The following is a 72,089-nucleotide window of genomic DNA, read 5'->3' as shown; positions in this document are numbered from 1 at the left end:
ACAGTGGAAAGTTGTATTGACTTCTTCATATTAGATAATTCAGAAAAGAAAAATGAAATATAAAACATTAAGAAAGATATTAAGTTTTAATTTGTACAAACCTTCTAAATAAAATATTTTTTTATTTTTATTGGCTGAGGAATTTAAACCTGATTTCATAAATATAACATGTTTTTCTCTTAAGTTTTATGCTTCACATGGCTATAAGTAATCCTTGAAAATGACTTTTTAATGAAGAAGTCTCTGAAAGTTTAATAGCCACTTTTGTAGGAAGCAAATGGGTTGTAACACTGACAGAAGAAAATATTACTTTTTCAATAACCACAGCAACTCAATTCTCAGCATTAGACAGAATTGGGGTAGTAAAATTTCATTAAATGGTATTTGAGGCACCAACTCCAACTCAGCTTTAAATCTAGCTGAGATGGAGTCAGATCTAATTCACCTTTCTGGCTTAAACAAATAAAAAACTGGACAAAATATATGAAACAACAACTCTCAAGACACTGTACATTAGGCAACAAAGGACTGTGATCCCTGGTAATGGGAAATGAAAAGTGAGCCCTATGTTTTACACCAGCTTAATGCCTAGAAAAATTTCGCACAATGTAGCACAGAGGAATCAACTCTGGCGGAGACCCATAGTCTCTCTGTGTTGAGGGAAGATATTTGGGAGTCCAAGGAGGCCATGGTACCAGAGAGCCACAAGATCACAGATAGAGAACTTGAAAGATCTAATGAATGTTTCCCTGAGGTATTCAGCTAAGTACCCATCAGCACAAACATATAAGGAAATTGCCTGAGACTGAGAACCACCAGAAAGCATTAGAGGGAACCGTGTCTGAGGCACATATAAGAACAGACATAGTTCCTGTTCCCACAACTAGAATAGAAAAGTCATAATTCATGACACAAGGTTTTTATATTAACAATAAGGTTCTTGTTTTCCAAACAGGGGAAATTAACTCTAGAAAAATCCCTGCTCTATTCCCACATTAAAAAGCTTAAGAGCAAGACCCAAAGGGAGCAAACTATTTATAAGGAGCTTAACCATGTCCCAGAACAATTCTCAAGGACATTTTTAGAAAACAGCAATATCCAGCACACAAGAAAATAAAATTCATGATGTGAAAGTCAAATAAAAATTACCAGGAATGCAAATAAGCAGGAAAATATGAATCATAATAAGGAGAAAAATCAATCAACTGAAAGAGCACCAGATGTAACATGAGTGATAAACTTAGACAATGAAATTAAAGCAGTTATCATACTTATATGCCTTATGTTCAAGGAGTGAAAGGAAAGACTAGAGATGTTAGATAGAAACATGGACATCATAAAAAACTCAAACTACTTATAAATTGTTTAGGGATGAAAACTACACTGTCTACAATGGAAAATACCCTGTATTTTGTTAGGTCACAATACAGGTCAACAGATTTAAGATGGCTGAAAATATATCAAGTATCTTTTCTAACCAGAATAAGATAGCACTAGAAATCATAACAGAAGGAAAATACACAAATACGCGGGCTTTAAACAACACCTTCCTGAATAACAAAGAGGTCAAAGAAGAAATGAAAAGAGAAATCAGAAAATATCTTGAGACAAATGAAAATGAAAACAACATATCAACCTAAATGGGATGCAACAAAAACAGTTCTAAGAAGGAAGTTTATAGCCATAAATGCCAACATTAGAAAAGAAGAAAGGTCTCAAATAAACAACCTAATTTTATACCTCAAGGAAATAGGAAAAGCAGAAAAATCAAGCACAAAGTTAGCTGAGGGAAGGAAATAATAAATATTAGAGCAGAAATAATCAAAATAGACAACAGAAAACTTCAGGTATCTCTGATGAACATAGATGCAAAACCCCTCAAAAAAATGCTAGCAAGAGGGAGGAGTCAAGATGGCGGAGACGTAGCAGGCTGAGACTACTTCAGCTAGCCGGAGATCAGCTAGATAGCTTATCTAAAGATTGCAAACACCTGAAATCCATCGGCAGATCGAAGAGAAGAACACAATTCTGAAAACAGAAAAACAACCACTTTCTGAAAGGTAGGACCAGCGGAGAAGTGAATCCAAAGCGACGGGAAGATAGACCCCGGGGGGAGGGGCCAGCTCCCTGCAAGCGGTGGAGCAACCGCGCACAAAATCAGGACTTTTAAAAGTCTGTTCCGCTGAGGGACATCACTCCAGAGGCTACCCAGGGGTCAGCGTGGCCTCAGGTCCCGCAGGGTCACAGAAGGATCGGGGGTGTCTGAGTGTCGCAGAGCTTGCGGGTATTGGAACGGGAAAGCCAGCTACAGAGACAGAGCCAACAGTAAGCTCGCAGCTCGGGGTGACCTTGAACCGGTCGCAGGCTCGGTGAGCTCGGAGCGCGGCCGGAGGTCGGACAGACGGGAGTGACTGAGCCCTGTTCTCTGAGGGCGCACTGGGGAGTGGGGCCCTGGGCTCTCGGCTCCTCCGGGCCGGAGACCAGCAGGCCGCCATTTGTATTCCCGTCCTCCGGAACTCTACGGAAAGCGCTCAGGGAACAAAAGCTCCTGAAAGCAAACCCGAGCTGATTACTCACCCCGGCCCCTGCTAAGGGCGGTGCAATTCTGCCTGGGGCAAAGACACTTGAGAATCACTACACCAGGCCCCTCCCCCAGAAGATCAACAAGAAATCCAGCGGAGACCAAGTTCACCTACCAAGGAGTGCAGTTTCAATACCAAGGAGAGCAGCAGAATTCCAGAGGAGGAGAAAGCAAAGCACGGAACTCATGGCTTTTTCCCTGTGATTTTTTTTAGTCTTGCAGTTAATTTAATCTTTTTCTTTTTCATTTTTTGTTTTTTTTCTCGCCTTCTGGTAAAATTTTTTTTTAACTTTTACCTTTTTCTTTTTTAACGATTTTTAACTAGTTTATCGAATATATATATATTTTTTCTTTTTTATATTTTTCTTATTTGTTTTCTTTTTTTAATTCTTTTCTTTTCTTTTTTTTTCTTTTTTCTTATTTTTTTTCTTTCTTCCTTATTGAACCTCTATTTATCCCCTTTCTCCCCCCTAACGATTTGGGATCTCTACTAATTTGGTTAAAGCATATTTTCCTGGGGTTGTTGCCACCCTTTTAGTATTTTACTTGCTCCTTCATATACTCTTATCTGGACAAAATGACAAGACGGAAAAATTCAACGCAAAAAATAGAACAAGAGGCAGTACCGAAGGCTAGGGACCTAATCAATACAGACATTGGTAATATGTCAGATCTAGAGTTCAGAATGACAATTCTCAAGGTTCTAGCCAGGCTCGAAAAAGGCATGGAAGATATTAGAGAAACCCTCTCAAAAGCCCTTTCTGGAGAAATAAAAGAACTAAAATCTAACCAAGTTGAAATCAAAAAAGCTATTAATGAGGTACAATCAAAAATGGAGGCTCTCACTGCTAGGATAAATGGGGCAGAAGAAAGAATTAGTGATATAGAAGACCAAATGACAGAGAATAAAGAAGCTGAGCAAAAGAGGGACAAACAGCTACTGGACCACGAGGGGAGAATTCGAGATAAGTGACACCATAAGACGAAACAGCATTAGAATAATTGGGATTCCAGAATAAGAAGAAAGAGAGAGGGGAGCAGAAGGTATACTGGAGAGAATTATTGGGGAGAATTTCCCCAATATGGCAAAGGGAACGAGCATCAAAATTCAGGAGGTTCAGAGAACGCCCCTCAAAATCAATAAGAATAGGCCCACACCCCATCACCTAATAGTAAAATTTACAAGTCTCAGTGACAAAGAGAAAATCCTGAAAGCAGCCCGGGAAAAGAAGTCAGTAACATAAAATGGTAAAAATATTAGATTGGCAGCTGACTTATCCACAGAGACCTGGCAGGCCAGAAAGAGCTGGCATGATATTTTCAGAGCACTAAACTAGAAAAACATGCAGCCAAGAATACTATATCCAGCTATGCTCTCATTGAAAATAGAAGGAGAGATTAAAAGCTTCCAGGACAAACAAAAACTGAAAGAATTTGCAAACACCAAACCAGCTCTACAGGAACTCTTGAAAGGGGTCCTCTAAGCAAAGAGAGAGCCTACAAGTGGTAGATCAGAAAGGAACAGAGACCATATACAGTAACAGTCACCTTACAGGCAATACAATGGCACTAAATTCATATCTCTCAATAGTTACCCTGAATGTTAATGGGCTAAATGCCCCTGTCAAAAGACACAGGCTATCAGAATGGATAAAAAAACAAAACCCATCTATATGTTGCCTCCAAGAAACTCATTTTAAGCCCGAAGACACCTCCAGATTTAAAGTGAGGGGGTGGAAAAGAATTTACCATGCTAATGGACATCAGAAGAAAGCAGGAGTGGCAATCCTTATATCAGATCAATTAGATTTTAAGCCAAAAACTATAATAAGAGATGAGGAAGGACACTATATCATACTCAAAGGGTCTGTCCAATAAGAAGATTTAACAATTTTAAATATCTATGCCCCCAACGTGGGAGCAGCCAACTATATAAACCAATTAATAACAAAATCAAAGAAACACATCAACAATAATACAATAATAGTAGGGGACTTTAACACTCCCCTCACTGAAATGGACAGATCATCCAAGCAAAAGATCAGCAAGGAAATAAAGGCCTTAAACGACACACTGGACCAGATGGACATCACAGATATATTCAGAACATTTCATCCCAAAGCAACAGAATACACATTCTTCTCTAGTGCACATGGAACATTCTCCAGAATAGATCACATCCTCGGTCCTAAATCAGGACTCAACCGGTGTCAAAAGATTGCATATTTTCAGACCACAATGCTCTAAAGCTAGAACTCAACCACAAAAGGAAGTTTGGAAAGAACCCAAATACATGGAGACTAAACAGCGTCCTTCTAAAGAATGAATGGGTCAACCGGGAAATTAAAGAAGAATTGAAAAAAATCATGGAAACAAATGATAATGAAAATACAACGGTTCAAAATCTGTGGGACACAACAAAGGCAGTCCTGAGAGGAAAATACATAGCGGTACAAGCCTTTCTCAAGAAACAAGAAAGGTCTCAGGTACACAACCTAACCCTACACCTAAAGCAGCTGGAGAAAGAACAAGAAAGAAACCCTAAGCCAAGCAGGAGAAGAGAAATCATAAAGATCAGAGCAGAAATCAATGAAATAGAAAACAAAAAGACAATAGAGCAAATCAACGAAACTAGGAGCTGGTTCTTTGAAAGAATTAATAAAATTGATAAACCCCTGGCCAGACTTATCAAAAAGAAAAGAGAAAGGACCCAAATAAATAAAACCATGAATGAAAGAGGAGATATCACAACTAACACCAAAGAAATACAAACTATTATAAGAACATACTATGAGCAACTCTACACCAACAAATTTGACAATCTGGAAGAAATGGATGCATTCCTAGAAACATATAAACTACCACAACTGAACCAGGAAGAAATAGAAAGCCCGAACAGACCCATAACCAGTAAGGAGATTGAAACAGTCATTAAAAATCTCCAAACAAACAAAAGCCCAGGGCCAGATGGCTTCCCGGGGGAATTCTACCAAACATTTAAAGAAGAACTAATTCCTATTCTACTGAAACTGTTCCAAAAAATAGCAATGGAAGGAAAACTTCCAAACTCATTTTATGAGGTCAGCATCACCTTGATTCCAAAACCAGACAAGGATCCTATCAAAAAAGAGAGCTATAGACCAATATCCTTGATGAACACAGATGCAAAAATACTCAACAAAATACTAGCCAATAGGATTCAACAGTACATTAAAAGGATTATTCACCACGACCAAGTGGGATTTATTCCAGGGCTGCAAGGTTGGTTCAACATCCGCAAATCAGTCAATGTGATACAACACATCAATAAAAGAACAAGAACCATATGATACTCTCAATAGATGCTGAAAAAGCATTTGACAAAGTACAGCATCCCTTCCTGATCAAAACTCTTCAAAGTGTAGGGATAGAGGGCACATACCTCAATATCATCAAAGCCATCTATGAAAAACCCACCGCAAATATCATTCTCAATGGAGAAAAACTGAAAGCTTTTCCGCTAAGGTCAGGAACACGGCAGGGATGTCCATTATCACCACTGCTATTCAACATCGTACTAGAGGTCCTAGCCTCAGCAATCAGACAACAAAAGGAAATTAAAGGCATCCAAATCGGCAAAGAAGAAGTCAAATTATCACTCTTCGCAGATGATATGATACTATATGTGGAAAACCCAAAAGACTCCACTCCAAAACTGCTAGAACTTGTACAGGAATTCAGTAAAGTGTCAGGATATAAAATCAATGCACAGAAATCAATTGCATTTCTCTACACCAACAGCAAGACAGAAGAAAGAGAAATTAAGGAGTCAATCCCATTTACAATTGCACGCAAAACCATAAGATACCTAGGAATAAACCTAACCAAAGAGGCACAGAATCTATACTCAGAAAACTATAAAGTACTCATGAAAGAAATTGAGGAAGACACAAAGAAATGGAAAAATGTTCCATGCTCCTGGATTGGAAGAATAAATATTGTGAAAATGTCTATGCTACCTAAAGCAATCTACATATTTAATGCAATTCCTATCAAAGTACCATCCATCTTTTTCAAAGAAATGGAACAAATAATTCTAAAATTTATATGGAACCAGAAAAGACCTCGAATAGCCAAAGGGATATTGAAAAAGAAAGCCAACGTTAGTGGCATCACAATTCCGGACTTCAAGCTCTATTACAAAGCTCTCATTATCAAGACAGCATGGTACTGGCACAAAAACAGGCACATAGATCAATGGAACAGAATAGAGAGCCCAGAAATAGACCCTCAACTCTATGGTCAACTCATCTTCGACAAAGCAGGAAAGAATGTCCAATATAAAAAAGACAGCCTCTTCAATAAATGGTGCTGGGAAAATTGGACAGCCACATGCAGAAAAATGAAATTGGACCATTTCCTTACACCACACACAAAAATAGACTCAAAATGGTTGAAGGACCTCAATGTGCGAAAGGAATCCATCAAAATCCTTGAGGAGAACACAGGCAGCAACCTCTTCGACCTTAGCCGCAGCAACATCTTCCTAGGAACAATGCCAAAGGCAAGGGAAGCAAGGGCAAAAATGAACTATTGGGATTTCATCAAGATCAAAAGCTTTTGCACAGCAAGGGAAACAGTTTACAAAATCAAAAGACTACTGACAGAATGGGAGAAGATATTTGCAAACGACATATCAGATAAAGGACTTGTGTCCAGAATCTATAAAGAACTTAGCAAACTCAACACCCAAAGAACAAATAATCCAATCAAGAAATGGGCAGAGGACATGAACAGATATTTCTGCAAAGAAGACATCCAGATGGCCAACAGACACATGAAAAAGTGCTCCATATCACTCGGCATCAGGGAAATACAAATCAAAACCACAATGAGATATCACCTCACACCAGTCAGAATGGCTAAAATAAACAAGTCAGGAAATGACAGATGCTGGTGAGGATGCGGAGAAAGGGGAACCCTCCTACACTGTTGGTGGGAATGCAAGCTGGTGCAGCCACTCTGGAAAACAGCATGGAGGTTCCTCAAAATGTTGAAAATAGAACTGCCCTATGACCCAGCAATTGCACTATTGGGTATTTACCCTAAAGATACAAACGTAGTGATCCAAAGGGGCACGTGCACCCGAATGTTTATAGCAGCAATGTCCACAATAACCAAACTATGGAAAGAACCTAGATGTCCATCAATAGATGAATGGATCCAGAAGATGTGGTATATATACACAATGGAATACTATGCAGCCATCAAAAGAAATGAAATCTTGCCATTTGCGACAACATGGATGGAACTAGAGCGTATCATGCTTAGCGAAATAAGTCAAGCAGAGAAAGACAACTATTATATGATCTCCCTGATATGAGGAAGTGGTGATGCAACATGGGGGCTTAAGTGGGTAGGAGAAGAATCAATGAAACAAGAGGGGATGGGAGGGAGACAAACCATAAGTGACTCTTAATCTCACAAAACAAACTGAGGGTTGCTGGGGGGAGGGGGTTTGGGACAGGGGGTGGGATTATGATGGACACTGGGGAGGGTATGTGCTTTGGTGAGTGCTGTGAAGTGTGTAAACCTGGTGATTCACAGACATGTACCCCTGGGGATAAAAATATATGTTTATTAAAAAAAAATGCCAGCAAAACAAATTTAACAACATATTAGAAGGATCATACCCCATGACCAATTGGGATTTATTCCTAGATTCAAGGACGGTATAACATAAATCAATCAATGTAATAGATCACATTAATAAAATAGAGGGTGAAAATTGTGATCATCTCAATAGATACAGAAAAAAAAAATTGATGACATTCTACACCCTTTCACAATAAAAACTCTCAACAAACTAGATATAGAAAGAATTTACTTGAACACAATAAAGGTCATATATGATAAGCCCAAAGCTAACATCATATTCAATTGTAAAAAAACTGGAAGCTTTTTTTTCTAAGATCAGAAAAAAAAAAAAAAGATGCCCACTCTCACCACTTCTAAACAGAATACTGAAAGTCCTTGCAAGAGCAATTAGGCAAGAAAAAGAAATAAAAGGTATCCAAATTTTAAAGGAGAAAGGAAGTTATCTGTTTGCCGATGACTGCATTTTATATGCAGAAAACCCTAAAAACGGGGCGCCTGGGTGGCTCAGTGGGTTAAAGCCTCTGCCTTCGGCTTAGGTCATGATCCTGGGGTCCTGGAATTGAGTCCCGCATCGGGCTTTCTGCTCAGTGGGGAGCCTGCTTCCTCCTCCTCTCTCTCTCTCTCTCTGCCTGTCTCTCTGCCTATTTGTGACCCCTCTCTGTCAAATAAATAAATAAAATCTTTAAAAAAAAAAAAAAGAAAAAGAAAATTCTAAAAACTCCATAAACTGTTAGATTTAATAAATGAATTCAGTAAAGTTGCAGGATATAATACCAATCAATATATAATAATAGTTGCATTTCTTTATATTAACAAAGAACTATCCAAAAAGGGAAATTAAGAAATTAAGAAAACAATCCCATTCACAATGTTATAAAAAGTTAACCATGCAGGTGAAAGACATACATTTGAACTAGAAAACACTGAGGAAAGAAATTAAAGACAAAAATAAATGGAAAGACATCTCATGTTAACGGATTGGATTGGAAGACTTAATATTGTTAAGTCTTGCATTCATCTGCAGATAATTTCCTTTTTCCTTTAACAATAAGCCAGTGACAGAAGGGCAAAAATTGCATGATTCTACTCTATATGTGGTATCTAAACATAGCCAAACTATTGTAGTGGGCAATACTTTGTTGCTTGCCAAAGGATGGGGATAGGAGAAAATAGCAATTTGTTGTTTAATGTATATAAGGTTTCAGTCATGCAAGATAAACAGGTTCTGGAAATTTACTGGGTAATGTATTGTCTATTATGTTAACAAAACCGTACTATACACATAAATATTTTGTTAAAAGGGTAGATCTCATGTTAACTGTTCTAACCACACAAAAAAGAAGGAGGCAGGGAAGAAACTTTTGGAGGTGATGGGAAAGTTTATTTCCTGGATTGTGATTTTCTTGGGTGTATGCATAGGTGCAAACTTATAAAATTGTATACATTAAATATGTGCAGTTTTTGTATATCAATGATACTTCAATCTATTTTTTTAAGAAATAAACTCAAAACAAAGACATGGATAGGTTAAAAGTAAAAGAGTAAAAATATATGCCATTTGAACACTAATCAAAAGAAAGATTGGTGATAATAATACCAAAGAGATAACAGAGCAAAGAACATTACTGTGGACAAAGAAAATCCTTTCATAATGATAAAGTGGTCAATTCACACATTCCAGGTAATTTTGTTTGAAAGCATTTTCACCACATAATTGGCACAAGGCAATTTTGCTATACAAGATAAAATCAGAAAAGATAAAAAGGCATTCATTAAAAAAGACAAACACAAAAAAGGAATAACAAAATTAAAAAGACTCTTGTGAAGTATGAAATATTTGAATATACTTAAAATGTGTGTAGATTCATGTCAATGCTGTGCAAACAATTGGTTTTATTTTTGTGAACTGTAACTAAGCACTTGTCTCCAAAGTCTTTCATTCATAGTATGAAACATTATTTTTGGCTTGCTAATTTATCTCCTCATTAAGCATCACACCCTTTCTTTTTTTTTTTTTTTTTTTTTTTTTATTTTTTTTCCTCTTTTTTTTTTTTTTTTTTTTTTTTTTTGCTCAAATTTCTTCCTTCATTAAGAGAGGTATCAGTTTCCAAATGCTAGAATGAATATTTGTAACTGCGTTTTACATTACACTATGAAAGCCTTCAATGCCACTGTTTGGTTTTGGGCTATTATCACATGTCCATTGATTGATGTTCCAAAGGTCTATGGAAAATGGGAGTTCAACACTGTCACTACACAAACAATTATGAGGGCTAAGATTTCTGTAATATAAAAATGGGAGTACTGTGCTAAAAGACAAATGAAACCAAACTTCAACCAGTTGATAAAACCACACTGCCAACCAGTTTTGTCATTGTTATTGTTTGTCTTTTATTGAAAAATTGCCTTATGGCCAATTAAATATTTAGTGAAAATGCTTTTGGCAGGTCTGTGGAAAAGATGCTTACTGTGAAAATACTGGACATGCCTTGGAAGAAGCAGCCAAAAGGCTTGTCTTTTACTTTATCAAACTCAGAACTTTCATCTTGTGCTAGAGCCAGTCCCAGGGGAAAGAAACATTTGTCAAAAACATCACAGTCAAGTGTTCAGTTGCTTCTGTTTGAAAGACCATGACCAAGAAAAACCGTGTCCAAGTCAGGTTTGTCTCAGCAATGCAAGTTGTATTTAACATTCAAAAATCAATTACTGTGATTCACTAAACCATACTATAAATGACGCAGGGAATATTTGATAAAACCTATGTCCATTCTTAATTAAAGGGAGTAGGGGGAAACTGGAAGGGGAGGTAAACCATGAGAGACTATGGATTCTGGAAAACAACCTGAGGGGTTTGAAGTGGCGGGGGTGGGAGGTTGGGGTAACCAGGTAGTGGGTATTAGAGAGGGCATGGATTGCATGCAGCACTGGGTGTGGTGCAAAAATAATGAATACTGTTATGCTGAAAATAAATAAAAAATAAATTAAAAAAATAATAAACACTATCAGCCATCAGTGAAATGTCTAATAATAGGGCTGGGCTTAGAGTCTTTCTGAATCTGGAAATTTGCTTCTACAATACAATCCCCACCCATTCTACCTCCTTCCTAAAATATAATCTGCTAGTCTCTTACTCATTCATGAAGTTTAAGAGGCTCCCCATTGTTTACAATAAAAATCTAAGTTCAATGCATAGTCTACAAGGTACTTCATTTCACCTCTCTCTCCAGATTCAACTTCTGCTAGTTTTTCAAATATAATCTACTCCTAGCTCCATGAGAGTTGTTCAGAATTCTATACATATGCTTTTTCCTTTCTTGGCTACATACTTTGTGCAAGCTATTTCCTGGGCTTAGAGGGTCTTTCTATCATCCTCAATGGGAAAAAGCTTGCAGCCTTCCCGTTGAGATCAGGAACAAGACAAGGATGCTCACTTTCACCACTCTTGTTCAACATAGTATTAGAAATCCTAGCAACAGCACTCAGACAACAAAGAGAAATAAAAGGTATCCAAATTGGCAATGAAGAACAAACTCTCTCCCTTCGCAGATGACATGATTCTTTATATGGAAAACCCAAAAGACTCCACCCCCAAACTACTAGAACTCATACAGCAATTCAGCAATGTGGCAGGATACAAAGTCAATGTACAGAAATCAGTGGCTTTCTTATACACTAACAATGAAAATACATAAAGGGAAATTAGAGAATCGACTCCATTTACTATAGCACCAAGAACCATAAGATACCTGGAATAAACCAAACCAAAGAGGTAAAGGATCTATACTCGAGGAACTACAGAACACTCATGAAAGAAATTGAAGAAGATACAAAAAGATGGAAGACCATTCCATGCTCTTGGATTGGAAGAATGAACATTGTTAAAATGTCTATACTGCCTAGAGCAATCTATACTTTTAATGCCATTCCGATAAAAATTCCACCGGTATTCTTCAAAGAGCTGGAGCAAATAATCCAAAAATTTGTATGGAATCAGAAGGGACCCCGAATCGCTAAGGAAATGTTGAAAAACAGAAATAAAACTGGGGGCATCACATTACCTGATTCAAGCTTTATTACAAAGCTGTGATCACTAAGACAGCATGGTACTGGCATAAAAACAGACACGTAGACCAGTGGAACAGAGTAGAGAGCCCAGATATGGACCCTCAACTCTGGTCAATTAATCTTCAACAAAACAGGAAAAAATATACAGTGGAAAAAAGACAGTCTCTTCAATAAATGGTGCTGGGAAAACTGGACAGCTATATGTAGAAGAATGAAACTCAACCATTCTCTTACACCGTAGACAAAGATAAACTCAAAATGGATAAAAGACCTCAACGTGAGACAGGAATCGATCAGAATCCTAGAGGAGAACATAGGCAGTAACCTCTTCGATATCAGCCACAGCAACTTCTTTCAAGATATGTCTCCAAAGGCAAAGGAAACAAAAGCGAAAATAAACTTTTGGGACTTCTTCAAAATCAAAAGCTTCTGTATTCTCTTTCTGAAAAAAAAATCCAGCTGACCCTGATCTACTCCTGACCTAGCTTCAATCTGTTCTTCTTCTTCTTCTTTTTTTTTTTCCCCTTACATACAAATTGGATCATGGTTTACCCTATTAAAACATTTTGGAGCATAAAGAAATCTCAGAGGTCACAAATTCCAATATGTCATTCTTATTTTTCTTTAATAGCTCTATATAGTCTACATCCTTAATATAGCTTTTACTTAAATCTTTCCCTCAGGCCCCCTTCTCATGAGAGTGGGAAGCTTAAGTCAATTATTTTCAGGTTCATCAAACTGTTTTAGTGTTTTCTTAGTCATCTCAAACATGAATTCTGTCCTGGGTGGCTCAGTTAAGCTTCTACTTTAGGCTCAGGTCAGGATCCTGGTGTCCTGGGTTGGAGTGCCACATAGGGCTCCCTGCTCAATGCAGAGTCTGCTTCTCCCTCTCCCTCTGCCCCTCCCCCCTGCTCACGCTCACTTGCTCTCTCTCAGATAAACAAAATCTTTAAAAATATATATACACATATGTGTGTGTGTGTGTATACATTCCTTATTTTCTGAGTATCCCCCCTTCCCTACATTTGACTCAGAATGCAATCTAAGGTAGAGACACTACTACTGGTATTTATATCAGTGGAGGCATCTCTACTGGTGTCATTTTCTCTTCTCCGCTATCCACTAAAATGATAGTTATCTTTTCCTGTGTATTTTTAGTCTTTGACTTCTATCCCTGTTGGTATCTGCTGAAACATTTTTTGCCGTTGGCCTCCATTTGCATGATCTATGTTGACTAAAACACTGCTTCACGTTCTCTGTCAGCCAACTTAAGCTGTATGTCAGCTACTCAGGATTACAGGGTATGACTGCTGTCTGATGCTTCTCTCCGTGCCCTGGAGTCAACCAGGGTTGTCACCAGACATATTTTCCTGTCGCCTACATAGCCACCTCCACTGAAGCGCTCCTTTGGCACTGTAAATCTGTCATATTCTGAGTGACAGCCTATTAAAATTTTTCTTTCAAACTCTCCATCCAAAACTTTGGTTCTAGGGACCTTTCTGTTAATCCCGCCATTCCTTGGGGATTCATTTGGAGAACAAGAGACAGGTCCTTTCTTGCTCAAGCCATGTCTAAATATAAATATAAAGTTAAAACCTTAATTGAAGTCTCTTGATCGAGAACACTTAGCCTTTTTTTGGATTTGCTGGGTGACTTCTATATCCCCACAAGACTTACTTTACTCCAGGCAAAGACTGTGTGTTTTACTCATGTTTAGCACATAATATGAGCTTGGCAAGTGTTTTTTGAATGGACAAATGAATAACTCAAATGTCTCTACTTTTGTCAAAAACAATTTTTCTGATTAGCAGTGGGTATTTTTATTTTTTTAAAGATTTTATTTATTTATTTGAGAGTAGAGAGAAAGGGACACCACAAGCAGGAGGAGAGGGAGAGGAAGAAGCAGGCTCCTTGCTGAGCAGGGTGCCCAGCATAGAGCTCGATCCCACAACTCTGGGATCATGACCTGAGCCAAAGGCAGACACTTAACCAACTGAGCTACCCAGGTGCCTCAGGTATTTTTCTTTTAATGGTGGTAACCCCTTACTTTAATCTTGATACAAAGAGAATGGCATATAGGTTGCAAGAGGTGAGAAACATCAACTTGAGAGAAAAGGAAGACAGGATATTACATAGGGCAATCAAGGCAGATTAACCATAGTCAGTACCTACAGTAGGGGCAGAACTTACATTTCTAGTGTCAGAAACACAGAAAGAAGTAAAACCATGGGGAAAGAATGCATAACACAAATATCCTTCTATGCTCCAGTAATATTCCCTGCAAAGCTCTTTTTTTATTAAGTTGCAGGTCTTTTCAACTACAGTAGATGTATAATAGATTTTTGTTAGATCGTAAGTAATAGTACTGGAAAGGTGTTAAAAATTGCTGTAGTAAAATGAACTCATGTCTATAGTGCTAACAAATGTTGTCCTCTAATCAGTTCAGGAGAAACTTTGCTGTGTGAAGTCTTATCATTGAGAAGGAACCTCCTACTCTTGCCTGAAGAACTGTAGAATTTGACCCTGAGAAAGGATTTACAACCCATGTACAGAAGTTCGGACAAAGACTTTAAGGACCTAGCATTTTTCATTTATCTTAACCTCGTCACGTTCAATGAAATAGTACGTTGAGTCCGCTTGTCACCTCATGGTGTTAGTCAGATTATATTGTTCCTAATAGAACCCAAAACAGTGTTTCTAATGGGAACATCAGTGAGGCCATAGACCCTTCTTCTGAGTGACTGCTGTTTTAACAATAATTTCTCTATCCCTGCTTCCTTCCTTCTCCATCCTGAACAAAGATCTGTGATACCAGTTTGCAGCTGATTCTGCTTCCTCTACTTCTTCTTAGAATGGTTCAGCACAAGTCCATATCCTATTAAAATCCTGAGCTCAGCGCAAGCGGCTCTGAAATGTACCATAATGGCGTATTGATTATTTTGAATTAAACCCGAGGAAAAACCTGTGCAAGGAAACCGAGACCCTCCTGTCACCTCAAAAGCAGAAAACCAACCTGCATGAAAAATACCCTACCTGTACTAAGAAAAAAAGATTCCAGGGGCACTTGGGTAGCTCAGTGAATGAAGCCTCCTACTCTTAATTTCCATCCAGGTGATGATTTCCAGGTCCTGAAATGTAGTCCCACCAAGGGCTCTGAGCTCAGCACCAGTCAGCATGGGATTCTCTCCCTCTAGCTCTGCCCTGCTTCCTACCTCTGGTGCAGGTGTCCATGCTCTTTAAAAAAAAAGGGTGGGGCATTCTTATCACCAGAAAGTGACTTTAAAGTTGAGAAAGCTGTAGAAATAAACCTTGTTACATTTTTACTAATCTACAGCCTCAGCCTAAATTCCCCTTAGTAAACTCCCAAAGGCCTGTTTTCCTTAAATTCCTCACAAATTTACTGTTTAAATGTGTGAAAGCTACCTGACTTGGTCATTTTTTGTGTGTCTGAATATGTTATTGGTTTTCTATGCATGGATAAAAACAAAACAAAACAAAACTATGTTTTTTTTTTTTTCCTCCTGTTAATCTAGGTCATGAAAATTGAATTCTCAGGCCAGCTGGAAGACGGTGAGGGCTAGAGGAAGAATTCTGCCCTACAGTGTCCTTCTAGGTTTATTCCTAGTGAGCCACTCCAAGGCTTCCCAGGGTTTACACTTCGCTTTTCTGCAGCACGTAACAAACTTAACTTTGATGAGCTTATTGATAAAAGGCTCTTAGGAAACAGTGAATAGCTGTGCGCGCCGAGTAAACGTTCAATAGCTTAGAGATACAGATGAATTCGTACTGCTATTTTAAGGAACAATTTAAGTAATGCTTATGTATGAGCATGGCAGTCCTACCTACTACATTCCATAAGCCCAGAGAATCTACCTCAATTCAACCTTTGAGAGTTGATAAAAAGAGTAGCGGCAAGGTGATGGCCCAGGAACTGGAACCTCCGGTGTAGGCAAGAGATGTGTTCTAAGAATCTCCGCACAGCCCATCCCTAGAGCGCTAGGGGTGTGCGCACGCGCAGTACCCGCGGGCTGCGCCGCCGTCCCTGCAGCGCCTTGGGTTTACATCCGGGTCTTTGGGCTTCACGCGCCGCGCGCCGGCTGGGGTCGCTCGGGGTTGCTGGGTTCTTGTTATTTCCGCTGTTCCAACATCGGAAGTGTCGTTGGGTCGGCAGGTGAGTCCGGGGAGGGGACCAAGCAGGGGAGTCGGGCGGGGAACGGATAGGGCATTGCCCCCTAGGGTGGCCTTTGTGCCGAAATGGGGACGTGCGGCTGGGGCCGACTGGGGTCCTGGGAGCTTCGAGGCGGGGCGAAGGGTGACGCGCGGCTGCTGGTGCTGCCCTTCGAAACGGGGCCTCAGGGAGCGGGTGCCTGTTCCTTCCTCTGCTTTGGAGGCGTTCTCCTGACGTTTGTTAAAAATCAGGAACGGTCGTCCGCATTTGTTGTAGTTCGTTGTGGTTTGCGGAGGGACTGGGGCCAGCAGCTCACGGAGCTGAGGGGGGTTTGCAGCCCTGGCCTCCTGGGCAGGGACCACAGGCTTTCTCCGCGGCTTCTCGCGGCTCGCAGAGATGCGGCTCCCCTGCCCTGCCCTTCAGAGACATTTTCGGGTCTGGTGTAGAAAAAAGGCTCAGAGCAGGGATTCTGAAGTTCAGAAGCCAGTGTCGATTATAGAATAGCTGCAAGCTAAGTCGTGTGCAGGTTCCCATCCTGCTCCAGAGTTCTGAGATTGGTGTTCAGCAGCCGGTTCACCAAGTTCGTGCACATTCAGAGTGAATCAGCAGCAGAGGAAGGAGAGGGAATTGAGGGAATTGGGACGGGGGGTTAGGGGCGGCGGCGGGGGGGGGGGTGAGCAATGTCATTTTTTGTGAGTGCTCTTTGGTTGTGATGCCAGAGAACTGCCCAGAGCCACCCCCACTTTGAATCCATGAGGATTAGCAGAAACACGTTTTTTTAATCTGCATAAGTGTGACCAAAACATTCTGCTTAACTTTGCCTGGGATGATTCATCTGAGACTTTTCGTAACCAAGTCTGAGTTCTCTGCGTTTAGAATAAACAAAACTTGCCTGTACCTGATCTGAGAGACTTAACTTCTTTGCAGCGAGATCTCTTCCTGTGGTGGTGTTTTCGGAATTTAACCGGATTGTAATAATCATCTAAGCTATTTATGAAAGGGCAGATTCCTTGGATCCCATTTCACGTCTGTTGAAAGACTTGATGTCCAATGAGAGGGGCCTGGGAATCTCTGTCTTTAGCAGGCGTCCTAGGTGCTTCTTTTAAGGCACCTGTGGAGCATAGGTCTTTCAGTCTGGTAGACCCTCTACCATTAATAGCTTTATAAGTTTAGCAGTAAAGTCCTGAGTTGCAGTTTTCTATATTTGACAAATGAAGAGTTAGTTTTTTTGTTTGTTTTTGTTTTTGTTTTTGTTTTAGATTTTATTTATTTATTTGACAGATCACAAGTAGGCAGAGAGGCAGGCAGAGAGAGAGAGGAGGAAGCAGGCTCCCCGTGGAGCAGAGAGCCCGATGTGGGGCTGGGTCCTAGGACCTGGGGATCATGACCTGAGCAGAAGGCAGAGGCTTTAACCTGCTGAGCCACCCAAGTGCCCCTGAAGATGTTAATTTCTGCCCCAGAGAGTATTCTAAGCCCTTACTAAAAAGGCCCCAATCCCCCAATCTTAATCATTTTTGTGACTACAGAACTTAGTGCTTGGCATTTAATAGGCCCTCAAAAGTGTGTTGAATTGAGAAAAAGAGCGTGCCCAGAAGACAGAAGGCACTTGGAAAATTCTAGTCCTCTTCCTCCTTAACTTACAGTTTTGTGTGTGTGTGTGTGTGTGTGTGTGTGTGTGTGTTTTAATGAATAATCAGTTTGGTGAATATTCTTGTTATAAGTAAGTATATCTCTTGTTGGCCATACTTATTAGAATTAAGTCTGTTTCTTTATGACCAGGAAATGTTCCTGATTCTTAGTGTAATTTTGAAATTGTTTCTGGCATTAGTTCATTAATGAATTTAAATAGAGGTCAAGTCCATTTATGTTGGAGTGAATTTATGACTTACTATGTAACTTATTGTCTGTAAAAGCTATTTGTTTCTTGTTACTGTGCCAGAATTTTAAATTATGGTGATCATAATTTCTTGTTATGCCAGAATTCTAAATCATTGTGTTTTAAGGATATCATTTGGGTTTCATATATTCATTGTAATAAGACTTATAAGGATAGCATTCAGGTTTCATATATTCATTGTAATAAGACTTATTCCCATTAATTCCCATTAATTTCAAGAATTTGACTTAATTTTGTATGTAAAGTGTCTGGGAATTCGGGACTGCTGAAGCCATTTTACAAGGATAGGTATGGGTGATAGATGCATCTAAGTATGAAACTAAGAATTAAAATATGGAAATTATGGTTCTAGAATACAGTGTAAATGTTATAAATCTTGTCAGTATAAAAATAATACATTCTACAGAAATCAGGGGTTGTGAGTCGTGGTAGTAGGTCAATCCACATTGTGTAAAATGGAATTATAGTTTTTAAATGACTCTGATTTCTTAATATTTGTGAAATATTTTGTCTTAACCTTAAAGTACTCTTTTAGGAACCAAAATTGCTTTTTATGAAGAATTTTTCTTTTTCTTCAGAGATCAGCAGTTTTAGTTCACTTTTTCTTTTGTTAAATTCAGGAAGAATTACATGTTATGCTTTTTATTATGAAACAGCATATTTAGTGTGATCTCACTGTTGAAAATTTCTATACATTCTACTTATATGTGTGCATATTAGATAGACTTCTAGAATGTTGTTTACTAATAGTAATAGTTTTTATTTCTGAGTGTAGTATTTGGGTTGATTTTTTTTTTCTCTAATACCTTTCTATACTGAAAGAAATTTATAAAAAGTGTCAAAAACATTTAACAAAAGGGAGGTTTGGTTTTTACAGTATTTATAGGGAGAGTTCTGGATTTTTAGCAAGTAACCCAAAGGATGCTAAGTATTCTTTACTACTTTTAACTTGCATTCAAGAAATGAGTACTGCTTTGTTTGCCTTTAGGTTTGTTTTATGTTGCTTTATATAACATCCCTGTCAAGACAGTGTACTATGGTGTCTTATAAAAACTTCAAGTTTGCCTTGATGTCATTTCTGGCTTTGTCATTTAGTAACTGTGTGATCAAATTATGTGACTTCTCCTCATCTAAAAGTGGGTGTTATATTTACTTCAGAAGATTGTTGTATGTACTTAAATTACATAAGCCACTGCTCAGAACTCAGGGTCTGTTCAAACAAGAAAGGCTATTACTATTTTAAAAGTATAACTTGTATTTGTATATAAGTTTGTCTTTCTTAAATAATGTCCTTTTTAAAGTCATCAGTTTTAATACACATATGTTTGCATGTCTGTAAATTACTTAAAGTGCTCTACAATGGAATTTTCTCAGGTTTGAATTCTTGTCCTGGAACCTGTGCATCACCATAATGAGGCTTGTAATTCTTGATAACTATGACTTGGCTAGTGAATGGGCAGCCAAATATATCTGTAATCGCATCATTCAGTTCAAACCTGGACAGGACAGATACTTTACATTGGGTTTACCAACAGGTAAGATGCCATTTTTGTTCCATTTTAGATACTTAAAATCATGGGATGGAAGAGTTTCCTTTAGTAAAATATGTTTCCCCTTTATTTCTTGCCATATCACTTATTGAACATTTTAGTATATAAAGCCAGAAACACATATATAACTATCTGGTATCTGTGTTTCATTACTGTTTCTTTTGTATTAAAATTATATATCACTTACCACTCCAAAATGAAAAAGGAAATATCCTGACTTAATTGATGGTCATAATATTTTTGTACCTTTATCTAGTCATCTTTTTTGTTTTATTAAGGATGTTACTTTCATTATTTATACAATCAATTAGTAGATTAGCCTTTCTAATGCCAGATGTATGTACTCTTGCCTTTTGGTTTCACCTCCCTTGCCTCGTACACTTTATTACCTTATTAACCTTTTATAATTTCTGTGTTTATTTTCTTTTTATTATAGAAGTATTATGACTGAAAAATTGAAGACTGGTATGTCATCATGACAGAGTAAACACAAATATGAATTACATATTTTATTGTATTTAGTTGAGGTGTTTCTTAAAAATTAACCAAGTGGTGTCATTGATCTCATGGCACTTACCTTGATATTGTTGACTTCCACAGGAAAGATTATTGGACATGGAATCAGAGCTACCATTTTCTTGGTGACTGCCAGGCATTTATTCCACCTCCCTAATCTTTGATTTCCTTACTTTAAGAAAGATAAGGATAATAATGGCCGATAATGCAGTTTGAGGCTCAGTAAGGCAGTGTTTATGCCACTCCCTTGTATAGTGTAAATACCATATAAATCTAAACTTCCCATAAGTGTGTCTTATTTAAACAGTATTTTTTTTTCCTTCTGCTCCAAGCACCATATGTGCTAACTATATAAAAGCTACAATCATAGTTTTTTCCACCTAATTTCCATGAAAGGTTTTTTTTAGCTTAAGTTATTATCTTACTTTTTGTCTTTTGGTCTAGGGCAGTCAATCTTGTGAAAATGACAAAGAGGGATTTTTAAAAATTGCATACACCAGACTGGCACCCTCAGCACCCACATTTTTGATACATGAACCCAAGTGGTTGGACATGGCCTCTGTATCAGTCTGCATACTGCATACCTGGGCTGCAGCTGGCTAGCTGCTTTGATCACACTGTCTTAAATATGAAGTAGAAATAAACAATATTAGCTTGGGGGCAGAAAGTCTTCAAAGTCATGAATTCAGGCAGTTCTAAACATTTATTCGTGTGTTTAAATTTACAGGTTTGGCTTATTTTGGGATAATTTAACTGCTAGTAATACACCTGCCAGTGACATACCTTAGAAAACCTTTGTTGACATTTTCCACTTCCTTCCTTCATTGACCATTGATAGTATTAATCATGCTCTCTCCTCCTTGCTTTTGAAGTTTGAACATAGATTTCTGTAATTGTGTATAGCCTCCCATATTGTAATCATCCCTCCACCAAGCACAGTTTCTGGGCAATCTTTTCAGTGCTTATTGATGTGATCTTAACAAGCTTCACATGTAAGGGCCTGCGAGCTTCTTGTCTCCCAGACTTACTCCCTGATTCTCTTACTCTGAGTCATGATAGGAAGAGTAGACTACTTGTAGTTCAAAGAATAGGCCTGGCCTTGGTGGCTTTACTTTCACTCATGTTGCTAGTATGTTATATAATGAAAACTACATGAGCTGTGGAACCAGACAGAATCTCTTGAATCTCTGCCTGCATTACTGTATGATTTGGCACCATATGATTTGGCAAATTCCTTAATCTTTTTGACCCAGTTCTTCATTCTCAAAATGGGAAAGATAATACCAGTTTCCCAGGGTTGTGAGATTTACATGAGCTGATGTATAAAAATACTGGTATATAGGATCTAGCAGATGGTAAACATACACATAATAGTGGGCTATAGTTCTTTGAGATGGAATTGTAAAATTTGTATAAATTATTGATTACAATTTAAAACAGTATGTTTGCATTAGCTTTAAGAAACTCTTTTAGTCTTCTCTGAACCTATATTTAGTATTTATAACCACTTGTATTATTCTTTTATCTCAGATAAAAGGCAATCTTTTTACTACCATGGAATTTCCTGTGTTTGTTTTTTTTTTTTTTTTTTTTTTTTTATACCAAAGACTATTTAGTTCTGTCATACTTCTGTCTGCCACTTGAGTAGAAATTTTGTGTGCAGATGTTAGCACTGGGAGGGCCAGATCACTTGTTAAGAATGCAGTCAAGCTAACCTTCCAGTTTTTAGTTAAAATGAAAAAATACAACAGATTTGAAAATGGAAGCTGTCTTCAAGTGGATAAATTTATTAATCTTTTTTGTGCTATGTCAAGAGGTACTATCAAACTTATTTTAGTTACATAAAACATGTAAAAGAATCACATTTATAAAACAATTAAAATCAAGAACTCAGATGAAGGATCCAAAGCCAAAATCCCATTTCCCAGAGGTCATTTTACTTTATATATTTTAGCTGATACATGCTGAAGATAACACAAAATAGGAAACAGAGCCTCCAGTTAAAATCATAAAGGCTAATGTTCATCAAAGAGTCCTTGCCAATTTCTGAGTCTATTTTGAAAGTAGAGGCAATATTTAAATTTAGCTCTGGTTTCCCTTTTGATTGCATTAAATGGTCAATTTGACCTTTTGATATTTGTTTATATGATACAAATCCTGAAAAAAAGCTTTTTCTCAAAAGGTGAGGTATTTATTTTTCTTTTAATTCAAATGTGCTTTCTATAAGTTTCTAAGCTTGGAATATAGAACATTAATTCCAAATAGTGAACAACTCTAGAATAATTTTCTAACTATAATTTCTCTTGACAGATTTCCAGTTTTATTCAGCAAATTCTAATTTACTAGGATTTCAGGGTACTTTGCAAATGTATATATGATTCAAAATACATTTGTTAATTGAATGTGTATTTAAATTATTGTTTCCCTCGTAAATTAAAGATAGAGAATATCATTAAGAGAGTAAAGTAAATATAACCTTTAAAAAAAATAGATTATTCATGTTATGTTAGAAAATGGAATTTCTTTCTTTTTAGGGAGTACACCTTTAGGATGTTATAAAAAACTAATAGAATATCACAAAAATGGAGACCTTTCTTTTAAATATGTGAAGACCTTTAACATGGATGAATATGTAGGTAAGCTGTATTACTTGAATATATTATTTGGATGTGTTATATTTTAAATAAAATGAATATTGTCTAAGAATTAGTATATTATTTGCATTTATGTTTTGAATGTAATATGATTATTTCTAGAAGATAATGTACTGCCTTGTGATGAGGTTGGGAGTTTATATTTCTAAGAACACTATATTTTTATGATGCCAACACAATATCCTGGAGGAATATGGGACTAGAAATCAGAAGATCTGTTTTCATTCTTGGGCTCTGCCACTTACCAATTCTGCAACTTTGAGCCAGTCCCTCAGTTCTTTCTTTTTTTTTTTTTTTTCCCTTAAGGCAAAGTTAAAACCAGTGTTGTGGGAATAGAGTACCACATATGTAAAAGTAATTAGTAAAATAAAGATTTTTCAAATATAAGCATATTTATAAGTGTGGCTATGAAGCTTTTGTTATATTGATTGTTAACTTGCTTAACAGTAAGATGTATGATGTGAATAAACTCTTGTTTTAAACTTTGAACATAGGAATCCTTTTTTTTTTTAAGATTTTATTTATTTGACAGATCACAAATAAGCAAAATAGCAGGCAGAGAAAGAGAGGGGGAAGCAGGCTCCCTGCTGAGCAGAGAGTCCAATGTGGGGCTTGATCCCAGGACCCTGAGATCATGACCTGAGTTGCAGGCAGAGCCTTAACGCACTGAGCCACCCAAGCACCCCAGGAATACATTTTTAGTGGTAACCTAAGTGATAGCCAAAGAATTGTGATTTGAAATACTTTGCATGCATATAGGAGAAATAGGTGAGAAACATTGACCAACATTTCAGATGTATGGCCAATTAATTTATGTTGAAATTAACACATAAATCAGTTCCATTGGTGGAAGTTAGTGCGCTTGAGAAATGGAGGACAATGATTAAATGCATGTAAACTAGACTTCTTTGTTTGAATTCCTGTCTTTCTATGAGCTAGGTGATCTTGGGTAAGTTAACATTTCTGTGCTTTTGTTATTTATAAGCTGAGAATGATAAAAGTAATTCCATAGATGTTCTGTAAATTATTTGAATTAATACATACATGTAAGGTGATTAAAATAACATCTGGCATGTAATGAACACGTATTTCACATAAAAATTTCTCTTTAGGGGCTCCTGGGTGGCTCAGTGGGTTAAAGCCTCTGCCTTTTTTTTTTTTTTTTTTTTTTTGACCCAGGTCATGATCCCAGGGTCCTGGGATCGAGCTGCACATCGGGCTCTCTGCTTGGCGGGGAGCCTGCTTCCTCCTCTTTCGCTGCCTACTTGTGATCTGTCTGTCAAATAAATAAATAAAATCTTTTTTTTTTTTTAAAGTCTTTAAATTGGATTTAATTTGGATATTCATTGGATATGCAATAAGAAGGTTATATATTTTAAATAGCATTTATGGTCTAATCAGAAAAGTGAACTTTGGATTTATTCCTGGAAATACTTACATTTATATTTATTAATATTTTATTTAGGACTTCCCAGAAATCATCCTGAAAGCTACCATTCTTATATGTGGAATAACTTTTTCAAGCATATTGATATAGATCCTAAGAATGCTCATATCCTTGATGGGAATGCTGCAGATTTACAAGCAGAATGTGATGCTTTTGAAAAGAAAATAAAAGAAGCCGGAGGAATTGACCTTTTTGTTGGAGGTAAGTAAAACATTTGTCCTTTATCTTACCTTTGTGTAATGTAGGGAACACCTGTAACTGTCTATAATACCCATTTATTCAGCCACTGGTTTTTACTTTATTTTCATCAAAAGATAATATTAAGGTTACAAGTTAGAATTGTTTAAATTATGTCTTGAGAAATAAGTTCCAATACCTGCTAAACTTTTATGTCTTTAGAATTAACGGTTTACCACATCTTACAAAATGAGTGATGTTTTTTTCCTAAATGATAATTCTTATCTTTTATGCTTTCTTTAAATTTCCAACCCCACTTTCTTACCAGATTACAAAGTTAAATCTCTGACAGAAGTTTGCATGTGGAACACATGGATTTTAGCATTTCTGTATTGATTGCTTAAATTGCTTCAGTTCACTAAAAAAAATCAGTTAAGAAGTAAGACTTTACCATCACCCTTTAGTTAATGTGAACTAAGCTGTATAACTGTCTTTGTAAACTCCACATGAATAAATGCTTAATTGGCTAAATTCCACTTAAAATGTGTATATACATCTACATGCATGTGTGTGTTCAGAATGTACCATTGAAAATAGGAAGTTTCTTTGTAATGACAACATGGTTTTCTGTTGTCGTTATGAAGCCTGAGACAGCTAATTAATTACCATAAAAATATAACATTAACTAAACTGAAACCAAAATGCTTTTTGCTAAAGCTTTTAGTATTCAACTAAATGTGCTAAAGCTCTAAATTTAGTTCACCACATATATCTTATATTTAATTTATTAAAAGACTGCTTAAAAGTATATGAATTAGATCTTCACTAGTGCTGAATTGAGGCTGACTGATGGTTTAGGTGACCAGGTATGGTTGCAGTGGTTGATTGACACTAGGGAAGATTGGGTATTACAGTCAGACATGATTATGCATTCTGTTTTGGTCAGTTATTACGTGTATGACCTTGGGAAGTTTATTGAAATTAGTAAAACTAAGTTATTTGTAAAACAGGCATGACTATTAACCATTCCAAAACTTGGAAGAATTAGCCATGTTAGAACATGTAAAATGCTTGGTGTGTAGTTGGTACTCCATTAAGTGTTACTTCAGTCTTCTCTTAATTGTTCCTTAAATTTACTGCTTTTTTACTGAATTACCTCTAAAGGTATCCAGTGAGATTAAGATTTTTTCTTTGAGGAAATTCTTTTCTCTGCCTAACAGAGCCAGTGTCATTTACTTTCTTTCGTAGGTGAGATGGTTTTATCTAAGAATCCAAGCTAGATTATTTTGCTTTTCATAATAGAAATTTCCCTGTGTTTGAAATGAAATTTGCTAATAGTGCTTCAGTATTCCTGGAAAACATTTGTATTCCAGTTTTGTCGATATTGTTTAATTCTGAAATAATTACTATTTGTAGTTGCCAATATCAAGGCTATGGCAATCCGTATTTGAGAATGTTTAAGAAATGAACTACCCGTGCATTCTTCAGGTTTTCTCCATACCAGAATCAAGTAGAATTACTATAATGTATACCTAATTACTGTAATGTAATTATACCTAATGTATCTGTATTTTAGTTATATCAAGAAATATTTTCACTCCTTTACCATTATACAAAAAGGCATGGAGCTAATAGAGTTTAATTATTAAAAATGACTTAATGAAAAATATATTTTTTACTTCTTCATTTGAATATCCTAAAAACTCTTAACTCCATTTTCTCCCTTTGTCTGCTTTCTAGAAAGTACTTACAGCTAAATAATGTGTTTAAGCCTGAATATCCCTTCTCAAAGATTTCTCATAGAACTTTCTTCTTTTCCTATAGCTTTAAGTCACTTCTCATTTCTTTTTAGCTTAAGTTTTTTGGTATATTTCCTCACTATAGGTCTTTTTTCCCTTTGAAACAGATGGAGCATAAATTTTACTTATGTATGTGTATCACTGACTCTTCTTACTAGAAAGAACTTTACTTTGTTTTCTAACCAATTTTTGTCTTAAGCTTCCTGTAGACATTCTCTTCGGACCAACCAACCAGTTTATCAGTTAATAAATAAGATTTCCTTACCTCTTCCATTAGTATCTTCACTGTAGTCATTCATGATCCACGGTCTGCCATTTTATATTTACCATCCAAAGGACATAATTACTCTGTAGATAGTGGGGAGAAGGGTTAGCTTATTGCATTATCTTTGAACTTTTTCCCATTTGGGGTACTCTATTATTGGATGTATATTCATGAAAGAATCTCATTTGATTCTTTGCCTTTGTTGATCTGGGTTTGTTATTAGATTTTCAAGATGAGGCTTGGTATTTGGGTCTTACCACTTACCCTTCTTTTGTTCCAGGGTTTGTTGGTTAATAAAAACACTAAGAACTGAGCCAAATGGGATCAAAATATCAGCCTTATTAAAGGTAAAGTTGGATTAGAGGTTTCAGGTTGGGCTTGAGGCCAAAATGGAGTTTCCTATCCTTCCCCTCTAAACTGGGAATAGTAGAATGAGGACCTCAAGACTCTGAATCCCCCGCGTCTTACTCCTGGGAAATAGAACAGGAATTCCCTTTCCTATATAGAAAAGAGAAAGGAAATATATACTGCCAAAAGTTGTTATTCTCCCTGTGACAATAGAATTGTTAAAAAAAAAAAGAGTAAAGTGTGTCATGCAATCCCTGACCCACCTCCAGCAATAAAATACACAAATACAAAATTTTGTAGATAAAATCTAAAGATATTACTAACTTTAAAATTTCTTAAGGTACTATTTTTAACCCTTTCCTTTGGGTACATGATTAGAATCTTTGGTCTGCAAGTAACTGTAATCTACTTTGGGACCAAAAGTGAATTAACTGGAATGACTGTGGGCTAACTTGCAGAATTGTTAGAAGAGTTGAAACAGCCAAGTCTGTGGAAGAACAAGAACCAAGGAGCTTCAAATTTCCAAAGCAGGAGCTCACAGATACTCTCCTGCAATGCTCTCATCAGATACCTTAGCTGTAAATGCCTTCCTTCTTTTCTGCACCCTTGCACAAGGTTCAGAATTTCTTGAGAGAAATTGTTTCAGCTTGGGACAAGTATTTTTTAGTAGACCACAATCACTTTGACTCAGGGAGATACGGAGTAGATAAAGCTCCCCCCACATTGTGAGAGGGGCACACCAAGGTAGAAGGAAGAGAGAGAAACTATACTGAGCATAACAAAGAATAGTAACCATCTATTCCTTTTTCAGCCATTATTTATTGAGGGCCTCCTATCTGATGTATTTTTCTAAGAGGTAAGGGTATAGTAACTAAGAGCAAGTCCTTATTGCAATGAAATTTACATTCTACCCCACAGAACTGTAGGAAGACAGAGAAGTCCTGTAATCCAGACTCAGGTTTTAGAGATGTTTCATAAAGGTGTAAATATATTAGTTTAGACTTAAAGCCTGAATGAGAATGTGGCGTGGTTTTTAGATCTCATGATTATTTTTTTTTTAAGTTTTGTAAAGCTTTGTGAAACATTCTGAATGCTTTTAGAACATTTATATCAGAAAGCTCAAATTTCTAATAGCTACTTATAGTCAGTAAGGAAATATATTACCATGAACCACTGCTGATAATTCAGTCTTACTGTACTCTTTTGTATGACCCACAATACTAGTTAGAACACTAATGTTGATCCTTAAGGACTTCCTATTTTTTCTGGAACTTTTATTTTCCTGGTTCCAGCCTTTTCTCCTTATATACACATAGAAAAATACAAATATTTACAGATGTATACTTTAGGAGGAGAAACTATAGTTTTACAAATCTAGAGAGAAATGGCATTTCTGTAATTTAAAACATATTTATAGGCAGGTATATGTATGCTAATGGAAAGATCCATGTATATTAACTATATGTAGGTCAGACATTATGTCACCACATTAAAAATTCCTAGAATGTGGTGCTTTGGTAGCTTATATTTGTTCCCTAAGATTTTCATTCTTCTTTGTTCCATCAAAACCAGGTTATTCTTTGTTGTATTTTACTTTGTTGTAATCTGGGAGAAATTGGTTTGAATTTTAGGCTAAGAGTCAATAAAATTCACATATCTATCATAAAATAAGATGTAGAGTATAACTGTAACAGGTATTTCGACTCAGAACTTGTGGGTTTATTTTTTCATGGAGGTTGTGAGAACTCTGACTAGTTAGTAGGGTACACATACGTAAAACTTGATTTATTCATGCCATGGAAAGATTCTTCATTTTTAAAAAAAGATTAACTTCCAGTTTCATTCAAATAAGGAATATCATATTTTTATCTACATTTTAGAGGCAGTCCTAGAATATTAGAGCTGGCAGTATGTCTTTTTAAAGGAGTGTTTTCAGGTTCTGGTGGTCACCCATTATTAGGCCATGAAATAGAGTCATTTACTTTCTGCATTTCTCTTTTGTACGTTTTGCTAATGAAATAGAATGACTCCTAGCAGGGTAAGTATTGTTTTCATGCAGTTCTTGTTCTTAATTACATTTGCATGTGTGTATATGTATGCTAGATTACAGTGTCAAATAGATTTCTTCTAGTAGGCTGTAGTCAACATGTCTGAAGAAAACTACTGCCCTATATGGTCCAATCTAGACATTTTTGTAAGTGAGGAAACTACTACAGGGAGGTCCAGTAGTTAATCGCACCGTCTAGACTAGAACCAGGCAGGTTAAAGGGTTAACCATAGAAACCACTGGGTTAGGCATCAGAAGATTTGGATTTGAGTTTTGTCGCAGTATTTACTAAATTGTTACCTTGAGCAGTCATGTATTTTTCATGCATGTCTGAGTTTCCTTTTGAGCTCAAAGAAGGCTTGAGGAGAGGAGGGAAATAGATATTCCTAATAAGATTATCTCATCAGATTGTTAAATATATGTGCTGAGATGTGAAAATACTATGTAAACTGTGAAGTGTGCTAATACAAGCTAATATGCTAAATTCTACTGTTGTTACAATAATGCTAGCTCTGTGCTAGGTGTATGGAATATATTGAAATACTTGTTGAGTCAAATACAGGAACAAATATTTTAATGCAGTATTAGAAATTCAGCTACCCTATAAAACAAGGTGAGCCTGTTTATGACTATTTTCTCTTAAAAACAAGTTGAACGTTGAGAAATCTTACTTTATGTGTCTATGTGTGTGTATACTTCTTTTAAAAGGAATTGGTCCAGATGGTCATATCGCTTTCAATGAGCCAGGATCCAGTTTAGTATCAAGGACAAGATTAAAAACTCTAGCAATGGACACCATTTTGGCAAATGCTAAATATTTTGATGGAGATTTGTCGAAGGTGCCAACTATGGCTCTAACAGTTGGTGTGGGGACAGTGATGGATGCAAGAGAAGTAAGAATTCAATGTTCTTTGATGTCTGTAGATTTTGGAGGAATTATGGCATCAGATAATTTCGGTTACATCCTATTTACTATATAAACTGTTATTTGGCTTTCAGTGACTTCTGTCAGTGTCATTGCCATGTTGAGAATCCAAGTAAGTCAAGTCTTCTGGAGCTTATGTAAACTAAGAATCAGGCACCACCCCTTCTGGAATACTGCTACATTGTTTGCTTCTTCACAGTTTGAGTTTCTAAAATCATACTGCTCAAATGGTCTGTTATTAAGTGAAATGGTCTGGTGAAAGGTCTGTTGTAACAAAGATGCAATGCTGGTTAACACTAAAGTATTTTTGGAGGCTCAGGATAATTTAGTGTCAAGTACTTCTTGACTATGGGAAGATAGTCAGTTAGTTTCCAGCAGAAAAAGAACCCATCAAAGGCTGAATCTGTTCCAAATTTGGGATACATAAGAAGGCAAATAGTCTGAATAGATCCAGCCTAATTTTTAAATTTTTAATTGGGCTTTCATTTCCTTCCCTGAGAAAAGCAGAACAAATTGTAGTTGGCTCATGATTATCAGTGGTAGTTACATGGAAACTCCCTTCCTTCCTGATAACAAGATGGGAGAGGTTCAGAGGAAAGCACACAGACAAGTTGTGATGAATAAGAAATGGATCTTAATGTAAATGTGACTAGACTTGAACATACAAATAGAACTGTCATTCAGAATGTGGTTTTTCATCTAAAAACCATCAGTATGTGAAGAAAGCCCTTTCACGAGTTGAAATTTGTAGTAATTGAGAAAGATTTTAGAGCAATTGTATTTCTAAAATACGAAACAAAGTTATATAAATAGATTTCTTACATTTAACAAGATTTAAGTTGTAACAAGCTAATTCTTAGAGTGAAGAGAGAGTTATTAAGATACTGAATTTTTTTTTTCCTTTTGGTTTTTCCAACAAAAGTTTATGATGCCACTCATCTCACAGTACTCACTCGCAGCATGATTACAGAGAAAATTATGGCAAAACTATTTTAGGACTTAATTATTTTCTCAGGGGCCTTAGTGTGCTCTTTTATGTCATTCTTTGGAAACAAGTATCATGTCATCATACTTAGTGATTTTCCTATCTTTCATTGTAAGGAGCTTAATGTATACAGATTTTCATTTGCCAGTGATTTGAACCGTGATGTGGGCTGTTCTTCAATTTTAGTTTCATTAAGAACAAATACATTTAATAAAATTTTGAATCAGTGTGTGGGGAAAATGCTATTGTTAGATGAAAAGTACATATGAATGGTAAAATAAATTTCTAAATGGTTAGTGCATCAGGAAGAGCTTCACTGTCTGGCAGCAGTGAAGGACCTTCTGTACACACCTTGGAAGTGACACCCTGGAAGTCATTATAGGTTCCCTTAAGACTTGGGAATTACCAGCTAGATAAGGAACCACACCGATCACTATTTTATCACTCTTTCCTGGGCTTGAGGCTTTTTACGCTGATGGTATGTGTGAAATGCTCTACTTTTCCAGACTTTGTTTAGCTAAAATGGCACTTTTCAGTTTTCAACTTTCAGAACTCCCTTTCTTGACCATAATTCTTATAGTCAAAGTTACTTACATTTTCTCTTAGACCACTCTGTTATTTTCCTTTGTAGCACTTTTCATAATTTCTGATTTTTCTTGTATGTTTTCTGGTTTAGTCTCTTTTTTCTCATTAATTTACAATCTCTGAGTTTATAGGTCATGTATATCTAGCACCTTACACTGCCCGTCATATAATAGGTATTTAATAACCATTGGGAATAGTGTGAATGAATTATATTCATAATTCATGTCAGACAAAGTTCTATCGACAACTTCGTCATTTACTTGAACCATCAAATCTGATTTTTGTTGACTTTTGGCTCTTTGCCAAAGTCTAAATCTACCTTCAAAGGATTGAAATTTGTTTTTACTGAGGTATATTTAAACATAATATCATATATTTTAAAGGTAATTTCAAGAGAAAACAAGATGTTGCAAAATTTTCCAATATTGGAACATCTTAATAATTGTTACATATAATACTTCGGATATTTATTCTTAAGGTGACATAGGAAAAACCAAAAAATTTTAAAATCTGCTTTTGATTCTGCTACCTTACTGAAAATCACCAAGGTCAGTAATGATTTCTTCATTGCTAACACTGGCATCTTCTCTGTAGGTCTTACCCTACTGGGTCTCTTCATCACCTACTGCTGTTGACTATGCCTCCCATCATAAAATTCTGCCATTAGTCCTCTTAATTTCTGAGCATTTCTTCTCAGTCTCCTTCTCAAGCTTTTCTTCATCTCCCTTTTGAATATTGCTGTTCCCTAGGGTTTCATTCTGGAGCTGCATATTCACTCTGCATGCTTTGGGGGCATGACTTTTTTTTTTCTTTTTTTTTTTAAGTTTTATCACTCTTCCAAAAATGTAAAGTACTCTTAATACAGTGATAATAATGTATCTTTATCTTGTACTCCTTCTGAAGCTGCTGTTTTGTATTTCCAACTTCCAGCTGACATCTCGATATTTAGATGCCTTATATTTAAGCTGTCCAAAAATTAAATGTATCCTTCCACGAAATTTGTCTTTCTTCTGAATATTCCCTGCCTTGCTGAATAGCAACACTCCCCATGAAAATTATCTGAGCTTGAAACATGTGTCCATTCTCGGTTTCTTTATATCTCATTAGTCACCAAATCCCAACCATTTAACAGATAACTTAGAGGTAAATAAGGATCCTACCCTCCATCACTACTGCCTACTAAGTCTATATATCCATTTTTTTCAAGGATTATTGCAAACTCCTTCTCAATCACAAAAATGATAAAGATTCATTCTGATATATATACACTTAGATTTGCGCATGTTCTCTGAATTGCAGGCTTTTAGGCATTTGGGACCCAGAGCTTGGATTTTCTATTAGTTCCTGAGGGTATTCTTTGTCTTGTGTGCTTAAAGGGCTGTTCTTACATGTAAATAGATCCCTAACCCTTCTTTAAATCTAGGTTTTGTGTCAAGACAACTTTGACAACATCTGTTTCATAAAATAGTCTTCAGGCTTCTTTCTCTAACTTTCAAAGTAGTATCTGCTGTGTTGATTGGATTAGAGCAGTTTGGTATATCATTCCTGGTTATGTAAATTCTTTGTTGACCCTCAGTTCTGCTTTTGCAAAACAGCTCTTTTCTTTCTTTTTTCTTCATTTTCCTGGTCACTTCTATCAGTATCTAATCAGTATCTAATGTATTAATAAGTACCTGCATTATGGTTTATTCAGTAACACTTCATAAGAAGATACTATTTTATTTTCTTAAACCAGAAGAGAATTACTTTATGCTTGCCTTTTACCTTGAGGAACAAAAATAAATACCTCGAACTGTGAAGAAATATGTAGCTATTTTTATTTTACCTTCGAGAATATTCATGCTAAACATCTTTCTTTAAAAAAAAAAAATAGAGCTTTTTTAGTCATTTGAAACAAATTTTAAGAATTAATTAACATGTCATGGTCATGATTTTTCAGGTAATGATCCTCATAACAGGTGCACACAAGGCATTTGCTCTCTACAAAGCGATAGAAGAAGGAGTAAATCACATGTGGACTGTTTCTGCTTTCCAGCAGCATCCTCGAACTATTTTTGTGTGTGATGAAGATGCTACTTTAGAATTAAGAGTTAAAACTGTGAAGTACTTTAAAGGTGAGCATTGAAATTTCAGAAGCAGACTGTGAGAATGTCCAATTGTAGATGACAATTAAAACTTAGTAGACTGTGGAGTTACATCCTGCTCTGTGCCTATTGAAACCAGCATTTTGCCAACACAGTAGCCAGTTCGTTTTAAGGAAAAGAAAAATCTCACCTCAAATAATAGTAGCTTTCAGAATAGTTTCCTATTTTTTTCTTGAAATCCAAAATTTAATAAAATACAAAATATTTTACTTTCATATTGTATATATAAGATGAAATAATCCAAGAGGAAATACATGTTACAATGTTCTTTTCTTTGTTTCTCTGGCCCACCTTCCTCACCAAGCTATGGTTTAGAGTCTATCAGCTTATAAATTAGGTCACCCACAATTTCAGATTATTCCCATACACCAGTTAATAACGGTTCAGTGTCAGAGCAGTATGGAATGAACTCTGCAAGTAAGCGGGGGTTTGACTGCCCACACTTCTGTATGTAGCTTGTCCTTTTGACTCTTCCTGCAGTCTAGTTCAGTAATTCTCGAGCCTTACCATACCAGGTTGTATATTTGAAACCACATGTGCTTGATGTAATGGGTGATTTAAGAGATTTTCAAGGAAAATTTGACTATTTAGAAACCATTCCCTGCTTAAGAGTGAATTCCACATATAGATACACACACATAACAACCTGTATAAATAGGTGCTCTTTATAAAGTACTTGTATTTCATATAGCTGATATGGAAATATTATATAGCTGGTCATATATATATATATATGTATATATACGTTTATATATCTGTAATTCAGTGTGTGTAGTATGTGTACTGTTGATATTACATGAATATGTATTTTTAATCTTTTTACTCTAGTTACTAGGTGTTTATTTAACATGTATTAGAAAAAAATACACTAAACTGATCAAACCTATATTCCATGAGTATCAGTATTGACAGAGATAAAGAAGGTACCATATTTTACTTTCTCTGAGACACATCTTTTTTCAGATCACTCTTGACTGAAATTGGGATGTGTTTAAAATTGGTCATTATCAGTTACCTGGTAGCATTTTTTTCTTAATGGTACGTAAAATAATGTGTCTTACAGTCTTCAGCGTTTCATTCATGAAATAATAGTATATGATTTTAACTTATAAAATTTAAAGGAAATCTTTAACTTATAGTTCATGTAAATGGTGTGAATGTGGCAAAAATCTTGAAGATGAATCACAAATGAAGTTTAATGAATTGTGAACAATCAAAATTTTGATCCTGCTTATAGTTCTTTATTTGCACTTAGCTGTTGTGAGTACTTTCCTGTTCCCCTGTTCTTCAAAAGCTTTTTTTTTTTTTAAAGATTTTATTTATTTATTTGACAGACAAGAGATCACAAGTAGGCAGAGAGGCAGGCAGAGAGAGTGGAAAGGAAGCAGGCTCCCCGCTGAGCAGAGAGCCTGATGCGGGGCTCGATCCGAGGACCCTGGGATCATGACCTGAGCCAAAGACAGAGGCTTTAACCCACTGAGCCACCCATGTGCCCTTTCAAAACCATTTTAATGGCTTTACGAGTAGATGTATTATAATTTACTTAAATCATTCCTTACTGTTAAATGCTTAGATTATTTCCAGTCATTTATATTTTTATCAAAAATTATTTTTTACCAAGTCAAAAAAGTATCAAACTGAAATATTGTCAAGTTTTTAAATAGGTTGGCAGGTAAAAGAGAAAGATCTGTGATGAGTTGTGAATAAGAGCCCTTGTATGAAGTTTTACCCATATATTTCCATGTAGTCTTTCATTTTATTACAAATACTAGATTCCTTGAAAAAAATAATAGAAGGAATCCCTATTATCCACATATTTTAATGCCAGAGATTTATTTAACATTGCCATGTCCTGGTACCAGCAATCCTCAGGTAAACCCTTGTGCTTATCAGATGTTGTCAGTTATGTTTGTAATGTTTACATTTTAGTAAAATAAATATTTAAGAAGATACTTAATAATAGCCAGTACTTGTACGACCAGGCATTACTCAAAATGCATTATACTTGATTTACTTAATTCTCACAATTCAGTGAAGTGGGTATTCTTAAAATCCCATTTACAGATGAGCTAACAGGCTTAATAGAGATGTTAAGTCACCCAAAGTCTTAGAGCTCGTATGTGGGCAGAGCTGGGTAAGTGAAATCAGGCTTATGTGGCATCTGGGCTTTTGTCCACTGTTTATACTGCTTCACAGAAGAGGAGTAAAACTCTGGCTATCTTTATTATATTTCTGTTTGTTGCGTTGCTTTCATACCATAATTATTGCTTCCAAAAAGGTATAGACATAGGTTAAAGAGCTTTTAAAACACAAGAGACGTAGGTGATTACATGTATTTTGTTCTTTAATTCATCTATCCAGATTCTAAACTTTTCTGAAACATTTTGAATTATAGACTATTGATGAGAGAATCGCTGCACTGCTCTTTTGAGGACATTATATTTTCTACTATGGATCTGTATATATTTTTGGAGAGGTTCAGGGTATCAGCCTCAGAGTGCCTCCCATCAATATGGAAATAAATGGAATTGAGATATTATTCTGGGCTGGAATTGAGATATTATTCTGGGCTGTATGCAGACCTCATTTTACAGTAAGGTATTCTAATACAGGGTAGAAGTGAATATTCATAAACTTACATGTATTATAAGTATAGTTTTATATTTTGCCATATTCTCGAGTTATTTTATCACTTCAAGATGTACTAAAGAATATGTATCCTGTAGTTATCTTTTGTAATTCAGATTTCTGTCACATTACTACCCTTTCTTCTGCCATCACTAAAATGTACATAAAAGGGCTCTAATTATTTAGGTCCTAAAGAAAATCTAGGTCAACTGCATCGAAAACAATAAAAACCATTAGCAAGTAGAAGTTCATTTCAGTATATACCTTTTGGAAGATACAAGTAAATCACAGGAAAACAGTCCAGTATTCAATGTTTTTTTCTAATTTTTTTTGTTTTTGATTTTATATAAAGCCTTTATGTCCTTGAGAATATATTTTCAAGACCTCATCATTATGGTGAACATTTTTGTTTGTTTGTTTCAGCCTTTGTAAGCCCTCCTCAGTAGCTTGATTGAATGAGTTCAGATTGAGTCAAAACCATAAAATTGACATTCAGAATCTATAACATTTAACAACTTCTGGCAGCTTGTTAGGAAGTCTGTACATTTTAGTACTCAGAATTTATTTTTTTCTGTTAATGATTTAAGTAGCCATAATTTGTTTCTATCAAAATCTTGTGTAAAAATTTGTCAGTTTTGCCTTAAATCATAATAAATTCTTTATGTATCATCCAAAATACATTTCTAGTTTGGAAACAGCCTTATATGTAAAAGTTACAGCCAATGTATAGTTAAACTTTAGAGTTGGATTTTTAATGTTTATTCTGATATTTTGTGTTTTCAAGCTCTGATGTATTATTTCCATGATTAAAGCTGTAAGTAAGTGATAGATGAATTGTATCAAGTAGAATGATCCTATTAATTGCAGCTGCTTCTCTGTAAGAGGTTACATCTTCTAAACTGAGTGGCTAAAATTACCACTGTTTTTGTTGTCCCCTCTCCTCCTGAGTTTATCTCCAGTTCCTATTTTACTGCTCTTTACATTCTGGTTGTTGAAATGGATTAAACTTCTCAGTTAAATCCTGCTTTAAATAGACTTGGTTCTGTTTAGAGATAACCATCTGGTAAATAGTTTTCATTACCAAATACTACTTCTGCACTATAAAAATTACCCTTTAATGTATAATTTTGGTAAATACAAATTATATTTTCCAGTTAGTGTCATCAGCCAAGAAAACAGGCCAAAATGCTTTTAAGTTGCATGGTGTTAGTTTAAAAAAAAAAAAAAAAAGTATAAGAAGTATCTCTTTCTGAAAGTAGTTGACTCACCATCATAAAAAATTGGCACATTAAGTGATTTGAGAAAATAAAATGTAATATATTTCATTAAAATTAAAGCTCCACAAAGGTAGGGACTTAGATTTTGTTCACTGCATTATTTCAGCATCTGGAAGTGCGCCTGGTACATGGGGGCATTTGATAAATTGTGGGTGGGTAGTTGGACAGGTAGATGGATGGGAGAACACAAGTCTGTGAAACTACCGCCGTCTAAGCATTAAATGATGTAAGTCACCCTATGAAGCCCAAAGGATGTTAAATAAAGAGCAAGAGTTCAATAGTAGTTGAAGAAAACTTTTGAGTTGATAGAGTGGAAAGCCCTAGAAAATGGGTAGTAGCTCTCAGATTGGGAGGAAACAGCACAATTTCCAACAGCACAGATACAAGGAAGAGCTAACACAGGAGCAGAACAAGTTCCCATTAATAGACTAGAGAACAGTTAAAGTATATTGATAAAATGCGACTAGATTGTACGTATGTATGTATTCTTAGTAATCTCTACACACAACACGGGGCTTGAATTTACAAACCCAAAATCAAGTCACATGCTTTTCAGCTTAGCCAGCCAGGAGACCCTGGGCTAGATTATACTTTGAAAGCAAACGGGAATGTAGAGGTTAAGAGCGAAAAGGAAAACCAGGGTTCACCTCTTTTGGGTCACGGACCACTATGATAATCTGGTGAAGAGACGGCCCTCAGGAAAAAACGTGCACCTGCACACACACTTGCAGACACAAATTTGTATATTACATGGGAGAGTCAAAGACTCCTTGAACCTTCTCTAGCTCTATTATATCCTACGGTTGGGCTGTACTTGATTTCTGCCAGGTGGACAGCTTCCAGGTGTCATCAGTTTGGGAGTCAGAAACGATTCAGTATTGACTGCTCTACATTTTTCACATTTTAAGTTTAAAACTTTGGTTTTGTTTAAGTATGGAGTCCTCAACTTTTTTTTTTTTTATCAGAGAGAGAGGGGGAGAGAGCGAGCACAGGCAGACAGAATGGCAGGCAGAGGGAGAAGCAGGCTCCCTGCTGAGCAAGGAGCCAGATGTGGGACTCCATCCCAGGATGCTGGGATCATGACCTGAGCCGAAGGCAGCTGCTCAACCAACTGAGCCACCCAGGCGTCCCTGGAGTCCTCAACTTTTTAATGGCACCTTGGATTTTCTGATTAACCTCCTTCAGTAGCTTGTTATCACCCCAATTGTAAACACATGTCAAAATCGTGGCAAATAATTTGCCAGGTGAATGGATAGGATAATACTTCGGAGAACTTAGCTATCCCAGTTAAACAACAGTTCTCTGAGTTCCTGGGCTGAAGTCTGGTAGAGAAGTGCCAGAGGATCAAACTCAACAGCTTTATAGGATAAAATCAAAATGTATTAAACAAGTCAGTATTGAGATTTGTTATTTTGCCATATTGAAGCTTTGGAAGCAAGAACTGCTGCTACTCCAAAGGAATTTGTACTCATTCTATATCTACAGCTCCATAAATAATTGTAAATTGCTATTTGCTAGGTAATACAACCAAACCTTATGAAACATTTCTATTTAAAATACATTTTTCAGTAAAACTTAACTATTTTGTATCAGATGGGAACCAGCATTCTTATGGTATCTTACAAATTCTTGTTTTCTAAGGTAAATGAGATAATTCAAAATTAAAAATAAAACTAGAACTGTGCTTTTTTTTCTTTTAAGGTTTAATGCATGTGCACAATAAACTTGTGGATCCACTATACAGTATGAAAGAAGGAAATTGAAGGAGATTGAAGCAAATTCTACTTGAATGAACAGGACACTTTTTAAGTAGTAGATGAATTTTCAGCTATGCAATATGATAAAACATGGGGATTTTTTGAAGATTGTCATTTTTGAAGTCCAATATCTGTATGTTAAACATTCCAGATTTAGAATGTGTCCATTTTATACTAAGGTTTAGAAGTAGTTGGCTGTCAAAAATAGCTGTTTATTATAAAGTATGGAAGCCACACAGCCACTCTGTAAAACATCTTAGAAATGACATGTCTGTTTAAAAGTTTCAAGTCATTTTAAATTTGAAGAATCTATACATCAAATATTATTCATATGAATCTGGTGGCATTTTCAGAGTTTTATTTTTTAATCACATAAAGACACTCCAAGCCTTTCAGGTATCAATCATTGCAAACCTTTACTTTTGGAATGTAATCTTTGTATTTTCTGTGCATTACACACAAGCTTTTCTGCACGTGGTTGCCTTAGTCATCTTTCTGCAGTAGCATTTGGACATGAAAAGTCCTGCTATATATTGTTGGAACAGAGAATCTGAAGAGATGCCAGTGCCTAAAAGTACAGTTTACGTCCTTTTGGAAAGTATGTATAAGTGCATGATTTTTGTGCACCACCTTCTATAGCACTTTTTTACAAATGTGCTCTTATTTTTATTTAATGACTTGGGTTCATGCTTTTAATATAAGTATTTTGGCAATTATGAACTTTATACCTAGCAACGCACTTAAAGAACTTCTTTTGAAGACAATTTTCTGATTATTGTTAAATTCATAAATGATTAGCTTTATTCCTGACTTACATGTCTAAAAGGATAACATGATGAAATATTTATAAAGGAATTACTGTAAACTTAAAATTGCCATTAACTTGCATCATTAAATTGCAAATAAAAGTATATTGTTTTTTAATCTTTAACTCAAATAAAGCTTATAATAAAGAAATGTTATCTAAATTTTATTTCCAGAAGTAAAACTGAATACATGCATTTGAGATATTCCAACATTAGTAGTAGTATTGATTCTGCATTTACTTTTTGTTTGTTGCCATCAGGCATTTAGGAGATTTAAGTTAAAAGACAATAATTCTACCTATAATTTAGTAGTTGCTCAGTGGGGAGTAAAAAATTCTCCCATTTCTTCAGCATATTTTGCATATTATAAGCCCATCACGGAGAATGGGCTGAGATGTATTTATAATTCAGTTCCTTAAAATAAAAATAAACAGCAAATAAAAAATAAATAAAAGTAAATAAAACTGTTTGTATAAAATATGTTCCTTAAATTCCAAATAATGTAGTTATAATTGCCTTGGGTGATACACATGGTCCTGAAATGACTAGTAAGTTGTATCACCTTCCAGTCACACATCCGGTAATAAATTAAAGTACTGTGTTACTACAAACCACCCTATCTTAGAAAATGATAGTTTTATAGTGAAAATGCTAAAGATAACTGTTCTGGTGCATGATTCAACTTGTTATTTCTGTGCTTTAAATGTGCTAGGTGAAACACAATTTAGAAGATCTTTCCATCACTGCCCTTGATTTTAGGGGACTAGTTTGAGTCAAGCCCATGTACTCAAAGACCCTCAGCACACTGATATCTGGCCACTCTAACTCCGTAACTCAAAGGCTAAGCTGCTATTAAAGAACAAAGAAGCCTATTAGATTTCCACAAGGCAATAAAGCATGGCAGCTAAAAAATGGTAGGGTTTGGATAAAGAAACCACTGTTTGAATTCCAGCTCTGTCAACTACTGACACCGGCACAAATAAGTCTGAGCTGCCAGCCCTGTATGATAAGGTGGTAATAGTACCTGTACCTCAACTGTTGTATAGACTGGGGAAATAAATGCCTACGGAGCTCAGCTCAATGGCTGTCATATACTCAATAAATGGTGGCTATTCTAATACACATATTTAAATTATTGTAAAGTTTGCAAAAATGTCAGTATTGTTAAGGTCCTCTGGGGAATATACTTAGAAGGCACACAACTCCATATCATGAAAATCATCTGTTTAGGAGAATGGTCAGGGGAGAGAACTTCAGCTTATACTAAAAAATTTGAAAACTACTTTTATCACTACTACTAATACTGCTTAAAGGAAGAGAACTAAATGTATCTAACTTATACACATACTAATAAAGCACAAATATTAAATGGTAGACACATGGTGCATACTTTGTGCCAGGTACCAACCTGTAACTTTCACCTGATACTGGTAGAACAGAACATTTAGAAATTATATGTAAATGCTCTTCTAGTTTCAAATATACTACTCAAAATACAAGTATTATGGAACCTCATATTTCAACTGTTCTATTACAGCTAGAGAGGACAGGGAAGATACCTGAGCAGATGATGTAAATAGGACAAAGTCACAGGTTAATTAACTTCTATACACAATTTTAAGTAAATCCCACTATCTTATAGTTAGAATTACCTCATTATGTAATAATCCTAGTATAAAATACATTGATAGTCTTATCCCTAAAAGACATTTACTTCATTTAGTTCATTCAAGGTACAGAACAAAATTAAATGGCTAAAGTATCTAATCATTGTAATACAATTTACCCTCTGGTTTGTTCACCAACAGTGGAGGTAAGAACACATGCTTTGAAGCATGACAGCCATTCACTGGCTGTGTGACATCAAGTTAACGAAAGCTTTGTCTCATCAACTATGAAATCTAGACAATAATTACTAAAATTGCTATTAATAACAGCCTCTGCTAACACCAAACACCTTCTGCTTTGCACCCAATGCATGTTCATGTTAATAGCCCCTACCCTTATTTTAATTTAGATGTGTATTAAACTTTTATTTATAAAAATTTTAACAAAAACTAGACAGCACATGTTCAGCTAGAATGCTACTGACTTTTTAAATAACTGACTGCTATAAATCTAAATTTATGCAGCTAAACAAACTGATACTTAGGTGATTCTGAAAATATCATAGACTTGAATTAGAATCTTAATTATGGGGTCATTCAGTGTAAGAAAAAATGTTCAAGAAAACAAAATAGTTAAGATTCACTAAACATTACTGTGTCATACACTGAGTATTTTAAACATACTGTATGATACAATCTTCACAACAACCTATGGAGGTAAGTAACAGCATAATCCTGACTTCACTAAAGAGTAAACAGAGAGGTTAAGTAATAATTTACCTTGCTCTAGTGAGTGGTGGAACAGAAACCGGACAATATGGCTTCAGAATCCAAGTTCTTAACCCACCTACTACTTACTTTTCAAAGAGCAAATAGGTTCTTTAAACCTAAAAACCCAGAAAGCAACTAGCAAATTTTATAGTTTTCATTGTCATCAACATATAAATTATGAAAAAAATTAAAAGATACACAAGTTTTAATTTATGAAAATTCACTGTATTTTTTTCCACCAATTACTTATCACATTGTGTTTTTAGAACTTTTATGAAAGCATCTTTTGGAACTTCAATGTTGCCAATTTTCCTCAGTTTTTTTTTTCCTTCTGCTTGTCTCTTCAAAAGTTTCATCTTTCGGGTAATATCACCACCATACTGAAAAATATTTTTAAAGATTGAAAGTCCAAATCACTCCACAGAAAATCATACAAGTACAGACAGACATCAACAGAACTATAATAACCTTACAGTTATTACCCATGAGGTAGACATCTGCAAAGTTACTTTTCTAATCACCTTCATAGCAGGTCATAATTTAACATCTCAAAGAATAATAAAGGGTTTATATATTTTTTAGATGGAGATGAAGATCACCAAGGAAACCCAACATAGTGTCCCATGACTATGCATGTCAAGAATTAATTATCAAGCCTCTTACTGATTCAAGTCTTAAAATTCTGGATCATATAGCCGTAGTCTAATAAATTCACAAAGGCATAACTGGGCCAGTCTCACATTAAGGATTTTAAAAAGCATTAACCATTTATTTCTCATAACTGAGTTAAGAAATTTTAATAGAGGAGACCACAAACGGCAAAGCCATGCAGGAGAGGTGGATTTCAAATTGCCATACTCTTCCCAGAGTAAGACACAGTCATTGTCTTCAAAATTTCTCCTTATAAATTAGATCAATAAAACATGTTATCCTGATCATAAGTATTACAAAAATACTTCATATAAAGGAAATTATATATACTTCATATAAAGGAAATTTTTATAAATAGGACGGAAAAGAAAGTTATCAAAATGAATATATTAACAGTCAAGCTGAGATATAACTATTTAAAAAGAAAACTAGAGATGAAATGGTTATTATAAAAACAATGGAAACCAATATATTTATATCTCCCCCTTACTTTAAACTCAAGAAAACAGATATATTAATAAAAAGTAGAATACAGGCAAATACGTACACATTTTGCCAAAACGTTTTTCCTATAAGCTTTCACACTGTAAAACAAGAAATTTTATATAAAAATTGTATCATTTCAATATACTCTTCATAAGAATTTTATTTTCAAAAGTAATCTCCTCTTTGCAGATTTAAATAATCATGTCATACCTAAGTAAAACTGCCATAAACAAATAGCTCAAATGCTCTTGCATCTATTTTTATGTATTTGACATAAAACAGAAAATGGATTCAACATGAACATTAACATAAATTTTATTAAGAATAAAAAACATCAGGGCTTGTGGGTAGTCTTGATTTAGGCCAAATTCAAGAGTAAGTATAACATCCTAACATCATTTCTGGCTCAACCTAAAACTGTTCTTACCACTACTACTTCCAAAAAACTGAAAAATGGTTATCACATTACTAACTCTACCACATGTGGGTTAAGAGTGACTAGGAATATAAAAAAATTATTTCTTTTATAAAGCCCTTTTCAGGGCAAACTAAATAATTTTAATGTATCCACCCAAACAGATACAAACTAATGTATTTCTACAGTGTTTCTAAGAAATTTAGAAATTTTAAAAAGTTCCATTTATATGTATTTCTTTTAAGATATAAAACCCTATTTTTTTTTTCCCTCTCTAAGGTATCTTCTACCTCAACACACATGTTGGAATTATTTGCTATTTTAAATTGTGCTTTCCAGGATGTTCCCTAGTTATCAACTATGTTCTGCCCAATCTCTGGGTACTCATGAAATTCAGAACAATTAACTAAAACTAAATTGCCTTAGGAAATGAAACTCACTGCAAATATAGGCATAAAATTTGTCCCATGACTATGTAAAATGTTGGCTGTAATTTCATCACTACTGATACATGTAGGTTTGGGTTTAAACTACAACTGATTGGCAATTTCCAGCTAGGGGACACTTCTGATTTTCCAGAAACCAAGGAAATATGTTACACAATATTTCCTGCACTTGTTACTAGTAGAGCAGCTTATTCTGTGTTCTGATTTGTGTATCACATCTCTCATACATAAAGACCAATTCTCTACATAAACTAGTCTATCTTCAATGTCTGCTACAGATCTCATAATCAATCTACAATACAAAACTCAACATGTTAGCATTCCTCTGTCTGTCAACCCTCTAATCTCTAAATTGGGTAGTTCTGAAAAGTGATATTAAGTGCTTCAAGTAAAAACCATAATTTAGTTTTATCTTTTGGAAGAGTATCTCCAAAACCTTTTTTTCCCCTCAGAACTTCTTAAAAAGTTTCAGTTGCTATTAGTTTATAAGCCATACCTTACCCAGGAAATTCAGTAGTCATTCAGTAAATTGAGTGGAAATAAAGCAATTCCTCAAACCCATGCCCATTATATTATTATAAATAATATCACTAAATGTTAAGTAAATCAAGAATTATCAATTAAGTGGAATTAAAAATCAGATTAGTATTTATTTCTACATGTAAGAACAAAGTTTAGGCCAATGTGAAGTTAAATTTTTCAATATTATTTCATAATACAGTTCCAATCCTATCATTTCTAACCATTTGCCATTTCTAAAACAAGAACAAAAATGAATTTCAACTCACGTTTCTCTTGCAATGATTTTACTTCCAACAGCAGCCTGAATTGCTATCTCAAACAGCTGCCTAGGAAGAGAATCCTTAAGACGTTCACATATGGCTTTGCCAACAGAGTGTGCTTTGTCTCTGAGAGAGAAAATGCAACTATTTACATATCATAAATATGAACATTTCAAGTACCTTTCTAGTCCATATGCATAATCAATGTAAAGGTGAGTTCTCAAGAAGATTCAAATGGAATTCATCTGTCATAAACATCTCTTACTCTGTATCATATGACTTTTCTGACTGCAAAAATAACATTATGACCATTACAGGCAATGTAGAAAAACATACATAAAAACCATTATTGGGCGCCTGGGTGGCTCAGTTGGTTGACCAACTGCCTTCGGCTCAGGTCGTGACCCTGGACTTCCAGGATCGAGTCCCACATCGGGCTCTCAGCTCTTTGGGGAGTCTGCTTCTCCCTCTGATCTTCTCCTCTCTCATGCTCTCTCTCTCTCTCTCTCTCTCAAATAAATAAATAAAATTAAAACAAAAAAAACAACAAAAAAAACAAAACCATTATTGATGCCATTCCCTTCATCTATAGAAAACCAGTGTTAAACATTTTAGAATGTCTATGTTAAAAACATATATCCTTCCATTATTTTCCTGTATATGTTTGATATTTTATAGTTTGAATCATAGTGAATATATGTCTAACCTTTTATTTAATAGGCATTTTTATGTCACTTAAGATTATTTCATAGTATAATTTTAATAGCTTAACAGGATTATTAAACAGGTGCTCCACTATTTATTTTTATCAATGGGCTGAACCTGTAGGATATTTCATTTTTCATTATAAAATTAATATAAAAAACGTCTTGTTCTTAAAAAGAAAACCTTTTTGTTCTCAATTTTAAATCTATCATAAAGTTTAAAACCGTTTCTTCTACATTACTCTAGTGAGGGAAATATTTCTTTCCAAGACACTCTTCTTTTTAGCTATTGCAATTCTATTCTTTCGCATTTAACAGTATGGAAAAAGAATGGAAAGAGAAACTAGTACAAGGAAATTTTTTCTTTTTAAAGATTTTATTCATCTATTTGACAGAGAAAGATGCAGCGAGAGGGGGAACACAAGCAGAGGGAGTGGGAAAGGGAGAAGCAGGCTTCCCACCAAGCAGGGAACCCAATGCGGGGCTCAGTCCCAGGACCCTGGGATCATGACGTGAGCCGAAGGCAGCAGCTTAACAACTGAGCCACCCAGGTGCCCCAGTACAAGCAAATTTAATTACTTGTAAGTTTTCAAAATATAGCTGTCAAATAAAAAGAAGTAATCCATAATTAAATAAAAACATGTCAAAAGTGGTTACTTTCACATTCCATGATTAGTTTCTATTCGACTTACTTGTGTACAATAGTTACCAGCTCCTCTACAGGATTTCCATTCAGTAGAATATCCATTTTTACAAGTTCTGCAGTCTGGTAGCCCGCATCTTCGTAATCAAAACTAACAAGAAAGAACATCCAAGTAATAGATAAACATACTTCCCAAAAGACTGCATTAATTTTCTTTGCAAAACATTTTTTCTAGGGGCACCTGGGTGGCTCAGTGGGTCAGAGCCTCTGCCTTTGGCTTAGGTCGTGATCCCAGGGTCCTGGGATCGAGCCCCACATTGGGCTCTCTGTTCGGCAGGGAGCCTGCTTCCCCCTCTCTCTCTCTGCCTGCCTCTCTGCCCACTTGTGATCTCGGTCTGTCCAATAAATAAATTTTTAAAAATCTTAAAAAAAAAAAACAAAAAACATTTTTTCTACCCACTCTCTTACACCTGACCCAAAGATCTATCAAAATAGTAAATATACATTTCACATAAACAGGATCTATATGACCACAGTGAGGAACAAACTCCCTCATCTTTTCACATTTACAAAATGAAAGGCAAAAGCAAGGGAAACATGCTTCACAGGGGAAAAGAAAATAAACTTGTAAGCCAGTCTAGGAAAATGGGACACAGAAGGCAAATGTCACTTTCTTCCCAATGTTTCCTCCCAAGAGCTGGCTGGCTGTAGACAACAGTATGTATTAATACGTCATTCTCCAAGATTCAGTAAGTATGGATTTGTTTAGCTTTCTATTACCAGTTAAATAAATGCTATGGTACTGATAGTCACTATAAATAGGATTTTTGGATTTCTTACACTACTCTTCGGCTTAAAGCTTCACAGGGCTTTTTTGAGGATGAAATGAGTTAATCCGTGTAAAGCACTGAAACAGTACCTAATTCAAAAACAGTGTTTAAAACAGAGCCTAGCTTAGCACTTTTAAAGCACTTGATTAGCATCAGCTATTACTATTAAAAAATATGGCAAAAGCTTACAATGCTAATCAAAACAGGTTTAACTCTCAAAACGGAAGTTTAGTGAGAAAGAAACTTTCATTATGCTTACATATCTTTTAAACTATGGATAAGAACATATATAGTCCTAAACTGTCTTAATTTTAAAACAAACGAATGCCTAGAGCTGCTAATTTTTGGTTTCTAAAGCAAAAAGGTCACAAGTTGATACTAATACTCTCTAAAACCATAAAAACCATATTACCTAAAGTCTTGCTAAAATCCTTTCAATAAATATTAAGCATTTACTATATGAAAGATATCACCTTAAGTATATGCAGAAAAATAAAATCTAGACATAGTCCCTCGATTTCACCTGTTTACAACTTTAAAATTCTCTGTGCTCCAAAATTTTAGAATTTCTTCATTCATTTTTTTCCAAAAGAAACCATTAAGCAAACGTCTCTGTTTCCAAGCCAGCCAAATGGAAACCTAATCTCTATTCAAAACACCGATTATTCATTCAACTGTACCCCTGGATGCAGGAACACATTTAGGACTCAAAAAGGCTACGTGCAGGCTTAAGGACAAACAGTTGCATCAAGTTAAGTATGAGAAGCAGCCTCACGACAGTCCTCAAATAACAAAGGAATTCTTCTTCTGACCCAGCTGCAGAAGATTCTTGCCACCTGGTATAAGAGAAATTGTTCCTTATCGAAGTCCAGGAGAGGCCAATGGCTAGTACTTAGACTATGATGCATTTTTATTCTTAGGAACTGACTACATGTAAAAAAGATCCATCTCAAACATAAGAATCACCTTAATTCTGAAAGGTGGCATTATTTTATTTTCACATAGTTCAAAATTAAATATGTTTTTTCATTAATCTGAAGTACGTTTAAGTTTCTAAGCTAAAAGATTTTAAGACCACTTAACTCATAAAGAAGTATCTAAATGCAAACTACAATTGACAGACTTCGTTAAAAATGTTTATAAACACTCAGCTTAGTAATTATTCTTTTAACCACAATAATTTTTATTTTTGTTTGTTTAAAGATTTTATTCATTTATTTGTCAGAGAGAGAGAGCACAGCAGGGGGGAGAACAGCAGCCAGAGGCAGAGGGAGAAGTAGCCTTCCCGCTTAGCAAGGAGCCTGACTCGGGGCTCAATCCCAGGACCCTGTGATCATGACCTGAGCTGAAAGCAGATGCCTACCTGACTGAGCCACCCAGGTGCCCCACAGTAACTGTTTTAATGACATGCTGCCTCAATTCGTTCTACTTTAAATCCCACTGCCACTTATTTGCTTATGTTCTTGTCTGAAAGAAGATACATAAGAAAAAAATTGGCTGAAAAGGTAGAAAAAATAGTTTCTCAATACATAAAAAAAAAAAAAAGAACACTCCTTTGTATCAATTATGATAACTCTTTCATCTAACACTCATTTCATAAAGCTAAATTTCCAGATCACTGTAGCATGTTCTTTGAACACAAATCTTTCTTTGAATGTTAGTATTAAATATGCCTGCACATGCATGGAGGTGCATGTGTATTTTACAGATGTGAATGTTCATTTTCCCTACTTTCCCAGCGTACTTTATACTTTCTTTAATATCCCAATATATGTTATCCAATAACTTAAGATCTCAGGGTATTAAGGGCATGTAGACTTATTTACCCCAACATAAAATACTCCCAAAATGCTATGCATGGAGTTCTTTGTTACTTAGTATTAAATCTTCCTTCACTTCTATCAGGTTGTTCCTCCAAACACTCCTGGAGATTAGACAATGGTTTTCATAATGTGGACCACTTATTCTGGAAGACCGAGTTAATAAAGTGTCCACAGGTATGGGGACACATGTAGCATTTTTTACAGACTAAATATGTACTTCTGTTTTCCAAATATATACAGGTGCTCCTAGGATTATATAACACAGGAATCCAATGTGCCACCATACAAATGTGCCACTAAGATCACAGTGGCTTCTTGAAATTACATGTAATTTTTAATGGACAGAGGAGTATACTCTTTCATGAAGAGGACACTATAATTTTTTTTATTAGAAGAAGGCTAAAAGTTTTATGAAGTAAAGGAACTCATTCTTCCATAAGCAAATTAGGAGTGCTCTCTAATACTTTTAAGGTTGCTTCAAGCCTTTCTATATTCATGTTGGTCAGTATTTCAAAAGAATTATCCAGGTATCTGAATTTAAGTTTTACCTAGCATATCCAGAAGACAAGGATTTCAAAGAATCATAAAAATCCACCACAATTTCATTCAAAGGGAAGAGATATTTAAGCATAACTCTATTTTGATCAATATACATCATATTCTTTTGAACTGCTCTTCGAGCCTAAAAAAGAAAAAAGAAATGTGTTTAATGATAACCTATTGACGAAATGATTTACAATGACTATAGAAAGAGGTCAATATCCCAACCTAAAATTTCCTTACAAACCCTAATAAACAGTGGACAAAATGAAGGAATATTTAATGGTCTAACAAAAACTTGCAAATAACACTTTTAATACAGAGACAACTATTTCATATTTTAATTGTATTTATTACCAAAGCTTTTAATCCTTTGTCTTTATCTAACAATTTTATCTTTTTAAAATTATAGAGTACTTAATGATAAACCAAATTAACAGATAACATCAAAGTTCTGATTTCTTGTTTTACAAATAAACTTAGTCCCAAGAAATTAAGCAACTGACCCAAGTTTTCTAGTTTGTGATTACAGAATTAAAATTCAAGTCCACTAGAAATCATTTGAGAGTTCTTTCCAATATATGTCAGAGTACTTCAAATAGTTTTTTTGAGGACTATGATTTATAGATTAAGTCCTTTAATACATTGTGGCAAAAACTAAGGCAAAATAGGGAATACCCACCCTTTAGTCAAAAGTGTAAAGTATTACAGTAATCTTTCAAACTATCCTCACTTTCAAGTACTATAAAGGCTAAAAGAAATTGTTCTTTGAACAATTTAAGTATAAATAAGCATCAAATCTCTTTCCTGTGGGCTAATATTTCAAGTCAGTAAATTAACACAGATGACCACAATTCTGGTTCTATTTTTCTCATTTAAAATCAAAATTATTTTAGAAGTATATCTATACCTACATCTCTCATATACATATATATATATACATACATAGTGTGTGTATATATATACACATTAGATATAGATCTTTATGAAAAGTTCTTACAAATTCAATGTGCTCTACAGAGAGAAAACTTTCAGAAGAAACCTAAGTGGGAAACCACTGTTAGAGAGGACTAAAATTTACTTTTATATTAAACTGTATCACACTTATACCTGGCAAAGCATCATCACTTTTCCAGTGTATTCATCTGGTGTGATAATTGTACCCAAAACAACTGGTTCCAAATATTCTGTTACTTTTGATTTATCAGGGAATTGTGCAGGATTGATGATTGTAATTTCCTTTTCTCTGTATTCCTAAAAATAAGAAAAATCACCAACAGCTAAAAATAAGTCTTAATTACCACACTTTAAAATCTTTTAATTTATAGTAAATGTTAGAATTTATTATAATTGCATTTGCTGAATTAATTAAATCAAAAGAATTCCTAAAGGTTAAGCTATTATCTTAAGAGGCTTTGTATTTTATTGTATTTTATTTTTTTTTTAAAGATTTGACAGAGATCACAAGTAGGCAGAGAGGCAGGCAGAGAGAGAGGGGGAAGCAGGCTCCCTGCTGAGCAGAGAACCCAATGCAAGGCTCGATCCCAGAACCCTGGAATGATGACCTGAGCTGAAGGCAGAGGCTTTACCCCACTAAGCCACCCAGGCACCCCTAACATGCTCTGTACTTTAAAAACCACCCAATCATAACCCCTTAATAACAATTTTTAGTAAGTAATGTATACCGCTCATTGACATCTACTAAGCACATCTTATGTACCACTTAGAAAAAATATGATGTAAAAGTGCCCTTATAAGGCATTACCATTAGTTTCCTAAGTTCATTTTGTTGGAAAATATTTACAGATGCCAAAGTTAAAATTTGTTTAAAATGAAGAGACTACCATTCAGATAGAATACTGTCTCTATCACTCAGAAACAATACTGTCTCTAACACTACCTTGAAGTCTAAAATTTCCTATAGCCAGGTAGCCATGAATACTTCACCTTTCATTAAGATAAACTACTTATGACCAAATTATATTCTTAATTTCTGTACTGGATTTAGACAGATAATCAATGATTCTACGTTTTACTCTCAGTAACAGGATAGTATCAATAATACATAGATTTCTACCAGGTTAAGAAAAATACTGCATAAATTAGTTCTCAAGTGGCTTCTTCAGCATTAGTCATAAAATAATTCAATTTTTAATGCTACTAATCAAGAAATATTTCATGTAAAAGCTAGTCAGGTAACGGTGTACTAAAAAGTTTCTCCTGCGTTCTGCATATATAGACACACACTTATTTAGTTTTCCCTTGTATGCTGGTTCACAATAGTACCTTTATCAATTTTCCTGATGAAAGAACAGCTTTATATGGAACAGTTGGGGTTGTCAAAATTACAGAAGCATTATATTCTTGCTCCAGTCGCTGGTTGAAAACTTCCATATGCAAAAGTCCAAGAAATCCCAACCTGGGGGAGAAAAAGGCAAACTCCAAAATGTTTATGCCTCATGCGCTCTGGCTTCTTTGACGAATATAGTGTTACAGACTATAATACTATATTATGTATATATTATTTATATACTATATATTTATATATTATAGTATTATAAAAAATTATAAATAATAGAATATTATTTTGTGGGGGATGGGTAGAATCAAAAGGCAATCCAAAAAAAAAAAGGTCATTGAAGCAATTCACATAATAAAATGCTAACAAAACTTCATTAAATAGGATTGAAAATTTCAAAAAAAAATTTCTATTGGAATTCTATTTAAAATTGCCATAAAGTTTACCCATAGAGTATGAATACAATGTGAAATAGGCAGATGTTTATGTTGGTTCACTCTACACTATTAAGAATTTATCTTCAGAGATGAAATGTTCAGGACCAATGAACTACTTAAACTTTACTTTTCAGGGCGCCTGGGTGGCTCAGTGGGTTAAGCCGCTGCCTTCGGCTCAGGTCATGATCTCAGGGTTCTGGGATCGAGGCCCGCATCAGGCTCTCTGCTCAGCAGGGAGCCTGCTTCCCTCTCTCTCTCTCTGCCTGCCTCTCCATCTACTTGTGATTTTTCTCTGTCAAATAAATAAATAAAATCTTTAAAAAAAAAAAAAAACTTTACTTTTCAATAAAAATTTGATCCTACAGAGAAAAGAATCTTACCTCCAGCCAGCACCTAAGGCAAGGCTACTATCCCGATGAACTGTCACACTGGAATCATTGATAGTCAACTTTTCTACAGCACTCTTCAGGTTATTATATTCAGATTGGTCTATAGGGTACATTCCTGAGGACACAACGATGTCTAATTATCACATGTGAAAATCTGCCTAAAAATAAATATGCAAAGCTTCCAGGATCAAAATTAATCATCCTCATCTCTCACATCCTCCAAAACTCAAATGACTGACTCTGCCTAACGTGGGAGTAAACAAACTTCACACTTCCCAGTGACACAAAGAAAGGGAGAAAAGCAGTGCTAGATATCCAGCACAGAGTAACTTGATGACCTTCAACCAAGCCTTCCTTTTCCAAATGTCTTTAACATCACAGAGTAGTAAAAGGTTGTGAAGTCGTGCATATGAGAGGTAACACTATCCTCTGCCATGTCTACACCAGTACTGTACAATATTAAACAAAGTCCAACTAACAGAAAGGCAGTCAGTAAATGTCCACTGACAATTAGTAATGAAAACATCCTAACTAAAAAAATATTCCAAATGCAATGATTTACTCTCTAGTGAAACAAAGAAAATCTGTTCTTTAAATACCAGAGAACTCATTTAAGAGCTTATACTTTCTGACAAGTGATAAAAAAAATATGTAGGAAATGATCTCCCACATCAAGTTGCACTATACATACGAAATTAACTGATACATAAATAGCACACAAAAAAACTAAAAGAAATAGAATATTTTGGAATTAGCTGTTATTTAAAATGAGTATTTCTAATAATTCTTATTTCAATTTACATAATAAATTGGCCCTCATCCTGCATTTGTGAGCTCCTCACCTGCAAATACCATTGGTTTCGCTGATTTAAACCCAGGCAAGGGCTCCACTGGTTGTTTATGTAAATATAATGTATCTCCTATTTGTGCTTCAGTGACATCTTTCATCCCAGCAATCAGATAGCCCACCTGTCCTGCATATCTAAATAAAATTATTATATGGAAATATTTACTGCTTTAATGTTTCAAGTGCATACTCACAATTACCCTTCCCAGAAATTATTATATTTTCCAAAGAAAACCTCATCTAATTCAAAGTAAGTATTACGTATCAATTCTCAACACTAAACTGTCAGCAAAAGAACATACCATGCCTTACAGTCCATTATCAAGGACCTCTAAAACACAAGTCTATGGCCTTCCTCATGACTCTGCCCACCTCTGCATATTAAGCAACAGCTTCCAAATATAATGTAAACAAAGTAAAACTAAGCGCAGAAACACAAAATAACTTCTTGAAGTGTAAAACACTATTTTATTAATGAATTGTGTCACTAATGTGCTCTAAAAAAATAAATTTTTAAAACCAAGCAGAAAAATGTGAACTCTAAACAAATCTGGCACCAATTTGATGTTTCTCTTGTATGAAAAGAGCATATCCCAAGATTTCAGAGTTTTAGCTTAGTTTCTTTTTTTTTTTTTTAAAGCAAATTTCCTACATGATAAACTAATTTACATTTAGGATAAGGTATCAGAATCTAAAGTGAAGATACAGTAATGGTCAATGTATGCACTACATGATGGAATACAGACTTCAGAAATCTTTTGAGTAAAATTAAAATAGACTTTATGACTCTATTAAATAAAAAATGTATTGAGCAAAATAGTGCTGGTTTTAAACAAGCATTAAACTATCAAGTGTGACCTATATGGTCACTACCTTAATTTTTACAGATGAGGAAACAAAGACCTTAGAATGCTCCTGGTATGTGCCAGATGATTTATCTCATCAGTACCTTTCAGTACTGATGGAGCAGGCACTCTGTATTTGTCAGTGAACTCAGAATTCAGTTTTTCTAATACACATAACCTTACTAACCCCATGTGCCATGGATTTTAAACAAAGTTTTACAATGAATTCCATACAAAAGGAAAAAATTACCAAATTGTCTTCACTACTTTTGTGTTGAAAAATCTAACTACAAAAAAATTAAATATCAAAATTGATACCCAGTATGATTTGGATGGTGACAGAACCATCTCTTTCACTGGCTCATCAAATACAGCAGATCAGGGGCGCCTGGGTGGCTCAGTGGGTTAAGCCTCTGCCTTCAGCCCAGGTCATGATCCCAGGGTCCTGGGATCGAGCCCCACATCGGGCTCTCTCCTTGGCGGGGAGCCTGCTTCTCCCTCTCTCTCTCTCTCTGCCTGCCTCTCTGCCTACTTGTGACCTCTCTGTCTCTGTCAAATAAACAAATAAAATCTTTGGAGAAAAAAAAAATACAGCAGATCATAAAATTTGTTATGACTAGTAAAAAGGAATAAAAATATATCAAATTTATACTGTCCTTCACACATGAGATTCCTTTTGCAAGAGCACTTAATATTTAGGTGCATTAAATTATCAGTTTGGGTTTTTCTTCTCTGACTTACAATACTGAAATCATTCTAAGCATACCAAGCTGAGAAAGGCAGAAATTGCAACACATACAAATCTATTTTAATTACTACTACAGATTACTTACAGTTTATGTGCTGGCTGCTCATTAGGATTCAGAACTCCTACTTCATTAACTTCATATGTCTTTTTAGTATGTGCAGATACAATTTTATCTCCTTTGGAAACCACTCCATCAAATAACGCTACATTGGCTATCACGCCCCTATACTGGTCAAATGTGGAATCAAACACCAAAGCTTTGAAGGGATTTTTGCGATGCACTTTAGGACTATTAAAAATAAGTAAAAAGAAAATGTACATATAATTAATTAAACTCTTAATGACTATTATTTAAATATTATTATGCTTAATTTATTCTAGTACCTAAGAAAGCCTAATAAGTGACAGCCAAAATAAAAATACCTTCCAAAAAAGTATAATGCCTATTTTTATATTAATTTTATTTCAACCTTGAGTTTAAATGTTTTAATATGATTTATGAAACTGATGAAATACATTTATTCAGTATTAAAACACAATAAATGCTAATTTATTCAAGTCTCTTTATTACAATGATTTTTTTTTAAGATTTTATTTATTTATTTGATGGAGAAAGAGATCACAAGTAGGAAGAGAGGCAAACAGAGAGGGGGAAGCAGGCTCCCGCTGATCAGAGAGCCCAACATGGGCTCGATCCCAGGACCCGAGACCATGACCCGAGCCAAAGGCAGAGGCTCAACCCACTGAGCCATCCAGGTGCCCCTATTACAATGATTATTATTTTTTTTTTAAGATTTTATTTATTTATTTGACAGACAGAGATCACAAGTAGGCAGAGAGGCAGGAAGAGACAGAGAGAGGGGGAAACAGGCTCCCCGCTGAGCAGAGAGCCGGATGTGGGGCTGGATCCCAACACCCTGAGATCATGACCTGAGCCAAAGGCAGAGGCTTTAACCCACTGAGCCACTCAGGCACCCCTATTACAATGACTATTAAGAAGAGAACTCATTCACCCTCGTTTGCTTTCTTTTTCTATACTCGACTTGATTTCTATGTACAACTAAAAATAATGTATTATCACTCACTACATGTATAGTCTAATCTAAAATTAGAGATCAGACTGATGGCCTTTGTACTATTAAAGATAAGTAAAAAGTACAAAAATAGCAAAATACTTACGGTGGTATTCTTTCAATGACTGCCTGAAGAACTCTTTCAACATTTGTTCCAAGCTTAGCAGATATCTAAAATAAAAAGTATATTAAAAAAATAAGGATTTAAAGACTACTTTTCTATCCAGATGACTGAGCTTTATAATCAGAAAAAAGAAAGAAGTCTAACAGTTATGAATTTGAAGACAGTAATAAAAGGAAGCACAAAGCATATACTATACTGACAAATGTCCTTCCAATACAGTTAGGTGAGTCTGTGGTTCTTGGATTAAACTGCAAAAACATTCTGATTACGGTAATGAAAGAGCAGTGGTCTTAAGAGTTTAAAAACACCTGAGTAACAGTTATGACTCTATGGACTATATGACTTGAGCAATACATATTTGAGCTTCAAGTTCCCCATCTAATAAATGAACATTCATGTTTTTCCTAAATCTCAAGATTGTTGTGTAAAGAGAATAAACAATATATGTGGATAACACACATGCAGTTACAAGGGATATTACTACTATTTTTCTCGCACTGAGAGCGCAAGCCTGAAGACTCAAAAAACACAGGTATGACTCAACTTTGTCATAACTAATAGCTGGACTATCTCTGAAATCTTGATTTTAAAACCCATTTCCTAAACACCACCTCTTATTCTTTAAACTCTCTCCGGATCAGTTTCTCAAGTCAGCACTAAGGACAGTTTGGACTGATAATTGTCTTAAGGGATTTTTAACAGAATCTATGGCACGTCACCTACCCACAAGATGACCATAGCACCTACTCCCCAGTATAACAACAAAAATCACCTCCAGATATTGCCAAATGTTTCCTACAAGGAAAAAATACCCCCTCTAGACTCCAGTACCTTCTTTGCAACAATCCTTCAAGTTCCCATCTCTAAACCATTGAATGGACTATCTCCTTTCACTATCTATTAGCCCCATGCCCCTTCCTTTCCCGGCGGAAACTCCGAGGTCCACTATTTACAATCACTGTTCAACCACTACCGATTCTCTCCCTATCATAAGGTTGGTAAAACTCAACTGTGACTGCTTCCAACACTGTGTCTTACTTTTTTTTTTTTTTAAGACTTTATTAATTTGAGAAAGAGCGAGTGAATGAGCACAAGCGGGAGGAGGGGGGACAGAGGGAGCAGCAGACCCCCTGCAGAGCATAGAGCCCAACACAGGGTTGGATCCCAAGACCCCAAGATCATGACCTGAGTCAAAGTCAAACACTTAACTGACTAAGGCACCCAGGTGCCCCAGCAAGTGTCTTTTCTGTGCCTATAATACAAAGGGCTCAACATTACTGGAGAAAAATCAAGTAACTGGTCTGGAAAGTTTCTCTGAATTCATGTCCACACATCTGAACGTGCAGTTAAACTTCCTGACTTCCCAAGATGCAACCCATAGTAAATTCACATTACCACTCAGTAAGGTGTTTCACACTACCTTCTTTTTCAATCTACACATTTTCCCCTCTGGCCAATTCACTCTTGTTGATGACTCTGCCTGCTATTTTCTTTAAGGAAACAGAAAATATCACAAACTTCCTTATCCAAAATATATGAATCTATCTGTATCTATACTCACAACCTCTTTGCAGTTTCTATAATTTGGAAATTATTCCCCCTTCTCTGAAGACTCAATCCTTCCATACTTTTTATTCTGATTTCGACTCAAATCCTTCTCTAGTTCTTACTTGTAACACCCTCAAATTCACAATAATGTAGTTTGACTCTTAGGATCTTTTCTCTACACTTCTCCCTATGAAACCCTATTTGTTTACCACATACATGTTAACAACTCCTAAGTATCTATCTCTGACCACAATTATCTCCATGAATGCCTGAATTAAAGATTTATACAGTATCTCTTGGGGCGCCTGGGTGGCTCAGTGGGTTAGGCCGCTGCCTTCGGCTCAGGTCATGATCACAGGGTCCTGGGATCAAGCCCCGCATCGGGCTCTCTGCTCAGCTGGGAGCCTGCTTCCTTCTCTCTCTCTCTGCCTGCCTCTCTGCCTGCTTGTGATCTCTGTCAAATAAATAAAATCTTTAAAAAAAAAAAAAGATTTATACAGTATCTCTACTTGGATGTCTAATAGAAAAAGCAAAGCTTTCTATTTTCTCCTATATCATTTCCTTTCCAACTCCTCCTCATCTAGTAGCAACTACTTGCTTAAACCCAAAGCTACCCGATTCTTCCCTTTATTCCACTTCCTCACATGTAACCCACACCAAATCTCTCCTATCCAAGTATCTATTTCCTATCTCTCCAAATAAACATCAAATCTGCCGAATTCTCCAACATCAACATCACATACTTAGCCACCTGTATAAGCACTTTAGCTATTACAGCAAACCAGTTTCCCCTCACCTCTTCTTATTGTTTTCTAATGAACTCTCTATAAGGCAACCAAATCAGTTTATTTTCCTCACTTACCTTAAAATCCTTTATCATAGAATCATTTTCAAACGTCAGCACAGCAAGAGTCTCAGCATGACCTGATTCCTGCCTATCCCTACAAAGCCATCTCATCTAATGTGCCTCGGCTCTGTTCCTTAAACATGCCAAACCTTGCTAAACATGCCAAGCCTATACACTTGCTCTTTCCTCCTCTTGGAAGTTTCTCCCAACATTCATTTCTTTAGTCTCAGTTCATCAGAGATGCCCTAAGTTACTCTGCATCATAGCATCTGAGAAAAAATTACTTTTCTATAGTTAAGTATGATACTCCACCTGAAACAACACAATCTGCTAAATGAATTTTCTTGATAATACCTGTCTTATTCAATAATTACTACACTTACTCACTTACTTCTTTCTTTACTCATTTAATGATGGCCTCCCTAAGGAAAACATAACACAATGATATCACAGTCTTATCTAGCCTGTTCACAGCTGTGCCCCTAGCTGGCACATTCCAAATAAGTATCTGAATAAATTTTGTAAAGATGTATTAAAATCAGAATAGTTCATTATACTTTAACATAATCCAAGTTATGAAACCACAATTCCAGGACTGCTTTATAATGAGGTCCCTCTTTGTAATAAAAACTATTAAATTCTCTATGTGTGTATCTATCTCCACGGGGGAAAAAAAAACAGTTTTTCAGTTAATACCATGTTGTATGTAATCCTCCACTGTGTTAAAGTTAAACAAAAGAAAATAATTCATCATCTAAAACTAGCTTTTTCAAAAAATCAAATGAGACCGAAATGGAAGCTGATGCTATACTGTTGCACTGTCACACTTACAACATAGCACAGCACAGTCTGGCCATGGCTATTCAACACCTAGTCATCATTTAAAAGGTAAATAAAAAAATTCAAATTTGAAGTAATATCAACTTTGGGTGCCTGGGTGGCTCAGTTGGTTAAGCATTTGCCTTGGGTTCAGGTCATGATCCCAGGGTCCTGGGATCAAGTCCCATATAGGGCTCTCTGCTCAGCGGGGAGCCTGCTTCTGCCTCCGCCTCCTTCTATCTCTCTGTCTGTCATGAATAATGAAAATCTTAAAAAAAAAAGGTAGTATCAACTTTGATATAAATAAAATCTGTTGTTTAAGATTATTACTATATCTAGTTCTATTATTAAAAAAAGCTTTGTCAATTCCAAAACTAATACATACAAATGCCTTGTAATTAATTTGAATCTGTTCTTTAAAGAGAGTATTTCCAGGCATGCTGGGGTGGCACAGCCAGTTAAGCCTCTGACTCCTGATTTTGGCTTAGGTCATGATCTCAAGGTCTTGGGACTGAGCGCTGAGTCAGGCTCTGCACTCAGTAGGGAGTATACTTGAGGATTCTCTCTCCCTCCACCTGCCACCCCCACTCTTGCATACTCTCTCCGTAAAATAAATATAAACAGACCTTTAAATAAATAAATATATAGAGAGAGTATTTCCACAGAAGCAAAACACTAACAAGAAATACTACTGTAATCAGGTGTAAAGACTTGCATTTTAGTCCTGGCACATTAGCTAACCAGCTCTGTAATCTTAAGAAAGTGATAAAACCTTTGTGCCTTAGTTCTTTCAACTGGATTGCAAAAATAATTCCTATCTGTCCTAACCATGTAATAAGGATTTTTGGTGAAGATCAAATGAAATATTAGTAAAAAGAACTTTGTAAAATTATGAAAACTTTATATATCGATGGGCTATCAAATACTATGAAATTTCACTTAGGCCAATACCCGACATTTTTTAAAGCATGTCTTCAAGAAAAAGGGTATTTTACCTTAATACATTCATCACTTGGAATATCAAACACTTTTTCAATTTGCTTTTCAACCCTTTCAGGATCAGCATTCTTCAGATCTACCTTAAAAAAAAAATTCATTATGTCTTAACACAGTAAAAACAAAATGTATTACATATTAATAGCATTCAGACAATCAAAAGCATACCTATAATAACTGATACCTCTATTTTTCATAGGCAATATAATTTTAACAAGTATGGCTACCGAAAAACAGAGGGTAGGCAAAGCAGAGCATGCAAAAATTTTAGGAAGCAGGCAATTCAAGGCAGAAGAGTTCAATAACAACGTATCAACCAACACCAGGTAAACTGATTTTACAAGTTAGATGTAACTTATGACAACAAACTGTCTTACCATAAACAACTATGCCTCATTTAAACTTAACTCCTTTATAAAAAAATTCAACTGAATGCAATGCAGTTTTTTTTGGTTTGTTTTTTAAAGTAGGATCCATGTTGAGCAGAGCCCAATGCAGGGCTTGAACTCACAACTGAACTGAGATCAAGAATCAGACACTTAACTGACTGAGCCCCCCAGGCACCCCATAATGAAGATTTTTAAATTAAGATTCTTTATTAATTTCAAAATATAAAAGCTAAGGTTTACCAACAGTACTCAGCTTAGTACTTAACTGTTATGTTTCATATGTTACACTGGTTTCCCCAAGATCTTAAGTGCTTTTTCTTTTCCAATATATGTTTTAGTGTGATAAACATAATTTTTTGGCTGCTGTGCATATATTTCTTTCCTAAAGAAACAGTCTTCAATCACTCCATGTCAATTCAGGGAGACAGCCTTCTCAACTACGTGTAAGGATACAGGAGTTTGAGTTGCACTTCTATCATGTGCAATTTAAAGACATAAATCCTACCAATACATTTAATATATAATTGAAGATTCCTCATATAAAAAATAGTATATTTAGTAGTCAAACACCAAATTCACTTTTAGAAAATAAAATAATAAACATTATTGTTGTCTCATTAGAATCACCTTGTTTGTTTGTTTATTTATTTATTTATTTGACAGAGTCACAGCAAGAGAGGGATACAGGCAGGGGAAGTGGGATTCACGCCAAGCAGGGAGCCCAATATGGGGCTCGATCACAGGACACTGGGATCGTGACCTGAGCTGAAGGCAGAGGCTTAACTCATTAAGCCACCCAGGCACCCCTAGAATTACCTTGTTTATAACTGGAATTATCGACAGCTGTGCTTCAAAGGCAAGAAAGAAGTTTGCTACAGTTTGCGCTTGAATACCCTAAAAATATCAAGACAGAAGATATTGATATGACCATTCTACCATTTATCACAAAACTTATAATTTAAGCTACTCCATACATCTTCACCAAAAGCAGAGGTACAGAGTAAAGTACAGTATCTATACTTCCATGAATATATATAAAGTATTTCCACAAAGGAAAAATGGCTAACAAGAAATACTATTATAATCAGTTGCAGAAAACTTGTGTTTTAGTCCTGGCACATTAGCTAACTAGATCTGTAATCTTACAGTGATAAAACCTTTGTACCTTAGTTCTTTCAACTGGATTTCAAGAATAATTTCTAGCTGTCCTATCCATGAATCTGGCTAATTCCTTGTGAAAATTCCTTTCACTTTGGGGAGCATTACTGGAGACAAAAAAAAAGTGAAACATGAACCTCAAGGTCATGAAAGCCTACTAAAGGCACAGCCATACGATATGGTTTATAAAACCCTGTACTATGTGTATAAGCTAGACATAAACTTTCCCTGACAGGAACAAGAAAGGTTTAACACAACAATTATCTTGGGTTTTAAATGGAAAGTTTGTGAGAAACTGAATTATATCAAAAGCTTAGTTTAATAGTACATAATAGGTCTTACATCATCAACAAATATGTTTTTATGGTTCTCTTTATACCAAACAAGAACCTGTTAATGTTACTGACATGTTTCTTTAAACTTAAAACATTATTACCTTAAAATCACCCAAAATAACCTCCAAAATAGATTCATTTTCAAGTTCTGCTAAAAATTAATATTAAAGCCCCCAATAAAGAACTACTAAAAAACAAGTATTTGGTAGGATGAATGTAAATATAATATACTTCAACATTCCCTTCATTCATCTGATCAGCTTAAAGTGTTTAAAATATGAACTAGTCAATTTCACAGACTGCTTTAGCGCAATAAAATTCAAAGTACCAGGACTAAATCATGTGCTTTGGCTTAAATAATACAATAAATCTTATTATTTTCAAACACAAAAATTCTATTTCCAAAATACATTTTAAGGAAAATATCCTGAAATAACCTAGAGCGTATCACAGCACATGAAATTAAAAGTACCTACCTCGTTTGCATCAACCACAAGTAAAACACCCTGGCAAGCAGAGAGTGATCTGGATACTTCATAACTAAAATCAACATGGCCCTGCAAAACAAAAAATATTGATATTTCTAAAGTTAGCTGTAATATTTTTAGGGAGGAGCATTATGGTGACTCCCCTTGATAAAAAGTTAGTCATTTCTTTTTTTAGCCTCTACTTGTGAAACAATTACTCAAACATAAGAACACTGAGAAAACAAAGAGCAAAGTGTTTATGTTCAGTTCAAAAACTGAACAAGGATTTTTCCCCACTATTCATACAAGGCTGACTTAACAAGAGAGATAAAATATTAAACTTACTGGTGTATCAATGAGATTTAAAAGGTACTGCTTTCCTTCACAATTATAGAAAAGAGATGCTGTCTGGGCTTTAACAGTGATTCCTCTTTCTCGTTCCACTTGCAATTTATCAAGAACCTGCTTATTATTTTTTGTTTTATCAATTGTGCCTATAAAGAGAAATACTTATTGATACTTCAACGGGCTTTTAAAGACACAATATTACATATAAAATTAAAGCCAAAATTTTAAAAATCATAGTAAAAATGATGATTAATTACTCATGGCCATCAATTAACTATATAACATAAAATGAAAATACCTGTTAGTTCCAAGAGCCTGTCAGCTAAAGTACTTTTGCCATGATCCACATGTGCAATTATACTGAAATTTCTAATATTTTCAACAGAGAATCTAGATAGGTCAATTTTTTCCTAGAAAGGGAAGAAAAATAAAACATTTATGAGTATACATTTTGCATTATATGAAAAAAGAATATTAATTCAAAGATTATTCCTTTAGTCTAAACCATTTCATGTTATAACATTCCTATGACAATAAAAAGGTGTATGGCTAAACTCCAATTACAAGCAAATGATTAAAACCACACTTATCAAATATATCAGTTTCACAGTCAAGGTGACAACCAAGCTAAAGAAGAGTCCTTTATAAATATTTCCACCACTTAGAGGGCCAATGAGGAAATGAATTTATTTTCATGAAAGAAGAACACAAGATACCTAGAACTCCTGATCAGCCTTAGAGTGCCTGGTCTAATAAAACTGTTTGAAGCAAAAAAAAAAAAAAAAAAAAAAAAAAAAAAAAAAAACACTACAGAAAAGTTTTAAGAAAAAAAGGAAATTCTTTGTCCTCATCACACATTTAGTCAGCAGTCAAATCTATTTTAAAATCTGTGCTCCTAATAGAATCTTCAAAAGTTTAATCAGATACAATTGTGCTATTTAGCAACTTCTTTGGAGAGGGAAAAAAAGATAGAAAAAAAAAAGAAAAATCCTCTTATCATTCAAAATTTTAAAATATTTTAAAATGTAACTCCCGATTTTTAGTTATATACATCTTCTTTAATGTTTTATGTAGACTCATTGCAAACTGCTAAAAATGGTTATTCAAGTAGAATATGCCATCTTTTTGGGTACTCTAAACATTTTATTTTTTCAAGCAAATCCATCTTATAATCAGCATTAAAAAAGTAAAATTCTTGGGACTTCTGGGTGGCTCAATTGTTAAGTGACTGCCTTCCAGTCATGTAATGATCCTGGGGTCCTGCGGTCCTGGGAACAGCCTCTGCGCTGGGCATTGGGCTCCCTGCTCAGCAGGAAGCCGGCTTATTCCTCTCCCACTCCCCCAGCTTGTGTTCCCTCTCTCACTGTGTCTGTCAAATAATAAGTAAAATCTTAAAAAGAAAAAAAAAAGTAAAACTATAATGAAATACAGAATACTCAGGGGCTTTACGTTTTCTTTTCATAAATGTTCCAATACAAAGCAAACAATGAAAGTGCAACTTACATTTGAAAGAAATTCTGATTAAAAACTAAACCTGATTTGTTTGCCCGGTGTATTTCCCACACTGCCCTTAAGATTGCCATTCGATTAAAAAGATACACAGGACTGTACCACTTTTAAGAACTTGGAATTGCAAGATAAATCCATTTTACATTCCACTAGCATGTTAGAAGAGGGGATTATCATACTTTAAGTCTTGTTTTTTTCCAGGTACTCCTAACTTGTGTTCAATTACTCTACTTCCCTGCCTAAACTGTATCTTTTCCTAGTAAATAAACAGTGTCTTTTTTTAAAAGTTGCTGAATTCCTCACCTTCTCCACCACAAGAACGAACACTCAGAAAACAAAAGTTTGCTTTGGATCACTTAAAATCAACTAAGAAACAGAAGCTAAAGCATACCCAGCACGTCTTCCATTCTAGATATCGGACTAAAAAGTCTTATTCCTTACGTAGTTACCATCCTCAGGAAGAGCCATTCTTTTATTCTTATCTCATTCATTTACCACTGAAAAAAAGTTACAGGACGTTCAAGTAGCTTCCCCAGGCCACAGAGCTAGTAAGCTGCAGGAAAATGGAGGTTACACTAGCCTCTTCAGCAGGCTTGTAGGAGAATTCAAAACACGCAAAACCCCTGCATCAGTGCCTCGCATAACCAATAAATTAGTTACTGACATCACAAGGCAGTGAACTCGGGAAGTGACTTGCCCAAGGTCACCGTGGGGAGCGGTGGAGCCTCCAGAAACCCGAGAGCGAGGCGCTCTCTTAGCTCTACCTCCCCCACGCAATCTCAACCCGCATTCACACGCCGTCTAGGAAGCCCCTCCAGCCTACATTTTTGCAAGGAACGTCCCCCCCCTAGTTTTAAAACACGGTTAATCAGAGACTCATGGGGGTCACCTTGCGGTCGGCAGAGCTGTAGAGCCGGTCGAGAGTCCTGGACTTGGCAGCAGCCTCACGGATGGGCGTGGGACGAGGCTCCAGGAGCCCCCGATGTGCAGCTGCGGAGGCCCACACCGTGAGCGCGCGACCGTGCCACCTGCCACGACCCACAGGAGTCCACATCCCTCCGCGCTACGGAGGCGTCAGGACAGGGTCTCGGGACCGTTCGACGCCATGGCCTGCGCCCCAAGTTTGCAAAGACGCCCGCCGCTAAGAGCCCACGAGAAAGACGCAACCAGCGTTACGCCGCGGGAGAAGAAAAAGTACTGTGGCCGCCGTGGCCCAACTAGAGCTTCCGGCGGCGCGACCCCCGAGACGCAGCGCCGCGGGTCGGCGTCCGCAGGTCGCACGGCCGGATGACGTCAGCGCGCTTCCGCGAGAGGCGGTTTGGAAGTCACGTGGGGGCGAGCGCTGCCCTAGTATTTGTCGTAGTCTGAGAGCGTGTAGTGATTCAGGTTCCTACCAAATACCAGAATAATAGAGCAAATATTTTAAAATTTGAAAGTCGAAATAAACTCCCCCTGCTGTTACTGATGTGGCTAATATTTTACTGCCTCTGTAAGGAAACGGGCGGTAAAAGTGATTCCAATAATGTATCCTGGGAAAGTTTGGACCAGAACAAAAGGTGGAAAAGAGTTACACCCTGAACTGCCATAAGTCTCCCATTATTTTCAAATTACGGTTTCAACAAATACTGACCTTGCGGAGGGCAAGTCTTTGGCCAAGTAACGTGGGTGATGATAAGAGATCATGAGACCTCTGTAGCACATTCAGTGTCTGTCTCCCACTCTCTTGGGCTTTTCTGGAATATCTGAAGTTTGGTGCAGAGGAATGAGAGAACAGCTGCGTTGATGTTCACCGTTGTATTGGTTCTAGTTCGTTGTTGGAGTACTATAAATCAAAACAATACTTGATACAACAGTAATTGCTACCACCTTTGTTAGAGAGTAAATTTAACAGCTACCTTGAATTATAATGAACACAATAATTCATAGCAGTTGCATATAAATCAGTTGCAAAGTGCAAGAATTTGAATGTTATTCTCTTTGCTTTCACTATATATACTGCTATTATATACTTAATATTTTCCTTAAATCAAATTACCTTTTATACTTAATTTATTAAAAAAAATTTTGTATCATTACCATAAATAAAAAAGCATTGTGACCTGCCATGAATTAAAATAAAACCGTAAAAATAAGTGTAATTCGTTTAAAAAATTGATTCAGTGCTAAGATCTCACCTAGTAAAGGCTCTGAATCTCTCTTCATTAAACATATAGATTAGCAGGACTCCTGAGTGCTCAGTCAGTTGAGCAACTGGGGTGGGGGTTTCATAATCGGGTGGTGTGTTCCAGTCAGATGTCTGGCTTGGAGCCTGCTTAGGAGTCTCTGTCTCCCTCTGGCCCTGGCCCTCTCCCCTAACTCGTGACTCTTACTTGTGGGCATGCTCTTTCTCAAAACGAAGAAGCAAAAAACAAGAACAAACAAATGTAGATCAGCAGACATTAGAGAAACATTAAAAATGTTATGTTAAAAACAGCAGTAAACAAAGGTTTCTCTCCTTGACCTAATTAGTAGTATTGAAATAAAATTGAAAGGAGAATTTTCTTGGGGCAACTGGGTGACATAGTCAATTAAGCATCTATCTACCTTCTCCTCAGGTCATGATCCCCAGGGTCCTGGAATCCAGCCCCAGTTTGTTGGGCTCCTTGCCCTGCAGGGAGCCTGCTTCTCCATCTCCTACTGCACCTGGCTTGTGTTCTCTCTCTACCTCAAATAAATAAATAAAATATTTAAAAGAAAAAAAGAAAAGGTGAATTTTCTCTTTATGATTGGCTATTCTCATCTAAAAGCATCTTGGTACTTTCATAAGTCCCACCCTTTGGGAACACTGCTGTATCTTATGTAGTTGATGCTACATTCCCAAACCTACAGATGTAATATGTATTCATTAGAAAAATAACCACTGAGAATTCCTAAGGGTACTGTACTTGATACAGAAATTCAAAGAAATTAAGTAAGTTGTCTGAAATTATATAATAGTTAAGTAGAAAAATCTGTATTTGAAACCAAAGCTCAACTCTCTGCAACATCTTTAGCAGCACAAGTTTATTTAGTTTTCAGTTTGGGAAGAAGGGGAGTTTGAGTCTCTAAAATTTCAAAGTAGAGATATATTTTCCTCTGGTCCTTGAAGGATAAAAAGTTTTTCTCAAAGAGATAACTAGAGCCTAACCAAGCAGAGGAATTAGGAACAGCATAATTACATTTACTATGTTCCCAGTACCGCTCTACACACTTTCAGTCTATCAACTTTTTAAATCCTGTTTACAGAGCCCTCTAAGATAGGTACTCTTGTAACTATTTCTGTACAGACATCTGAGGAAAATGTGGTTTTTTAAGTAACTGCCTGGAGCTACACAGTTAGTGATGAAGTGGGCTTTGAGCCCAAGCAATCTGGCTCCAGAATCTGCACCCTTAGCCATTCCATTAAATTCTGCTGAGCAAGGGTAAATGAGTAAAAACATATGATCTGCTACATTAATGATCAGTAGAAGCAAATGCGCAGGTTTTGAGACGGTGACATTTTACTTGAAGCAAGGATTTCTGAGGAGTTCGTGGATTAAAAACTCACATAAATCAAAAATAATTTCCCCTTAAGAATAACTATAATAGGGAGATTACAGCCTTACATATTCTATCAATCCACAACTATCATATTTATGTCTATTGTATGCATGTATTTTAAAACATCCAAAAGGCTTATTGGTGTGCTAGGGCTGCCATAACAAAGTACCATACACTGGGTGGCTTAAACGACAGAAACTTGTTTTCTCACAGATTTGGAGTCTAGTAGTCCAAGATCAAGGTTTGAGTCAGCAGGGTTGATTTCTCCTGGGGCCTCTCTCCAGGGCTAATCGTTGATTGTTTACTTGTGTCTTTACATGGTCTTCCTCTGTACTTGTCTGTGTCCTAATCTCCTCTTATAAGCACGCATCATTTTAGATTTGCGCCAACCCTAAAAACCTCATTCTAACTCAATTACCTCTTTAAAGACATTATCTTCGAATACAATCGTATTCTGAAGAATATCAACATATGAATATGGATTTAGTCCATAACAAAGTGAATAATAAAAACACAATATATAAATAATTTTGGCACCTCTAAATTTGTTTCAAAGTTATAGCAGAGAATTTTAACACTAGCATACTATTAATTTTAAAATAATATTACAGTAGTCCTCACAAAGTACATGCACAAATTTATAAGCATATCCACAGGATGTTGACAAAGGAGTTGCAATACAGCCGTTAGGCAGCTAAAATGCTGCCATCATGTGTCTCCAGTGGAAAATACAGCTTGAAATTCACGTTTTAAGTCAGTTTTTAAAATCTGTGATTATTTTCAGAGTTTCATATATTTTCAAATTAGGGCTTTATAAATATTTTTAAATCACAAAATATGGGGCGCCTGGGTGGCTCAGTGGGTTAAGCCGCTGCCTTCGGCTCAGGTCATGATCTCAGGGTCCTGGGATAGAGTCCTGCATCGGGCTCTCTGCTTGGCAGGGAGCCTGCTTCCCTCTCTGGAGATGCCTCTCCATCTACTTGTGATTTCTCTCTGTCAAATAAATCTTAAAAAAAAATCACAAAATAGATGGTATTTGAGGAAAGAAGGCGTAAAGTGGCAGGTGTTATATATGGAAAAAACAACCTCACCCAGGTTTGTGAAGAACTTTAAGTAGGGTCTTGCTAGTTAACATTTCACCATTATTCTGTGCAGAAGCTATTATACCATAGGCAAGGAAAAAACACACTGGTTTTTGTTTTAGGAAGCCTACTTTAACAATGATGTGTACATAGATTGAAGAAGAAAGCAGATGAAGTGATGAGAGAAATGGGACAGAGAGATGAGAGGCTCCCATTTTTATAATCTAGGTGGGACACAGCAGGGGCCTGAATAAGTCACTGCAGAGAATAGAGATGAGAGAGTAATTGGTGGATATTTTGGAGATAGAATTAACAGGGTTCATCTGATGTAGAAAGAGGGTGGAGTCCAGGATAGCTTCATATTTTATAGCTTGGGTATATTGGAAAATGTAATGGATGTTTACTAGAATGTGAAACTTAGATACTTAGTATATAACAGGTTTTTATAAATGGAGCTTGGGGAAAAAGTTCAGGGCTAAAATTTTAGAAACCACATATAAAAAGACAACTAAAAACTGTGGGAGTTTTTGAAATCAGAGAGTAGGAAATAAAATAGTTGAGAAAAAAACCAGACACACTAAGTAGGATACTCTTTTGTGAAATGAGAGAAACAGTTCACAGTCACAAAAGAGCACATATGATGTATGCTTACATTTTTTTTTTTTTTTTAGAAATTCCGGTAAGTATTCAAGAGCACAATATTAAGTCAGGAAGGCAAAAATGAAATAGATATTAGTAGTACTCAAATTAATAGTACTCAAAGAATTCACAATCAAAGGAAGAAGGCCATTATATAAAAGATAATTGTTTCTTTCCATAGTTTGGTGACTATGGCCATTGTTGCTATGAACATTGGAGTCAGATGACCCTTCTTTTCACTACATCTGTATCTTTGGGGTAAATATCCAGTAGCGCAATTGGAGGATCATAGGGAAGCTCTATTTTTACTTTCTTTTTTTTTTAATTTTTTAAAATTAATTTATTTATTTTCAGAAAAACAGTATTCATTATTTTTTCTCCACACCCAGTGCTCCATGCAATCCGTGCCCTCTATAATACCCACCACCTGGTACCCCAACCTCCCACCCCCCTGCCACTTCAAACCCCTCAGATTGTTTTTCAGAGTCCATAGTCTCTCTTGATTCACCTCCCCTTCCAAATTCACCCAACTCCCTTCTCCTAACACCCCTCCATGATATTTGTTATGCTCCACAAATAAGTGAAACCATATGATAATTGACTCTCTCTGCTTGACTTATTTCACTCAGCATAATCTCTTCCAGTCCCGTCCATGTTGCTACAAAAGTTGGGTATTCATCCTTTCTGATGGAGGCATAATACTCCATAGTGTATATGGACCACATCTTCCTTATCCATTCATCTGTTGAAGGGCATCTTGGTTCTTTCCATAGTTTGGCGACCGTGGCCATTGCTGCTATAAACATTGGGGTACAGATGGCCCTTCTTTTCACGACATCTGTATCTTTGGGGTAAATACCCAGGACTGCAATTGCAGGGTCATAGGGAAGTTCTATTTTTAATTTTTTAAGGAATCTCCACACTGTTCTCCAAAGTGGCTGCACCAACTTGCACTCCCACGAACAGCATAAGAGGGTTCCCCTTTCTCCACATCCTCTCTAACACACATTGTTTACTGTCTTGTTAATTTTGGCCATTCTAAGTGGTGTAAAGTGGTATCTCAATGTGGTTTTGATTTGAATCTCTCTGATGGCTAGTCCTCTGATGGAGGACATGGGGAGTTGAAGAGGAGAAAGAAGTTGGGAGAAATTGGAGCAGGAAGAGGAACCATGAGAGACTATGGACTCTGACAAACAATCTGAGGGTTTTGGAGGGGTGGGAGTGGAAGGTTGGGTGAGCCTGCTGGTGGGTGTTATGGAGGGGACGTATTGCATGGAGCACTGAGTGTGGTGCATAAACAATGAATTCTGGAACACTGAAAAGAAATTTAAAAAATATATATTTTTAAAAAGATCATTGTACTACAGTGTTGTAACTGCTAGGACAGAAATGTGGATAGGTTGTCATAGGAGATCAGAAAGGAAGCATCTTCCACACTCTTCACACATTCTTCTGATAGATTTCAAAACCATTCCACCGGCCACAAAGTTATTCCCCCTACATTGGGTGTAAAGTTTTAACCAGGCTGAGAATTGGAAGGGGAGGGTGGCATTCATCGCCCTATATGAGCAAAGGTGTGATACACATAGGAAGCTTCTAGCACTTTTAGCTTGCAGGAGTTTACAGAATTCAGAAAGAGATGAAGCTGGAAAAGAAATCAGAAGCAAGACCCTGTA

At 35.8% G+C, this 72,089-nt stretch overlaps 2 protein-coding genes across 2 annotated transcripts; one reads left to right on the top strand and one right to left on the bottom strand.

Annotated features, from left to right (window-relative positions):
- The first annotated feature begins 16,326 nt into the window (after positions 1 to 16,326).
- GNPDA2 (glucosamine-6-phosphate deaminase 2) lies at positions 16,327 to 40,420 on the top strand. Its single transcript, XM_059383357.1, has 7 exons — positions 16,327 to 16,454; positions 19,723 to 19,883; positions 22,949 to 23,050; positions 24,534 to 24,716; positions 29,860 to 30,044; positions 33,586 to 33,760; positions 39,397 to 40,420. Exons 2-7 carry the CDS (start codon positions 19,760 to 19,762, stop codon positions 39,456 to 39,458), a joined length of 831 nt encoding a protein of 276 aa, XP_059239340.1. The 5' UTR covers positions 16,327 to 16,454; positions 19,723 to 19,759; the 3' UTR covers positions 39,459 to 40,420.
- A 2,419-nt stretch (positions 40,421 to 42,839) lies between these two features.
- Positions 42,840 to 66,428, bottom strand: GUF1 (GTP binding elongation factor GUF1). The gene is made up of 17 exons (XM_059383351.1): positions 66,024 to 66,428; positions 63,924 to 64,035; positions 63,623 to 63,771; positions 63,287 to 63,367; positions 62,134 to 62,211; positions 60,928 to 61,011; positions 56,701 to 56,765; positions 55,607 to 55,810; positions 53,924 to 54,063; positions 53,073 to 53,196; positions 52,243 to 52,375; positions 51,067 to 51,210; positions 49,965 to 50,098; positions 46,813 to 46,914; positions 45,423 to 45,542; positions 43,835 to 43,871; positions 42,840 to 43,016 (listed from the first exon to the last, which is right to left on the bottom strand). Exons 1-17 carry the CDS (start codon positions 66,186 to 66,188, stop codon positions 42,879 to 42,881), a joined length of 2,010 nt encoding a protein of 669 aa, XP_059239334.1. The 5' UTR covers positions 66,189 to 66,428; the 3' UTR covers positions 42,840 to 42,878.
- Positions 66,429 to 72,089: the final 5,661 nt, after the last annotated feature.

The sequence above is a fragment of the Mustela nigripes genome, chromosome 1 (assembly GCF_022355385.1).
Source record: "Mustela nigripes isolate SB6536 chromosome 1, MUSNIG.SB6536, whole genome shotgun sequence".
In the NCBI taxonomy this organism is placed as follows: domain Eukaryota; kingdom Metazoa; phylum Chordata; class Mammalia; order Carnivora; family Mustelidae; genus Mustela; species Mustela nigripes.
This window is presented reverse-complemented; position numbering and strand designations above follow the sequence as displayed.

What these genes read in the sequence shown, in the direction of transcription:
- GUF1 (XM_059383351.1), bottom strand. Translation starts at nt 66,188, where the DNA reads ATGTGGACTCCTGTGGGTCGTGGCAGGTGGCACGGTCGCGCGCTCACG. An exon ending in AAGTGATGATGCTTTGCCAG is followed by an intron (nt 50,099 to 51,066) that starts GTATAAGTGTGA and finishes TTTCTTTTTTAG; the next exon opens with GCTCGAAGAGCAGTTCAAAA. An exon ending in TTGTCTTCTGGATATGCTAG is followed by an intron (nt 46,915 to 49,964) that starts GTAAAACTTAAA and finishes CTTTCTTGTTAG; the next exon opens with TTTTGATTACGAAGATGCGG.
- GNPDA2 (XM_059383357.1), top strand. Translation starts at nt 19,760, where the DNA reads ATGAGGCTTGTAATTCTTGATAACTATGACTTGGCTAGTGAATGGGCA. An exon ending in AATTGACCTTTTTGTTGGAG is followed by an intron (nt 24,717 to 29,859) that starts GTAAGTAAAACA and finishes TTCTTTTAAAAG; the next exon opens with GAATTGGTCCAGATGGTCAT. An exon ending in AACTGTGAAGTACTTTAAAG is followed by an intron (nt 33,761 to 39,396) that starts GTGAGCATTGAA and finishes TTTTCTTTTAAG; the next exon opens with GTTTAATGCATGTGCACAAT.